The 72,089-nt window shown below is 45.3% G+C and overlaps 1 protein-coding gene and 1 long non-coding RNA gene across 2 annotated transcripts; one reads left to right on the top strand and one right to left on the bottom strand.

Annotated features, from left to right (window-relative positions):
* Positions 1-4,134: 4,134 nt before the first annotated feature.
* Positions 4,135-7,099, top strand: LOC107118225 (keratin-associated protein 10-6-like). Its single transcript, XM_015420523.1, has 2 exons — positions 4,135-4,187; positions 6,200-7,099. Exon 2 carries the CDS (start codon positions 6,215-6,217, stop codon positions 6,572-6,574), a length of 360 nt encoding a protein of 119 aa, XP_015276009.1. The 5' UTR covers positions 4,135-4,187; positions 6,200-6,214; the 3' UTR covers positions 6,575-7,099.
* Positions 7,100-18,869: 11,770 nt separating this feature from the next.
* LOC107118285 lies at positions 18,870-43,002 on the bottom strand. Its single transcript, XR_001482760.1, has 2 exons — positions 42,948-43,002; positions 18,870-19,825 (listed from the first exon to the last, which is right to left on the bottom strand). It is a non-coding gene; the product is annotated as an uncharacterized LOC107118285 (long non-coding RNA).
* Positions 43,003-72,089: the final 29,087 nt, after the last annotated feature.

The raw sequence follows: 72,089 nt of genomic DNA, 5'->3' as shown, positions 1-72,089 counted from the left end.
CTAGATTAGATTGGTTAAATCGGAATTGTAAGCCGCTCAGAGCCCCTAGGGGGTGAGCAGGATAGAAGTTGAAGGAATAATAATAATAATTAATAATAATAATAATAATAATAATAACAATAACATTCTCTCTTGCTCCAGATTTCAAGACTAGACCTAATGGGTAGAAATTACAAGGGAGTTGTTACCCTCTAAATATCAGGAGAAACTTCATAACTGTAAGAGTGGTTGAGCAGCGGAACAGACTGCCTCGGGAGGTGGTGGATGCTCCTTCACTGGATGTTTTCATGTGGAGGCTGGATTACCATCTTTTGGGTATATTGTAGGGCTATATTTTGGCTATGCTCCTGCAGAGTGCGGGGGTTGGACTAGATGACCTGCAGGGGCCCTTCGAACTCTAACATTCTATGATTCTATGATTCTATATCTTTCACTTGTACCAACTATTTGTTGTTATCTCACGGTTTAATGATTTATCTTGATGTATAACTTTGAAAGCGATTCGAAAGCTTCGGCGAGTAGATAAAATGGGAACCACTCCTTAGAGAGAGTGGGCATGCCAATCTCCCTTGTGGGAGGGCGTTAGCTGACGGTCGGACGTCCTGGTCAAGGCTTGTAAGGTGAAAACAGCTTCACGGCTACGAAAAGATCTCCTGCAATGGATGTTCCGGCCAGGCACTGGCAGTGTGGCAATTGACATACGGGTCCTGAAGCCTGGCCAGCAAGCAGCCTTGCGGGAAAATGACGGAGCCAGCCAGAAGATGTCTACACTGGGCAGTGATGGCGCGTGCAATTAAAAATGAATATATGTTGTCTTCCCTATCCCCTACAAACATTGTTAGTCCCTTGTCTATATTGAGTAACTGTACATCGCTTTGAGCCCATTGGGGAAAGCGATTAATAAATGGAAAGTATTATTATTTTAAAAAATTGTAAACTTTATACTTTTTCTTAAATTTAATAACAATAAAAAACAATAGCCTTTATTTTTTATAAACCAAGCAAGTATATTGATAACAATTATAATAAACAATTTCAACTGCAGCAACAACTACAAAGCCATATCCTGGTGCAGATACCCCCAAAACATATTAAAGTTAATAACATCTTTAAGAATACTTGAGAGTAAATGCATCTAACAGCAAAGAGGTATCCGTCAATTTCCCTTCAAAGACCATATAGTTTAAGTGCCGCCACCGTATTTCCACAAAACCTGAATGGTCCTTCCCAGAGTTTATACAACTGTTAATACAACAAACTATCTTCTCCATAGTCGAAATAGTCATAGTTTATCACACCACAAGTCAGTTGTTGGTGGATGTTTAGCCTTCCATCAAGAGGCTATAGCCATTCTTGCTGCCGCTGACAAGAATTCTGTAAGCCTCAATGTAGACTATAGCATATCAGGCCCTAACCCTATATTAAGTAACAATACCTCTGGATGATGCAGTAATCTGTGACCTGTAATCACCAAACTAAAATCCCCAACTTGATGCCAAAAAGCTTGAATGTAAGTGCATGACCACCAACAATGAATATACTTAGCATGAGTGCCACATAGTTTCCAACAACGTATTTCATTTGATTGATGAATACATGCAAGCCTGGCTGGAGTCAGATACTTCTGGGTTACAAGTTTAAAGTATAGGATGTGTATATTGATCACTTTACTTTTTATTGTGGTTGCAACCTCATAGGACAGCACTGGCAAAAAAAAATGGCAAAAAACCCCATAAACAGCATGATAAAAAGTAGAGACATCACCCTGCCAACAAAAGTCCGCATGGTCAAAGCAGTGGTATTCCCAGTAGTCATGTATGGCTGCGAGAGTTGGACTATAAGGAAGGCCAAGCGCCGAAGAATAGACTCTTTTGAACTATGGTGCTGGGGAAGACTCTTGAGAGTCCCTTGGACTGCAAGAAGATCAAATCAGTCAATCCTAAAAGAAATCAACCCTGACTGTTCCCTGGAAGGCCAGATAATGAAACTGAAGCTCAAATACTTCGGCCACCAAATGAGAAGGGAGCACTCACTGGAGAAGACCCTGATGCTGGGAAAGATTGAAGGTCAAAGAAGACGGGGATGGCAAAGGATGAGATGGTTAGAAACGGTCATAGATGCAACGAACATGAAATTGAGCCAACTTCAGAAGACGGCAGAAGACAGGAAGGCCTCGCGTGATCTGGTCCATGGGGTCGTGAAGAGTCAGACTCGACTGTGCGAATGAACAACAACAGCATGTTTATAAAAGTAAAATGTAGCTATTCATGAACTACTGCGAATGGTGCCAAAACTCCTGAAAGTTCATGGTGAAAGAGCTACCCTGGACATTTCTTAATGAGTCACAAACCAGCTTAAATTTGAGATGGACTTTAGATCATGAGCCAGTTCATGCCCACCCCTACTGATGCAATTGGCGTAGTCTGGGTCGCCAAGATCAGGGCACCAATTTGCTTTGGGCGACCATGAATTTAAGCATTTCCAGACAGGGTGAAATTATGAGTTGGGTGAATGTTGTGTCAGTGTAGGGGCATTTGTTCATCGGCACATACATTTTTGTTTTGGGCAAGCCCTTTTGGTTCCTGTCCAACCTCTTTGATATAAAGTTGTGTCATAATTTCATTTTGGCCATTCTAAACACCATAAAAAAGAATATGAATTTCTGAAAACTTATAATGTTCATCATTCACATCCCCCCCCCCCCCACATAAGAGCATAGAGCATTGGGACTCAATTAGAACTGTCTTGGTTATAGTCGAAATATAGAATATCTTTTAACATAAAATGTCATCATTCGAATTCAGATATAGACACTATGTTGCTTATGGAATTCTGAGTATTCCGTTTTCTCCCTCGAATATGGGCTCAGAATTATTTATCATGCTTCTGGAGTTTTGCTGTTGTTGATATTATTCCTGTTGGAGGAGGAGGCATTCAAATTGCAGGGAGTTTTCTTCTGGCGAGGGAACTTTCTTCAGCCCCTGGTAGGTTATCAATCATAATTTATTATTATTATTACTATTAGTAGAAGAGATTGGATTTATACCCCAACCTTCACTACCTGAAGGAGTCTCAGAGTGGCTTACAATCTCCTTCCCCTTCCCCACAACAGACACCTTGTGAGGTAGGTGGGGCTGAGAGAACTCTTTCGAGAACTGCTCATGAGAGAACAGCTCTGAAAGGACTTGTAAGTGACCCAAGGTCACAACAGCAGCTGCAGTTGGAGGAGTGGGGGATCAAGCTCGTTTCTCCCAGATTAGAGCCCGTGCTTCTGACCACTATACCAAACTGGATTTCCAGGACAGTGAGTCTCAAGGAAGGTTGGAAAATTGTACATGGTCCTTTCTTCATTTTATCCGTACCACAAACCTGTGAGGTCAGTTTTGGCCCCAAACCACCAAGTGACCCTCACAGATGAGTACGAATCTGAACCCATGGTTGATACCAAGTCCACTACACTCCTCCGGTTCATGAGTCTTCCTTTTCCCTTTGCCGATTATAAATTAATTAAACCTCATCACAAAAAAAGAAGGAATCTCATAAACACCTCAGAATTCCCCCCCCTCCTATTTTACTCTGTGATTTAATTAATGTGCATATGTCCTTGATGACATAAGTACCTGTAAAGAATGAAAATAATTTGTGAAGTAAATGGGTACGGCCCAATTCCTTGAGTGATTTAAGCGACAAAACAATCAGCGTGGAAGTGTAACACAACAACAACAGCTGAGAACAGAACAACAGCTGAGCAAAATGGGGGAACTTCCTTTATCTCTAATTACACACCCGGAATTCCGAATTCATAAGTGCTGTCACGTTGAACTAGAGTACTGAAATTTGTGCATTCCAGGCAAGGCAGGATGATTGACTTCCTCCGTAGTCAGCCGGGAGTTGCCAGAGGTTCATTTCTGATCTGATTCAAATGATACTGGATAGAACGTCTGACCAAGACCTATAATATTGGATGATAAGGAAAGACTTCAGGGTAAAATATGTAGTTAATATTTTTTTTATTTTTTTTACAAAGTGCCATGGGAACTTTGAAAATTTAACTCAGGAAACACTCAGAGCTGAGTCATGCATTTAGTGCTCCCCGGAGATGGTATAAAAGCTCTTGATAGCTGCCACCATCTCCACATCTCCAAACAAGCTCCTCTTGCTTCTCTTCTGTTCTCCTCCTGCTCCTGGTAAGTCCCTCGTAACGTCTTCTCCTCGTATAAGATATATATGGTAAGAAAGCAAGACAGAAAGCCAGGAAGCAAGTTTAGGAAGTGCCTCCTTCGGAAAGAAAAATCATTGGAATATCATGGGGAATGAGGAAAGAAAGAGTTTGATGTGATTAGTGGTAGTTCTCATCTCCGAATGTAGACATCTAAAGGAGAGAAGGGGCCAGAAGTCACCTAGAGAGAAACTGAGGAATAGGGAGAAAAGAAAGAAAGGCAGGTGGCTCTCTGTGGACTGTACAGGTATTTAAAGTAAAGGTAAAGGTTTCCCTTGCTTGAAAGCTAGTCAAATCTGATTCTAGGAGGTGGTGCTCATCTCTGTTTCCAAGCCGAAGAGGCAGCGCTGTCCAAAGACACATCCATGGTCATGTGGCCAGCATGGCTAAATGCCGAGGTGCATGGAATGCCGTTACCTTTCCCCCAAAGCAATACTTATTTATCTACTTGCAATTTCTTGCTTTCAGACTGCTAGGTTGGCAGGAGCTGGGGCCAGAGACAGGAGCTCACTCTGTCACATGGCACTCAGGTCTCGAACTGCCGAGCTACAGATCTTTCAGTCTGCAGCTTCAGTGTCTTGACCTCTGAGCCACTGCGGCTCCTGCTTTAAGTAGAAATACTCTAATAATTTGGTACGCAACTTCTTCAAAACCTGCTGCCAACTCTGGGTTCAGAAATTCCTGGAAATTTGGGGATTTTCACTGTATGTGTGTGTGTGTAAAGCGCTATCAAGTCACAGGCAACTTAAGGCCACCCCAGTGAGAAGCTTTCAAGGCAAGTGAGAAGCAGAGGTGGTTTGTCATTGCATTCTCTGCAGTGTTCCTTGGAGGTCTCCCATCCAACTACCAATCAGGGATGACCCTGCTTAGCTTCCAAGGTCTAACGAGATGGGGCTGTACCGTACTACCTTCCTCTATGTTTAAGAACCAAGTTTGAGTCCAGTGGCACCTTTAAGGCTAACAAAGTTTTATCCAAGGTAGAAAACTTGAATAAAACTTTGCTCGCCTTAAAGGTGCCACTGGACTCAAACTTTGTTCTGTTGCTTCAGACCAACACCTGAATCCCTCTATGTGTGTTAGTCTAATTATATATATATATTAAAAAGATACATTAGATATGTTAGATCATGAAGTAAATAAAGGACAGGAAAAGTGTGGTAACAACATATTTACTATTTCAATTCAATTTACTCCCTGGGAGCAATGCTCCCTCTAAGCTGTGGAGTCTGGCGAGCAAAAATTCTACTTGGTGAGCGACCAGTAGGGGTGTGCAAGAAATAATAATATTTGGGGTCCAATTCTATGGGCCCCCATATAGGTTGCCTCCATCCCCTCCATTGTTCACTATGGTGGGGAGAAAAGTTACTTTTTTCTCACCGTAGAAAACAATGGAGGGGATGGGGGCAACCTGTTTGGGGGCCCGTGGAATTCGACCCCCTGGTTCAATGTTCTTGAAACTTGGTGGGTATCTTGGGGAGCTACCCTGCGGGTTTGGAGCCTCTCACTCAAACCCCCTCCACTCCAGCCCCCAGAATATTCCCTATGTTTTCGTCATTGACTTCAATGGCCCATAGGATATAATGGGGCCGAATTGCTTCCGAAATTCGGCGGCAATTTGGCAGCAAGCTGATTCAGATCAGAGAATCTGAATCGGCCCACAGCAGCCCGAAAGGGGCCAAAATGGGCCATTTACGGGGGTGCATTCAGTTCAGACAAACCAAATGCACATCTCTAGCTACCGGCATTAAAGTTGTGAGCAATAGATTTGGCTGCTGCATAAATTAGTTTGCTCCGGAGCCCTCCTTCCTGAGCCAAGACAAAAATGCGTGAGCTGGAGGCTAAAAAAACTGTGAGCTTGCTCACACTAACTCAGCTTTGGGGGAACACTGCCTGGGAGAATGCTTAGACTTGCACCTTGGATCAGTTTGTTCTCCAGCCTCTCACACTGACATTTCCCATCTTTTCGTCATGTCATTACAGACTCGCCTTTCCAAGATGTCTTGCTGCTGTCCTCCCTCCTGTGCCATCCCATCCTGCCCCCAGCCTTGCTGCCCCCAGCCTTGCTGCTCCCCATGTAGCTACCCTGTCGGCGGTCTGGGCTCCCTGAATTGCTGCAACAATTCATGCTGCTCCTCTTCATGCTGCGGTAACTCAACATCGGCGCGTTGCCTTGGCATCACCAGTGGGGCCAACGTCGCCTGCGTCAGCCAGATCCCACCATCGGAACTTACCATACAGCCAGCTCCTTTCGTCATTACAGTCCCAGGGCCAGTTATGGCTGCCACCTGTGAACCCGTCCGTGTGGGAGGCTACACGGCCTGTGGCGGCTGCCCTCCTTGTGGCCGCATCTGTTAAGCTGGAAGGGGAGCCTCACAGGAACGGGAATGGAACAACTACCTGGAAAAGTACGGAACGGCTCAACAGTTGACAACTTCGTGGACTTGGGGGTCAGAATGAATGATGCTTCCCAGTTCAAGTCAGGTTTGGCTGGTGTTCACCAACAACATCTCAGTTGCCCGTGACCACCAACGTCTGATAGTTAATCTGTATTCTCTCTTCTCTCACCTCTAACCTTTATGCTTCATTTCGTTTTCCTTAACTTATGTTGATTGGGAGACTGGAAGGGTATGAACATCTTCCTTCTTTGGGCCTCTGAACATTTAAGTGGCTCACTAAGGTCTTCCTCCCTAAACAGTAACCTGTGTTTATCTCTGTATTCATTTGCTTTGAAACCTTTAAACCCTACTAAATGGGCAGTCGGGCGAAAAAGCCCCTGTCATTGAGTAAAGAATGTACGTTCGTCATCCATGAAACTGCTTCGCTGCAAATGATGTTACCCACTCTCCTTTTCCTTCAATAAATCTTCTGCCTGCATCAAAATTTCTCATGTGGATTCAGTTGCTTCTTTTTATTTTTAAGAACTTGAAAAAGGGGGGAGGGCTCATTGCTCAGTGGTAGAGCACACACAGAGAGAATTCAGTATTAGGTTCCTCAATCCCAAGCAGCAGCTCTTGAGATGACACATGATGTCATGATGAGCAAATGCTATTTAGGGTAGTCCACACAGAGTTTCATGACCCGGCATAAGGCAACTTTGCATGTCCATATGGATTGCTGGACAGGAGCAGAAATCCATCTGGTTCTGCAGCCGACCCTTTTTGGGAGGACCCAAAGAGATCACGAGGGTACCAGCTTTTAGGGGGACCCAAAGAGCTCGTGAAGGTTCCCGTCCTTCTGCATTTGGACATTTGCATCTTACTGCTCCTGAATGTGAATGTAGTTTTTTAAATGATCAATGGCGTAGCCATTAATCATTTTTAAGTCACCTAATCTGTTGCCCATCTCATGTATTTATGGATTTAAAAAACTTTTTTAAAAATCCTGCAAATATACAATTATCAGCAAGCTGGTAAAACTCATAAAAACAAGAACACTGGGAGTGGAGAGGTATTTGTGAATTTTCTGCATTGTGCAGGGGGGTGGACTAGATGGCCCTGGAGTTCCTTTCCAATTCTATGATTCTAAAGTCTATATATAATCAAAACTGAAATCTAGGATGTAATGGAACATCAACCAAATGAACACTGGGGGGGGTATCTACCACCCCTGCAAATATCAGTTTGTGAAAACCATATATTTTTTTGGGACAAAAACACCCTTTTTTTGACTGGTGCTTAGAACACTAGAAGTTGCATGCTAGACAAATGTCCATCAGAGGGAAGTTGTGACAGTGAAGTGTCGCAATAGAGAAGTCACAGATTTGATAAGAACATAAAAAGACACCTGCTGGGTCAGACCAGTGATCCATCTAGTCCACCATCCTCTCTCACACGGTGGCCATCTGGAGAGACAACCACAGGGCATCGAGGCGGAGACCCTCCCCTGTTGTTGCCTCCTGGATCTGGGATTCAGAGGTTTAGTGCTTCTGAACATGGAGATTCCCCTCAGTCACTGTGTCTAGTAGCCACTGATAGACTTATCCTCCATGAATCTAACTAATCCCCTTTGAAACCTGTTGATTCCTGTGGCCCTCACTACATCCTCTGACAACAAATTCCACATTTTAATCACTCTTGATGTAAGGAAGTATTACATTTTGTCTACCCTGAACCTACTGTCCGTCAGCTTCATTGGATGCCCTTGAGTTCCAGTCTTTTGGGAGAGGAAGAAAAAGCTCTGTTTGTCAAGTCTCTCCACTTCCTGCATACTTTTATAAACCTCCATCTTGTCCCTCCCTTAGTCGTCTCTTTTCTAAATTGAAAAGTCCCAGACGCTTCAGCCTTTCCTTATAGTGAAGGTACTCCATGCCTAAATCATCTTGCTTGTCCTTTTCTGCACTTTTCCCATCACAATAATGTCCTTTTTGCGCTACAGTGACCAGAACTGTGCACAGTATTGCAAATGAGGCTGCACAATAGATCTACACAGGGGTATCATAATATTGGTCTTTTTATGTTCAGTTCCTATCCTAATAAGCCCTAACATATTATTTGCCTTTTTCACTGCTGCAGCACACTGGCTTGACACTTTCAGTGTGCTATCCAATACAATCCCAAGATCTTTTCAACTCTCAGCTTCAGCAGGCTCAGATCCCATTAGCCTAGATTTGAAGATGGGATTTTTTTTGTCCCAATGTGCATCGCCTTACACCAGGGGTGTCAAACATGTAGCCCTTGGGCCAGATAATGCCCCAGAGCCTTCTATAAGCCCCCAGTGGAAACGGCTGTCTCCTGCTTCTTCTTCCAGTTCTGCTGCTTCCCCTCCATTGACTGAGGCTCCTCCCTGAAGGGAGGGGGGAAATGAGGAACAGCTTGCTTTGCTTGGCTGCCTCAATCACAGGGGAGAAATACAAAGCACCTTTAAGACTGACAAAGTTTTTTCCAAGGTACGAGCTTTTGTGTGCCTTGCTACAGGCTGTGTGTTTTGTTGGGCTCATTATTGTGTGGCTCTCCTGGGTGCAACTGGATTCCCTCCCCTTTTTCACTGTATTCATGCCCTCATGATCCAGTCTTTCTCAGTAGGAAAGCAATGTGAACTATTTAGATGAGGAATAACAACAAGCCAGTGAGGTGGATTAGGCTGAGAGTGTGTGTCCAGACCAAGTTCACCCAGCACATTTCCTTTAGGGATTTTGAACTTCCCAGATAGTAGGCTGATACTGTCCACTAAGGAAGACTATAGTTTTGTAGAAAAACACATATTCCTCAGTATATGTCATGATGCCTTCTCATCTTCTTGACCAGCACACAAATCAATTTATGTACAAAATCTCACAATGCCCAGCCATTTCATGTTTTCCCCTGGGTCCTAGGCTCAGAACACTGAGCATGAGTTTTCTGTAATGAAGGTCAATAAATCAAAAGTAGGTTTGCAGCTTACAGATACACACTTGAACAGCATAATCAAGATTGCTACAGCACAGACATTTTGATGCAATAATTCAGAGCAAGAGGGGTCAGTTATCAGACACTATTAAAGAAACAAAATATTTCAAGAGTTCTAATGTTTTAAGCATGTTTTTAAGTTAAAAAAAATCTTTGTGTTTCTGTCCTTTATAGTTTTTATCTCCGCTACCTGGCATTTCATTTTATGTTACACATGGCCTGGTCCAACAAAGTCTCATTTATGTCAGATCCGACCCTCATAACAAATGAGTTTGACAGCCCTGCCTTACATTGTGGGCAACAATGAATTTCATTTTCGACATTGTTGCCCACTCACCCAGTTTGTGGAGATCCTCTTTGAGCTCTTCACAGTCATTCTTGGTTTTCTCCACCACAAATAATTCTGTGCCATCTGCAGACTGGGCCACTACATACTCACCCCTTGTTCTAGATCATTTATTAATAAATTCAATAGTGTCTGGATGTCTTCCATTAACACAGGTATGTTCCTCTAGCACAAACAACTTCCCTCCATCTGAAGGAGACTTGCTTCAGTAGGTTACCCTTCCTATTCTATTCTCCATTTTGAAAGTAAGAAATCTCAACACTTCATTTTTGCACCATTTTTAAATTTCAGTTAATCCAGTCTCATTGAACCCTGAAAGATATTTTCATTGACAGCAAAGAAACCATACTGTGTAATGCAGACCCAGGTGTGAGAAACAAGATGTGTCCTACTTAGAGAAAGCAATCTAATTTATCGGGCATGAGATAATATCACCTTGACTAACTCAGAGAGGTACATTGAGGAATTCAGACAATCAGAAGAAAGGAATGAGATAAAGAAGGCCGGTGTAATTTTATTTCCCCAGAGATGTGTGCAATTAGCTTCAAAATCTTATCTTTATCATGCCTGATACACCATCCATGATCAAGGAAAAGAGTATTAAGGTTCAGAGTAGGAATAAAATTTGGTCAGGCCACACCTGGAGTCTTGTGTGCAGTTCTGGAGGCCTCACTTCAAAAAGGTTGTGGACAGAATGGAGCAGGTGCAGAGGAGAGTGATAAGGATGATTGGGAGCCTGGAGACCAAGCCCTATGAGGAAAGAATGAAAAACTTGGGAATGTTTAGTCTAGAGAAAGAGGAGGTTGAGGGGGGACAGGATGGCTCCCTTTAAGTAGTTGAAGGGCTGTCACTTGGAGGAGGGCAGGGAGCAGTTCCTGTTGGCAGCAGAGGATAGGACTCGCAAGAATGGGGGGAAATAAACCTAAAAAAAACCCCTTACCATAATTTTTTTTGGGGGGGCGTTAATCAGATTAGAGAATCTGATTCAGTGACTGATGTAGCCGAGCCAGAATAAAAGCCAATATTAATCAGGTTTTATTCAGTTGCGGCTTCCTGAGTCATGCCGCAGTGTCAGCAGTCTGGCTTGAAGGAGGCTTTTAAAGACACTATGGTCTCTTTACATGCCTTCTGAGTTCACTCGCTGAGTTGCTCTGCCGCCATGGCAGTGGCACAGTTTGGTAAGTGAACTCCGAAGGAAAGGCAGGCACTTAAAGGGACTGAACCTGTTAAAGGGACTGCCCGCCTTCTCCAGGCTGCACATCTCCACAACAAGTGGACTCTGAAGGTATACCGATATTTTTTTGGGTTCAGTATACCCAAACCCAAAAATACCAATTTTTTTCTTGCACACCCCTAGTTGACACCCTGTTCTTATCTCTCCTCTCTCCCTATAATATAATTCTGTAAGACGCAAAGTCACGCAATGCGCACCTACAGTGTATGGACGGCTTGCCTGTCCGTCAACGGCATGCCCACGTCCCATTGGTCACGTCGTCTGAGTCCCACCTCAGACGCAGCTTCAAGCGACCTGCGCAGGATTTTCCCGGATGGAGGCGGCAGGCGGCTGCCACGGATGAGGCGGGCAACGTGTGGAGGGGTGGCTGGAGGTGACCGCCGGGATGCGACCGCTGGCCGCCTGGGTCAGGCCGGAGAGGATGCCAGCACAGTGCAGAGGGGTGGCTGGAGCCGACGGGCGGCTGCGTCGGTCAGAGTGGAGAGGGGGAGAAGGTGAGCGCCGTGCGGGGGACAGCCGAGAGCCGCGAGAGGCTCAAGACGATGGCCGCCAGCCTCAGACCGGCGGCCGCCTGGGTCAGGGCGGAGAGGGGGAGGAGGCGATGGGGGGGCTAGCTGCCCGTTGTATCTCCCTGCTCAACGGGCCTTGCTCCCTAGTAATGATATATTCACAATGCTGTTTTTGTTGTTCTCCAGGTACTGGGCTCTTTACTGCTGGACCTCCACTCCTGTGTGCTCCTGCAGGAAATGACCCCCGTGCTTCACTATTCTTTTCCTGGAGAATTGGTGAGATTCATATGTTTCTTGCTTTGTCCTTATATTGCTTGTTATATCCTATGCCATTTTTGCTTTATACTGCTTTAATACAGCCTCTCTGCCCTGTTGTTGGCTGTCATAAGAACATAAGAGACGCCAATGTTGGATCAGGCCAAAGACCCATCCAGTCCAACACTCTGTGTCACACAGTGGCCAGAAATACCAGTGCCATCAGGAGATCCACCAGTGGGGCCAGGACATTAGAAGCCCTCCCACTGTTGACCCCCCCCCAAGCACCAAGAAGACAGAGCATCACTTGCCCCAGAGCCCCTATCTATACCTTGTGACTGATAGCCACTGTCCAGAGGAACTGGTCGGCCATTGCATGAGGCAGGATGCTGGACTAGACAGACCACTGTATCCCATTTGTAATGTTTTGGCATAGCTCGGTAAAGAGCTGTAAGTTTGAAGACATGTTGTTGATGTTTTTCCCATGCCTCTCTTGGCATACTTCCAAGGGGCATTACACCCTTGGGAGCAAAATCTCCTGGTGATCCCTGGTCCGAAAGAGATCCAGCTCTCCGCAACCAGAGCCAGGGCCTGTTTGGCCCTGACACTGGTTTGGCAGAACTCCCTGCCTAGAGCATCCATGCCCTGTGGGACTTGGTACAATTCTGCAGGGCTCATAAGACAGAGATGTTCCACCAGGTCTTCAGTTGTGGGCAACTATGGGTTGCCATCGAGCCTGGCCTCCGTTACTCCCCCCTCCCCTCTAGGAGAAGGGTATAAGTTGGTTGTCAACACCATCTGAAAAAAAAAAACCCTTTAACTTATCTTGTTGTGGTTTTAGCTTTTTTAATTGTATTTTATCATTATTGGTTGATTAATAATATATATTTATTGAGCACTGTACGCTACCCTCAGCCCTTCTGGAGAGGTTGGTTTATAAATTTTGATGATGATGAAGAAGACAATGTATGCCAATTTCTTAATTAATTTTAAACCAAACCATCAACATAGTATTTGATGTCTTTGCTGGTGCCCTGAGGAGGAGGAGGAGGAGGAGATTGGATTTATACCCCGCCCTTCACTACTCAAAGGTGTCTCAGAGCAGTTTACAAACTCCTTTCCCTTCCCCTCCCCACAACAGACACCCTATGAGGTAGGTGGGGCTGAGTGAGCTCTTGGCAGAAACTGCTGTTTTACATCAACAGCTCTTATCAGAAGGTCATCCAGCCAGGTGCAAGTGGAGGAGTGGGGAATCAAACCAAATTGACTCTTTCATAGCCCTCTTTAAAATGTATGTATTGTTGCTTTGACAAATGTACGAGAGTCAGTTTGGTGTAGTGGTTAGGAGTGCAGATTCTAATCTGGGAGAACTGGGTTCAGTCCCCCACTCCTCCACATGCAGCTGCTGGTGTGACTTTGGGTCAGCCATGAGTTCTTTCAGAGCTGTTCACTAAAGGACAGTTCTAGAGAGAGCTCTCTCAGCCCCACCTACCTCAGAGGGTGTCTGTTGTGAGGAGGGGAAGAGAAAGGGATGGTAAGCTGCTCCGACGCTCCTTCGAGTGGTGAAGGGCAGGATATAAATCCTCTCTCCTCCTCTTCTTCTTCTTCTCCTCCTCCTCTTCTACTGAGAGTTGTACTCGTGTATGTGATTTTTCATGTAAATCACATTCAAAGATTCTACATACAGACTCCTTTCCCTTCCCCTCCCCACAACAGACATCCTATGAGGTAGATGGGGCTGAGAGAACTCTGACAGAAACTGCTCTTTTTCAAGAACAGCTCTTATCAGAACTACGGCTTGCCCAAGGCCATCCAGCCAGGTGCAAGTGGAGGAGTGGGGAATCAAACCCGGTTCTCCCAGATTCAAGTCCGCGCACTTAACCATTACACCAAACTGAGGACCACGCCATTTCTTGTCTATGTCTATACCTTTCTTATTGTTTTTTGATTGCTGTTTGTTCTGTTTCTTCTTTGGATTGACATTTGTTTTGATGTTGCGCTAGTAGAATTATGGAAAACCTTAAGTGCATTTTCTATCCTTCATGCAAAGATCCTGTAGATTAATGTGCCCACATGGATTGTGTATCATGTATTCAGTAATATATCTATGTGGTGTTGAGTCTTTTGGGGGATTTGGTGTTTCTGCACATATAGCATATGGTGATGAAGCATGTAGACAATGGTGACACGATAAACATTATATACTTGGACTTTCAAAAGGCTTTTGACAAGGTTCCTCACCAAAGACTCCTGAGTAAATTTAGCAGTCATGGAATAAGAGGACGGGTTCTCTTATGGATTAAAAAAATCTGGTTAAATGACAGGAAGCAAAAAGTAGGAATCAATGGCAGTTCTCACAATGGAGGGAAGGAAACTGTGGGGTCCCAGAAGGATTGTCATTGGGGCCAGTACTATTTAATTTATTTATAAATTATCTCGAACAGGGGTGTCAAACATGCGGCCTCGGGGCCGGATCAGGCCCCTGAGGGCTTCTATCAGGCCCACAGTAGAACTGTCTGTCTTCTGCTTCTTCTTCCAGTTCTGCTGCTGCTGCTGCGTCATCGTAGGTTTGCAGCTTACAGATACACAACTGAACAGCATACTCAAGATTGCAACAGCACAGACATTGTGATGCAATAATTCAGAGCAAGAGGTGTCAGTTATCAGACACTGTTAAATGAACAAAATATTGCAAGAGTGTTTATGTTTTAAGTTTTTGTTTATGTTTTAAGTGTTTATGTTTTATGTTTTTATTTTAGGTTAACAAAAACCCCTTTGTGTTCATTGAGAGCAAGTTTGGGTTGAGAGCCAGTTTGGTGTAGTAGTTAAGTGCGCAGACTCTAATCTGGGAGGACTGGGTTTGATTCCCCACTCCTCCACTTGCACCGTATGGATGACCTTGGGCAAGCCATAGTTCTGTCACAGCTGTTCTTGAAAAACAGCAGTTTCTGTCAGAGCTCTCTCATCCCCATCTACCTCACAGGGTGTCTGTTGTGGGGAGGGGAAGGGAAAGGAGTTTGTAAGCCGCTCTGAGACTCCTTTGGGTAGTGAAGGGTGTGGTATAAATCCAATCTCCTCCTCCTCCTTTTCCTCCTCTTCTTCTTCTTCTTTGCATTGGGACAAAAAAAAAATCCCAACTTCAAGTACAGCTAATGGGGTCTGAACTAGCTGAGACTGAGAGGGGAAAAGATCTTGGGGTCATAGTGGATAACCCAATGAAAAGCCAATGTACTGCAGCAGTGAAAAAAGCAAACAATATGTTGGGGATTATTTGGAACAGGATTGAACATAAAACGAATGTTATTATAATGCCTCTGTATAGATCTATGAAGTGGCCTCATTTGGAGAGCATTGACAAAGATTTTTCCCCCCTCCCGCTCCCAAAATGCTAGAACCCGAGATCATCCAACAAAGCCGATAGACAGGAGATTTGAGATGGACAAAAAGAAATACTTCCTTAGATAGAGAGTGATTAAAATGTGGAATTCGCTGCACAGACAACTTTAAAAAGGGGATGAGACAGATTCACGGAGGATGCATCTAACAATGGCCACTAGCCATGGTGACTGAGGGGAATCTCCACATTCAGAGGCAGTCAAACACTGAATCCCAGTCAAACACTGGATTCTATGCACAGTCGTTGTTCCTCCAGAGAAACTGGTTGGCCAGTGTGTGAGAGACAGGATGCTGGACTAGATGGACCCCTGGTCTGATCCAACAGGGCTCTTCTCGTGTCCTTGTGTTCTTATTGCAGAATCTATTTGACGCTGTTCATGTAATTGATCTTGGTCAGCTAATGTTAGGAGAAGGTGTACACGAGGGAATGCTCGTTTCTGAAATTCTATCACGTTGAGGTGGAAAGTTTTATCCAGTCATAGCCAATTTACAGCAACCCCATGGGGATTTAAGGGCAAGAGATGAGGCGTTCTGATGAGATCTGGCTAGCCTGGGCCATCCAGGTCAGGAGATGCCTTCTGAACATACTATGGATTGTCCTGTCCAATACCAGCATCTAAAGCAGTTTGTCAGGAAAACTGACTTATTTGCTCTCACTCTCCCGAAAGAAGACACAAGACATCATGTTACAAGACAAATGAGGTATTATTGATAACCAGGCTGCATCCCAAAACTACAGCTCTTTAGTTTTCATTCAGGTTATTACTTAACAAGTCTAAATTTAATACACTGCCTTTTCAGGTTTGAAGCGGCTCAGGCTTGAGGTGGCTCACAAAGTAAAATATGATAAAAGTCATTTTTTATTTTATTTATTTATTCATTTTTTATTTCACTTATACCCCGCCCTCCCCGCAAGCGGGCTCAGGGCGGCTTACATAGGCACGACTGTGCAATATTTTTTTTAAAAAAAAAGCATTAAAAACCTAGCCATTAAAAAAAAAAAAATAGCCAGAGCATAAAAAGCAGCACAAAACATTTAGCAGCCAAAAAAAAACTATGATCCACATAAATACTGTCAAATGATGAATACGACTGTGTGTCATCTGATGAATGCCATAAGAGTGAGAGACTGTCTAATTCCGATGGAAAATGCAAAGCCTTTGGATTTCAGAAGCTGATATTGGAGGTCAAAGATTCCACTAATATTCACCGAATATCCCATATTTTGGGGGATCACTCAGGGGATCAAACTCCACTGTGAGACAAAATAACCATCTAGGGAGTTCTTCAAAAATACCAGTATTAGTAAGAACTGGTTTAGATATATTGAATCCACTTCCACAAAAATACATAATCCCAGAGTGCCAAGATATCCAGAATGCTTTGCAGAATCTAGAGGGACATTGAGATGGCAAATCCACCAAGTGTTGGTTCCTTGAAGGTTTGTTCCTTTTTGAGTGTTGATGCTTCTCAGCCATAGTACTTTCTTATGGGAAAAAAAATCTAAAAAGGCTTGTGAAGTTAGACTACAGAAGCTTTTTGCATGGGGAGAGTTTCAAAAACAAGAGACCCATGAGACCACTGACCACACCAGGAGTGGAGAATCAAACCCAGTTCTCCCGGATTAGAGTATGCACTCCTAACCACTACATAAAGCTAAGCCCGTGCCTCTCTCTTAAACAGCTTTCTCTGGCACTACAAAATGGAGGCTCACCTACGTGCGAACTCAGTGACAGGGGCTGACCTTGTTTGACCCTTTGGGTGTATTTTTGGGGGGTCCGCATCCTGAGATGCTTTGCATAAAAGCCCCCTCACAACCTGAGCTGTATAATTTTCTGTTGAGTTTGTTAATGTTAGAGATGAAAAAAAATGGTTCTTCTGTTATAGTAAAGTAAAGATTTTTCCTGGAGAAAAGGACCCCAACCAGGGCTCTTTGTGTAGCAGGAACTCCTTTGCATATTAGGTGACACATCCCTAATGTAGCCAATCCTCCAAGAGCTTACAGAGCTCTTCTTACAGGGGCTACTGTAAGCTCTTAGAGGATTGGCTACATTGGGGGTGTGTCGCCTAATATGTAAAGGAGTTCCTGCTACAAAAAGAGCCCTGCGAGACTAACACACACCTTTGTTCAATGCAGAGGGAAGATGGGCACTGAAACATCATAGGATGCTGGTACGGACTATGGTGGTCAAGATCACACGTTTGTTAGGACATGAATTGAGGGTGGCACATAAAGCAGGTGTTCTGCGGCACATAAGCTTTAATGAAAATGGGGGGAAAGTGAACAGAATTTAAAGAAGAGACGGTATGATGAAACAGATGTTCTTGTGAAATTACAAACAGATGAGGCTGAAGGAAAGGCACAAGAAGCAGGATTCTTCCCCCCTCGTAGCTGCTTGAAGCACTTTGCATAGGTTTTGATCTTCCTTGGAAACTTAGGCCGAGTTCAGACTGGCAATTTGAAGCGCTAGGGAGTCGTGGCAAAGAAGACTCGGAATAGACCGGGAATGGCTTGTTCGCGGTATTCCCGTTCACACTGCAGCGAATGAAGCGGGAGAATACCGTGGAGGAAGCGCAAGGGAGCGTCCGCACTGTCGGCCCGCCCCTGGTGGGCTGTTAGCGTCTGTTTCTGTGCTTCGCTGCATGCGCCTATGCACATAGGTGCATGGGTGCCTGTCGTGGAAACAGCCAGCGCCTATTATCGACTGCGGGTTGTTCCCGCCTTAGCAGCGCTTGCGTTCACACATCAGGGAACCGGAATCAACCCGCTCTACACACGGTTTGCTACCACTTTCACCTGGTACTTTTTAAACTCAGGAGGGAAGCGGCACAAGACGGCTTGAGTACGGCTGGCGGACGCCTGACAGATGTGCCTGTGTGAACCCGCCCCTTTAATCCGCTCCCAAAATGCTCCTGAAACGTTTGGCTGATGGGCCAAACTGCCAGTCTGAACTCGGCCTTAGAGTCTCTCTAATCTGATCTCGGAGTAAGTGAAGCAAGAGTTTGCCGTTAACGGAACTAGCCGGTGGTATCCTTGGCTTTAAGGAAAAAGAAAGGCGAAAAACAAGAACTCCCCAGAGACAAAAAAATAAATAAATACCAGTTGTTAATGCATGAAACCACAGTCAAATTGAAATAAAGGATCATAACAATCACATGTAAATGAACCTGAAGAAGGCACAATAAATAGATAGAAACTCTCAGGCTGGGGCAAGGGATGCTCTGTCTTCTTGGTGCTTGGGGGGGGCAACAGTGGGAGGGCTCCTAGTGTCCCTGGCCCCACTGCTGGACCTCCTGATGGCACCTGGTATTTTGGGGCACTGTGTGACACAGAGTGTTGGACCGGATGGGTCATTGGCCTGCTTCAACACTGGCTTCCCTTATGTTCTTATGTTCACAATGATGGCATCAGACATGCCACTGCTCTAGAGCATCAAGCGGTTTACATTGTGTTTCAATGTGATTCAGACTTCTTCAAAGCATTGGGCTCTGTCTCTATGCCTGTTATGGTCGTTGCACTTTTGAATTTTACTGTCTTGGGGAGAATATGCTTCTTGACAAAGATTTTGTTCTGAAAGGGCTCCTATCATTGGCCGCATTGCCGTTGAGTGAAGAGGTGGACAACTGCAGTGACATTTCAGATGCCTTCAGTGTGCCTTCTTAAGATTTAGAGAAGAGAATAATAGATGGAGTTGGCTTATTTATCCTCTCCTTTAAAACTCATGATCATCAGATAGCATCCTATTCGGCTACATTGCCCTTGTCAGCTTCATACTCTGTAGAGTCTGTAGTTCATATTGTGTTAAATATACTTGTAATTTCTTGTGGAATCTTCATAATGGCTTAGAATGTTCATGCTCATTGACATGTGATTGTTACAGTCCTTTATTTCAATTAGACTGTCGTTTCATGCATTAATGACTGGGTGGTTGTTGTTTTTTGTCTCTGTGAGTTCTTGTTTTTTTTTAATATATATATATACTTAAGAAAAAGACAAGCATCCAGAAATCCTGTTATTTTTGTTTCCGATTGGAGTTGCCGGGACTTTACAAACTCTCAGGCCAATGAGACGATCAGCTGTGTACCCATATCAAATAAATCAATTGCCAGTGGTGGTTCACGTTCACATGAACTTTCCTTTCACATACACGATCTGCATCTAGAGACAGGGATACAGCAAACGCCTGCAGGATGGCGACAAGAAGTGCGCCCTCCCATATGGACACGGCCGCAGGGTCCGCCAAGAGCTCGTCCTGGGACAACTGTAGAAATGGGAGGCTGTACTATCACTACTTCTGATGGCGGCAGCTGACCAACACATGAAACATTCGCTCCAGGAAGTACGCCACAGGCAGTCGCTGGTGTTCTGACGGGGCCACAGGGTGAGCCACATGGACTCATTACTTCAACTGGGCGACCACAGACTGGAACACTGTGGACTGTGGGGCACCCACAGGGCATCTTGTGGAGCAGGAAGTGGACCTATAACAAGATAATGAGTAAGGCGGATTAATATTATTGAATAGGTGAAAAGGGGAGGGGGAAAACAGTGCAGACTTAGTATACCAAGAAAACAGCAGATTTCCAGAACAAAGGGGGGGGGGATTATTTAGACCCATTCCATTCTAACTCCATACTGGATTTGGGGACCATGTTGGACAATTCCAGGGCTATTTTTGGGCAGGAACGCACAGGGACGGAGTTCAGGCTGGCTCCCAAGTTGGCCACACCCAGCAGAAACTCATTAGCATAACAGGCCACACCCAACAGCAGAAACTCATTAGGATTGGCCACATTAGGGGTGCGTGGCCTAACATGCAAAGGAGTTCCTGTAACAAAAAAAGGTCCTGGGTTTTGACAACAAACAAGGTAAACAGAATAACGAGCAAAAGGTGGGTGTGGCTGGACGAGCACACTTCTGGTAACATGGGGGTGCGGCCTAATGTGCTAATGAGCCGTGGTGTCGGGGTGTGGCCTAATATGCTAATGAGTTTCTGCTGCTGGGTGTGGCCTGTTATGCTAATGAGTTCCTGCTGGACGTTTTCTACAAAAAGAGCCCTGGCAATTCTATATTATGAAGAAAAGAACAGATCACATCTTCTCATTCTTCTCAGTCTCTCAAGCAGCCTTTGCTCTTTTGAGGGGGTGGAATTCTAAAACATGGTGCTGGATTGTTATGTTTAACCTGTTCATATGGTTCTGGTCACCCATGCTCTTCATATAAACCCTCTGGGTGAAGCCATCAGGAAACATGGTGTTGAGTGTCACCAAAATGCAGGTGGCATCCAATTCTGGTTTGTTTGGTTTTTTCTTCCCCATTTCTCCTTCCCCGGGTGAGGCAATGCTGGCCCTAAATTTGCACTTGAAATCATTATTGTACTAGATCAAAAGACGAAACTCAACCCCGGGGCAGAGGGGAGGAAACGATGCTGTTTGGTGGTGCAGTCAACATCGGAAGGACAAAAGCCAGCCAAGTGTGAGACTTCTTGACAGTCTTGGGCAGACCATAAACCCAACATGGGGGGCACAGTGGAGAAAGCACACGAGAACACAAGAACTAAGAAGAGCCGCGCTGGTCCATCTAGTGGTCCATCTAGTCCAGCATCCTGTCTCCCACAGTGGCAACCAGTTGCCCCAGAGGGCCAAACAAACAGGGTATAGAGGCCGAGGCCTTCCCCTGAGAAGAACGTAAGAACAGCCCTGCTGGATCAGACTAGTGAGGGTCCATCTAGTCCAGCCTCCTGTCTCACACAGTGGCCAACAGGTTCCTCTGGAGGGCCAACAAGAAGGCAACGAGGCCGAGGCCCTCCCCTGATCTCGTCTCCTGGCTCTGGGATTCAGAGGCTCAGTGCCTCTGAATGTGGAAGTTCCCCTCAGTCACCATGGCTTGTAGCCATTTATAGACTTCTCCTCTGTGAATCTGTCTAATCCCCTTGTAAAGCTAAGAACATAAGAATATGAGACACCAATGTTGGATCAGGCCAATGGCCCATCCAGTCCAACACTCTGTGTCACACAGTGGCCAGAAATACCAGGGGCCATCAGGAGGTCCACCAGAAAAGCTGTGTATTCTTGTGGCCATCGTGACATCCTCTGGTGATGAATTCCACATTTGAATCACTCTCTGTGTCAAGTAGTATTTCCTTTGTACATCTGTCGCAGTGTGGGGAATGACTGGGCACTGCTTTGCTCCCCGTTTCAGTGTTCTCACCAACGCCTTGGGTAAAACCCAGCCCCTCTCACATGGGCTGCCCCAAGGACAACCTCTCAGCAGTGTCACACTGAAGCCCACCAAGCCGCCAGACAGGTGAGTAAGAACTTGTGCAGACCGCCTCCAGTTAAACAGACTTCATTTCTGCAAAGCACAAACTGTAGAAGGCACTGCATTTGAATCCCCCTCATTGTAGTTTTGAAAAGACTCCAAGTACTGACAGATTCAGGTCCCGGTCACATGAGCGGGATGATCCGCTGCCGAAGGAAGGCAAATTAGAGCCGGAGCAAAAAGAACCGCGGGAGCGCAATCCGATGTGCCCCCGTGGCTCCATGCTCCCTGCTCCGGCAGCTGATCACACTGTTGTGCAGCAAACCGGCAGCAGCGTGGTTGTGCATGTGCGTGGGACGGGGAATGGCGCTGGCTGCGATGGGCTACCAGCACTTCCCCGACCAGACGCCTTCCATTGCTGTGCATCATCTGGAAGGTGGTGCTCCATTTACTACTACCTTTTTGATGCACTTTTGTAGGCAGAAGGGACGGATAAGGGACGGGTGCACGCCGCTTCCCAGATGTTGCGGTGTGATCGCGCCCGCTTGATGAGCCCCCAATCCGTCCCTCTTGCGGGGCAAATCCTCCCATGTGAACGGGGCCTTAGTGTGTATTGTTTTAAATGGCTGACATCTAAGAGGACACATAGCAGGGAATGCTGCTTTTTGTTAAATTAAATGAAGAAAATATAAATTATGCTATATGTATGTGTGTTCACTTTGAGAACTGCTTGAGAATATGTGCTGTTGCACCTATTCTCTACAGCCAGTTTGGTGTAGTGGTGAGGAGCACAGATTCTAATCTGGGAGAACCGGTTTTGATTTCCCACTCCTCCACATGCAGCTGCTGGTGAGACCTTGGGTCAGTCACAAGTTCTTTTAGAGCTCTCACGAGCAATTCTCGAAAGAGCTCTCTCAGCCTCACCTACCTCACAGGGTGTCTGTCATGGGGAAGGGAAAGGGGATTGTAAATCGCTCTGAGACTCCTTCGGGTAGTGAACGGGGGGTGGGTATAAACCCAACCTCTTCTTCTTCTCTTCTTCTAAATATCTAAGATTGGCTTTGGTCACACACACACTAAATAATCCCCTTTCAATCCTCTTTCAGTGCACTTTCCAACTGGATTTTGCCAGTTCACACAGTAAAATCCAGTCGGAAAGTGTACTGAAAGTGGATTGTTTAGTGTGTGTAACCACAGCCATAGTTGCTCATATGTGTGTAATTTGGATACTCTAGATAATTCAGACGCTGGGAACCAAGTCTATTTCCAGCCTGAACCCATGTTTGAATCTGGAATAAAACTGATTCAGAGAATAATCTCATTCCCAAGATGGCCTGAAGCTGACATGTCCACCACTCACTCAAGTGCCTTGCCCAAGAATGGAATGTTTGCCATCCGGCAGCAGTAATTTAGGTCATTTGAGTCCAGGGGTATCTTCTTCAGGAGGCGTCTCATCACCAGTTCTTTGAAAGAGAAGAATTGAGAACCACTTTACCAGCCTAAACATCTAGAGACTATTAGCCATGCAGGGTAAGCCTCAAACCTAGATGTAGTGCACCATGCACCTTTAAACTGCTCGTCTACTTCACCGGGCCTCAACAACCAAAAGTCATCCATCCAGCTAAGACCAGACTGCAGGGACAGCAACTGGAGTTTGAAATTAATGGACGGTAGCATTTGAATTTTTTCAGAGGAGGATCTCCGACCTCCCCCCACACCATTTTTTACACCCAGCATGTCATAAGGAGAAGCATGTTGGCAGATATGCTTCATTGCCGTCTTTGGCAGGGAGGGAAGAAAGCACGGGGAGAAGGTTGGAGGGCCTCCTTCCTCTATGCCACAAAGGTCCCAATCAGAAGAAGAAGAAAAGGAGGAGGAAGAGAAAGAAGAAAAAGAGGAGGAGGAAGAAGAAGAGGAGGAGGAAGAAGACGAGGAGGAGGAAGAAGAAAGAGGAGGAGGAAGAGGAGGAGGAGGAAGAGATTGGATTTATACCCCACCCTTCACTACCCAAAGGTGTCTCAGAGCGGCTCACAAACTCCTTTCCCTCCCCCTCCCCACAACAGACACCCAGTGAGCAGTGTTCCCTCTAAGCCAAATCGGTGTGAGCTACCTCACAGTTCTTTAGCCTCCGGCTCACACATTTTTGTCTTAGCTCAGGAAGGAGGGCTCCAGAGCAAACTAATTTATGCACTAGCCAAATCGCTCACTCACAACTTTAATACCAGTAGCTCACAAAGTAGAATTTTTGCTCACAAGATTCCATAGCTTAGAGGGAACATTGCCAATGAGGTAGGTGGGGCTGAGAGAGCTCTTGACAGAAACAGCTCTTTTTCAAGAACAGCTCTTATCAGAACCAGGGCTATTTTTGGGCAGGAATGTACAGGAATGGAGCTCCGGCTGGCTCCCAAGTTGGCCATGCCCAGCAGGAACTGATTAGCATAATAGGCCACACCCAACAGCAGAAACCCATTAGGACTGGCTACATTAGGGGTGTGTGGCCTAACATGCAAAGGGTTCCTGCTACCAAAAAAAAAGCCCTGGGTTTTGACAACAAACAAGGTAAACAGAATAAGAAGCAAAAGGTGAGTGTGGCTGGATGGCCACACTTCTGGTAATGTGGGGTGTGGCCTAATATGCTAATGAGCTGCTCTGTCAGGGGTGTGGCCTATTATGCTAATGAGTTCCTGCTGTTGGGTGTGACCTGTTATGCTAATGAGTTCCTGCAGTGCTTTTTCTACAAAAAAAGCCCTGATCAGAACTACGGCTTGCCCAAGGTCATCCAGCCAGGTGCAAGTGGAGGAGTGGGGAATCAAACCCGGTTCTCCCAGATTAGAGTCCACGCACTTAAGCACTACACCAAACTGAAGAAGAAGAAGAAGAACAGGAGGAGGAGGAGGAGGAGGAGGAGATTGGATTCATACCCTCCCCTTCACTACCCAAAGGAGTCTCAGAGTGGACGTCAGTTTCTCCTAGACTCTGGTATACCATAGAACCAACTCACCAAAGTTGTCATTGTCTCCAGGAAATGAAGAAGAGATTGGATTTATACCCTGCCCTTCACTACCCAAAGGTGTCTCAGAGCAGCTTACAAACACCTTTCCCTTCCCCTCCCCAAAACAGACACCCTGTGAGGTGGGTGGGGCTGAGAGAGCTCTATTGAGGGCTGCTCATGAGAGAACAGCTCTGAAAGAACTTGTCACTGACCACACCAGCAGCCGCTTGTGGAGGAGTGGGGAATCAAACCCAGTTCTCCCGGATTAGAGTTCGCGCTCCTAACCACTACACAAAGCTAAGCCCGTGCCTCTCGCTTAAACAGCTTTCTCCTGCACTACAAAATGGAGGCTCACCTATGTGCCAACTCAGTGACAGTGACTGACCTTGTTTGACCCTTTGAGGGTATTTTGGGGGGGGTCCGCATCCTGAGATGCCTTGGATAAAAGCCCCCTCACAACCTGAACTGTACAATTTTCTGTCGAGTTTGTTAACGTTAAAGATGAAAAAGAAATGGTTCTTCTATTATGAAGGGTAAACTGGAAGTAAAGATTCTCGAACAGGATTATGTATGTTCTGTACCCATAATGAGCCAGCAATGTTCTTCAGGTGTATCTCTTGCCAGGAATTAAATGATCTGATACAGGAAGCTAACTAGTCACCTAGGGCTTCTTGTGTGCACACCTAATCTGATCGAATCAGGTCTGACCAGAGTCAACTAAAACAATCATCCAAGTCTTTGTCTCCTCATTCCACCGGTTAACCAAGGATGTGTCAGATGGGGAAGTAGAGATGGAGGATGGTATGTTTATTTCCTCGCTTTGTATGCTTTTCCCTTCATTGTGTAATCTCCCCTGAGGCTTATCAGTGTCATCTTTATTATGCAGTTAACAGACCTTCCAGTAACACAGTCATAAAAACAAATTATAATACTTTTACAGGTATGGTTAAAAATGTTCTTTCAGCATCCAAGATCTAGTTGCAGGAGTGTGTAATTATTATTTTTTTCTGAGTAAGAAAAGGGACAATTAGTCATTCTGCAGAACAACTGGATCCCTCGGCAATTATTTTATCTCTGACTCTTTTATAGGAACTACTGACTAAAAGCACATGAGTTATAATCTCTGTCACACAAGCATACAATCAAACCTTTTTATGAGTACAGGTGGGTAGCCGTGTTGGACTGAAGCAACAGGACAAAGTTTGAGTCCGGTGGTGCCTTTAGGACCAACAAAGTTTAATTTGAGGTATAATCTTTCATGTAGATACCTATCTGAAGAAGTGTGCATGCACACAAAAAGCTTATACTCAGAATTAGACTTGGTTGGTCTTAAAGGTGCCCCTGGACAAACACTTTGTTCTACCTTATAATGAAGTTTGCTTGTGGGAGAGGATTGTTGATGGCAAAACAATAGAACATGGTGTGGGGGAACAGGCCTGCTCTGGCCTGCAGGACCTGTTCCACCCCACCCTCCAAGGTTTTCCCAACACATGGAGAGGCTTTTCTTTCTCACTCAGCTAACCACTGCTACCATCTGACTTTCATAAGGAATTGCCTGCTGGAAAGGTCATTACTCCAAGTTCTGAGGCCTTGCCTCTGTGTCTCTGTCTGCCCAGTGCCTGGTCACCACAGGGACCATTTACTGCCTTGTACACCCCCGGAAGAATAGTCACTGGCCAACTGCTTGGCTTCCCATTGTCCAGGATGTGTCCAGGGTGGTGGAGGTCTATATAGTACAGAGAACCACTCCCAGCATCCAAAGTTATAAAGTATTTATTAAAGAGAAAATGTTCACAAGCATACTTTTAGCACCGCACCAGACTGAGCAAGGGATTCAAAATAAATGGGTAAAACACAATTCTTACGTCCCTTTCTCTACACATGCTCTATCCAGGCACATAACCAGGATCTTGTGGCTTGTGGGGCAATTTTTTTTTTTTTGGTGGGGATGCTATTATTTGCCATAATGGGGGGTGTGACCCCTCCCTCCCATCCTGCAAAATTTAAAGGAAACTTCAGCTGATCAGCAGGGAGCACATGGCTCACTGATCAGCTGGAGGATCTTTTAAATTTTTCAGGAGGGAGGGAGAGGGGAATGCTCCACCCCCACTTCTTCTTAAAAGCATTTAAAAGATCCCTTTAAATGTTTTTGGGAAGAAGCAGGGGACTTTAAATAAGGGGGGTGCCTTTTTAGGGAAGGGGGCAGAGCCCCCAGTTGCCCCACTATAGCTATGGGCCAGGCACTACCTGTTAAAACATAGAAAAGGCGACTTAGTTTAGGATGTTATGGCTCTCTACAGAGGTTTCAGTACCTTGAAGCTTCCTCCAGCTCTCCAGGGTCAGCACATGGTTAATGGCTGCCTCCTCCATACCCCAGTTAAGAGTTCTGTCTGCTCTGATGGACTCAACACAAAAGAGGCCTTCCTAATGCTCCCCAGAGTTTTATCACCTTGGTTGCTTTTGAGGGTGAGCTCCAAAGCATAGAGTATAATAATTCAATAATTCTCGATGTCATTATACGTCACTGAAGTCCTTCAACAAGCCTGGTCCTCCCTTTAGTTTTGAAAACCTCCAGGCAGCACCTGGAGATCTCCAAGATCAGTTCTTCTGGAAGAAATGGCTGCTTTGGGCAGTGGACTGTATGGCATTATACCCTGCTGAGGTCCCTCCCCACCCCAAACCCTGCCCTCCCCGAGCTCTACCCCTCAAATCTACAGGTATTTCCCAACCCACGACTGGCAACCCTGTAACTAGCTATAGAACCACTTTCCAGACTCTTGGAATCCAGAAAACATGGCATAGGAGGAGGTGCTTTTCTACCTTAGCTGCCACTGCATAGCCCCAAATCAATATAAATCTGGGGTGGAGGGAACCATACCCGTTACCCTGCGGCTCTCCTCCCATACTACCCACTTTGGGCAGCAAAATGACTTGGGACAGCCCTGCCTTATAGCTAAGCAGAAGGAAATAAACATGGCTCGCCTCCCTCTATTTTCCCCTTCCCTCCACCGCACCACCAGCCACAGCCGGGACACTCACCTGGAGCCTCTTTCTAGAGCTCATTTTATTTCTTCCCACAACAGGCCTTACTCCTAGTAACTTAAATAAAAACAAATAAAATTAAAAATAAAACTCTAATCCTACTGCATTGTTTATTTAACGTCCCATCTTGTTGATGGTATTGATTTGCTCTGTGTAATCCACTTGGGTACTGGTGAGAAAGACGGACTATAGATAACATAAATAAAACAATAAATAGATGATGTGCTCCTGTTCCAGTTCAGATAACGTCTATCACAGCTCTTTGATTTTATTCATGCAGAAGCCTTATCCATACCAAAGAGCAGTGATGCCAATCTGTCACTACGAATTTATTTACAGGGCTATTTTTTGTAGCAGGAACGCCTTTGCATATTAGGCGACACACCCCTAATGTAGCCAATCCTCCAAGAGCTTACAGTAGCCCCTGTAAGAAGAGGATTGGCAAGATTAGGGGTGTGTCTCCTAACATGCAAAGGAGTTTCTGCTACAAAAAGAGCCCTGATAGCTCATGTATGCAATACTAATGTAGAAGGGAGTACAAATTCTATGTAGCCCTAAACTACTCTACAATGGAAACTTTATTAACAATACTATACTATCAAATGTCTTAAAGTCAATAATTTTCAAAATCAGTGTTACAACATAAACATACATCAAAAAGTCGTAAATGCGTTACTTGTGAGACATTTATATTCCCCTTGCAACTGTTTATACATTGATTTATACTACATGGCTCTTTTTGCGGGCAGTTCAAAGTTATGAGCCGGGTTTCAGTTTGGTGTAGTGGTTAAGTGTGTGGACTCTAATCTGGGAGGACCGGGTTTGATTCCCCACTCCTCCACTTGCACCTGCTGATGTGACCTTGGGTCAGTCACAAGCTCTGGCACAGCTGTCCTTGAAAAAGAGCAGTTTGTGTCAGAGTTCTCTCAGCCCCACCCACCTCACAGGGTGTCTGTTGTGGGGAGGGGAAGGGAAAGGAGTTTGTAAGCCGCTCTGAGACACCTTTGTGTAGTGAAGGGCGGGGTATAAATCCAATCTCTTCTTCTCTTCTTCTTCTTCATTCCCGATTTTTTGTTGCTGTATACTAACATTTGATAGTATAGTATTGTTAATAAAGTTTCCATTTTCAAGCAGTTTAGGGCGACATAGCATTTATACTCCCTTCTACTGATTCGGCAGTGCGATACTAACGTGGCATAACCAGAAGGACGCGGCTTCATCTGTGAAGGTGAAAATTCTCCACCTCACTTGTTCCCAAATTTCTGCATTTCTCCTGAACTTCAGGGAATTCCAGGTACCCATTCAAGCGCCATCCCCAGTCTGAAGTAGGAGGCAGGTGCAGTTGCCCACTCTAGCTTCAGAAATCCCTGGAGATCCGGGGGGAGGAGCCTGGGGAGGGACTTCAGTTTCTCCTAGACTTCGTTATACCATAGAATCAATCCACCAAAGCTGTCATTGTCTCCAGGGAAAGAAAAAGAAGAGATTGTATTTATACCCCAGTTTGGTATAGTGGTTAAGTGAGCGGTCTCTAATCTGGGAGAACCAGGGTTGATTCCCCACTCTTCCACTTGCAGCTGTTGGATGACCTTGGGCAAGCCACAGTTCTGGCGGAGCTGTCCTTGAAAGAGCAGTTTCTGTCAGAGCTCTCTCAGCCCCACCTACTTCACAGGGTGTCTGTTGTGGGGAGGGGAAGGGAAAGGAGTTTGTAAGCCGCTCTGAGACTCTGAGTGAAGGGTGGGGTATAAATCCAACCTTTTCTTCTTCTTCTTCTTCTTCACCACCCAAAGGAGTCTCAGAGTGTAGAGTGCTATCAAGTTGCAGCTAACTCTTGACACTACCAGGAAAGGGGCTTTCAAGACAAGTGAGAAGAAGAGGTGGTTCTCCATGGCCTTTCCTCTGCACAGCCTTCCTCGGTGGCCTCCCTTCCAAGTTCCTATCCTACACAGCTTCCACAGTCTGGTCAGACTGGGTCCTTCCATGCTTCCTCCCCTCCATCATCACTCCTTACCTAACACCAAGATGCTGATCCTGAATTGGCAGCGCAATGATATGGGCTCTTTTTGTAGCAGGAACTCCTTTGCATATTAGGTGACCCGCCCCTAATGTAGCCAATCCTCCAAGAGCTTACAGTAGCCCCTGTAAGTTTGCGGTCACACAGAGCATTAGCCATGCTACAGAGACGGAAGTTAGGCGGATTTTCCGGGCGCGATCACAGTGCAACATCTGGGAAGCGTAGAGCTCCCGTGGCGCACCCAAGGCTTCCCGCCAAAGATGCGAGGTAAAAAAACTAGTACCTCCGAGGTGCTAGTTTCCGGAAACTGTGGGGCAAGGGTGGGCATCTGATTGCGTTTCCAGTGGCATCCAGCGCCCGCCCATGTCCCCTCGCAAAAAGGGGGTTTTTTTCTCCCCCAAGTCTCAATGGGATGCGCACAAGCACCCAGCAGAGCATGTGCAAACTTCAGTTTAAAAAAACCCAAAACACAACCCTGTTTGCCGCGCTGGCCCGCTTCTTTGCCTGTGGTGTGATCGGCACCTCCCCCCTAACCACGGGACCTCGACGGGACCTCAACCGGACGTCTGATCGTGCAGCCGCGCGTTATTTTGCTCCGGGGCAAACAGCCAGCCCCCCCCCCCGCATTTTCCAGCCTGCATGACCGGAGTCTAAGAAGAAGAGCTCTGTAAGCTCTTGAAGGATTGGCTACATTAGGGATGTGTCACCTAATATGCAAAGGAGTTCCTGCTACAAAAAAGCCCTCAGGAATGCATGAAAGCAGTGTTTAGCATAATTCAAAGCAGTGTTTATTAATTTCTTTTGTATCCCACCTTTTGCACTCATAAAACTCAGGGTGGCATACATTCCAGCCCGGGGAGGTTTCCCCTCCCTTCAGTGACCACCCCCCAAAATTTTCGCTTCTGAAGACTGCAGCATCCGGCAAGTTCAGACCACACACCAAGCCTGCTAGGGAAAATAATGTCTAGCACACCTCTTCTTTTCCTGGATTCAACAGCCTAAAGGTCGTGCACTCTTAACACAAACTCGGCTTGTCGAATGTGGAACCCACAGTTGTTAAGTCCTATATCAAGAAAGGGTTTGCTTGAGCACATGGTCTCGGGCCCGCAGGGTTTGCTCTTCTTTCGTTTTTGGTATCCCTCCACCGAAATCACTGCCTTCCTATGCTTTTGGTGTAGTGATTAAGTGTGCGGATCTAATCTGGGAGAATCAGGTTTCATTCCCCACTCATCCACTTGCAGCTGCTGGATGACCTTGGGCAAGCCATAGTTCTGTCGGAGCTGTTCTCTCAAGGACAGTTCTGGAAAGAGCTCTCTCAGTCCCACCTACCTCACAGGGTGTCTGTTGTAGGGAGGGGAAGGGAGAGGAGTTTGTCAGCCGCTCTGAGACTCCGAGTGAAGGGTGGGGTATAAATCCAATCTCTTCTTCTTTATGGCCCAAATTATTTTAGAGCTTTCTTATTATCTCGATTGAATGAACAGTCCACTCCAGTTATGAAGGGAAGATTAAGAAAGATGCCTTACTCAGACCAACTTTGTGATTGTTCTCAGGGGCAAATTGGAACTTTAATACATATTTTATTGGAGTGTCCCTCAGCCTTAGAAGTAGGTTTTTTAACACAGTAGCTAGATCATTTTTCATCTTCGTCTCATCACAAATTAGCTTTACTCCATTATATCTGACTGATTCCCTAACCTTACCCTTGCTGCTGCAAGATTTTTTTTTCCCATTGGTTTTCAAAAAGAGACTACATGGTCATCTGACAGCAGTGCTGGTTGTGTGAACTTAGGCAGATTATGAGAAGCCTCAGTGCTTAGTTCTCATGGCCCTTCCTTACATGCCCAGGGAAATGCTGATTGGCACTTTGGGGTCAGGAAGCAGTTTTTCTCCATGCCAGTTTGGCCAGGGATCCTTCAGGGTTTTTGTCATCTTCTGGGCATAGAACAGCGGTCACTGTGGTTGTAGAGGGGGAGGTATTTGTGAATTTCCTGCATTGTGCTGGGGGTTGGACTAGATGACCCTGGAGATCCCTTCCAACTCTTTGATTCTGTGAGTCCAGATGATGCTATTTAACGGAAGGGTTTTTGAGTGTTCAAGAATTTAGTCAAGGAGCTTTAATCAGATTAAATGAATTCGAATCATATATAGAATTATATAGCAAAATAGAGGAACATCTACCAAGCAATATTTATTTATTTATTTAGGATTTATATCCCGCCCTCCCCAAAGGCTCAGGGCGGCTAACAATGAGACATGAATGCCAAAGTTAAAACAGTCAAAACACAATAAAACAAAAATCTGGAACGCTTCACAAATGTGCGTGTTAGTTTGCAGGAAAATATGGTAGTTTGCAGGAAAATAAGAATTTCAGTTTCTGAACACTGAATATTCTTGCCAAGTGTCTAATCCAGGGAGTAATATATTTATCATGGGACTTTAAAAAAAATAGCAACAATATTTTAAAAGTCCGAAGTATGCAATCTGGTAGGTGAGGGGGAAAAGCAACACATCTGCGGCTCTCTGAAGGAATGTTGTTGTTTTTAGTTGTCGCATCATTCCGGCTGAGTTAAAAGCATTACATCGCTTAACGCAGATGCTCATCTAAATTTAGGAACTATCAAACAATAAAAATAAGACTGGAAGGCAAAAGCATCCATAAACATAACTATTTAATATAGAGGAGAGCATTTACGTTTAGCATCAGTAATTTTCAAACACCAGTCCCTGTTTAAAATCTTTTCTGGGGTGACTATAAAGATTCTTTTTGGCAGTGGTTTCCTTTTTAAAACTGTCTTTGTAAACAGGGAGCCTATTTTAAAAAAATAGTCATGGATAATAATGTCTTTGTTAATAGGAAAGGATTTTTTTCTTCAAAATTTAGGTTATCTAATCACAGTTTAATGAGAGAAACTACATTGTATAAAATTTTGTGGGTTTTTTTTAACATAAGATCATATGTTAAGATCAGGCCAATGGCCCATCCAGTCCAACACCCTGTGTCACACAGTGGCCAAAAGTACCAGGGGCCATCAGGAGGTCCACCAGTGGGGCCAGGACACTAGAAGCCCTCCCACTGTTAAGAACATAAGAAAAGCCAATGTTGGATCAGGTCCATGGCCCATCCAGTCCAACACCCTGTGTCACACAGTGGCCAAAAGTACCAGGTGCCATCAGGAGGTCCACCAATGGGGCCAGGACACTAGGAGCCCTCCCACTGTGTGTGTGTGTGTGTCTGTGCTTGCATGCCTGGAAATCATGGTGACTTCGCAGCCCCTACTGGGGTTTTCAGAGAGGTGACGATTACCTGCCTCTGCTTCCCAGCCCTGGTATTCCTTGGAAGTCTCTCTTCCAATACTTGCCAGGGTCAGCCCTACTTAGCTTCCTAGATCTAATAAGATTGGGCTTGCCTGGGCTACCCAGGTCAGGGCAGGGACCTTAGTTTTAATTCAACGACCTTGAACCAGTATAAGGAAGAAAACTCAGTTATAACTAAATGAAAAAAGATGGGGTAATGAATCAAGGTCAGCGAGGCCAGTCGGAAAGTAATATGTTTGCTTCCCTAGTGATTCTGTTTATTTTCATTATTCTAACAGTAAACTGGAAGAGAAGGTGGCATGGTAAAGGTAAAGGTAAAGGTTCCCCTTGCTCGAAAACCAGTCGAATCCGACTCTAGGGTTGCGGTGCTCATCTCTGTTTCCAAGCCGAAGAGCCAGGGCTGTCCGAAGATGTTTCCGTGGTCATGTGGCCCGCATGACTAAACACCAAGGCGCACGGAACGCTGTTCCCTTCCCACCGAAGTGGTACCTATTTATCTACTTGCAATTTCTTGCTTTCAAAGTGCTAGGTGGCATGGTATGATCCAGTTTGATCAGATCTCCGAACCTAAAAAGGGCCGAAACGTGGATGGGAGACCACCAAGGAACGTTCTGCAGAAGAAGGCATCAGCAAACCAACTCTGCTTCCCAATGGCCTTGAAATCTCCTTTCTGAGGATGCCATAAGTTGGTTGCAACTTGATGGCAAACATACGTAATCGTAAATTATTTTGCAAATGGAAATAGTTGAAAATATAGGTATATATACCCATGGGATTTAGGTGTTATGGCTTGTACCAAGTTCATAAACTAAATGGAAGATCAGTGCTTAAAACAGTCAAGATGGTGTTTCCAGCTATGCTCATAAAAGGCTATTCTTGTACTGTTCCGCCCACTGTTCAGCCCAACATCAGGGAAGACCTTAGTCTCTGTGCCTTGTTGGCCCTCCAGAGGAACTGGTTGGCCACTGTGTGAGACAGGAGGCTGGACTAGATGGACCAATGGACTGATCCAGCAGGGCTCCTGAGAGCCAGTTTGGTGTAGTGGTTAAGAGCATGGACTCTAATCTGGGAGAACCGGGTTTGATTCCCCACCCTTCCACATGCAGCTGCTGGTGTGACCTTGGGGCAGTTACAAGTTGTTTCAGAGCTGTTCTCTCACAAGCAGTTCTCAAAAGAGCTCTCTCAGCCCCACTTACCTAACACAGAGTCAGTTGTGCGGAGGGGAAGGGAAAGGAGATTGTAGGCCACTCTGAAACTCCTTCAGGTAGTGAAGGGGGGTATAAATCCAATCTCTTCTTCTTCTTCTGCACCTCTGATGTCCTTATGAATGTCTCAGGCTCTATGCTTTGTTGGCCATCCAGAGGAACTGGTTGACCACTGTGTGAGACAGGATGCTGGACGAGATGGACCACTGCTCTGATCCAGCAGGACTCTTCTGGTGTTATAAAGGCCTTGGCCTCTATGGCCTGTTGTTGGCTCTCCAGAGGAACTGGTTGGCCAATGTGTGAGACAGGATGCTGGACTGGATGGACCACTGGCCTGATCCAGCAAGGCTCTTCTGGTGTTCTTATAAAGGCCTCGGCCTTTCTGCCCTGTTGTTGGCCCACCAGAGGAACCGGTTGGCCACTGTGTGAGACAGGATGCTGGACGAGATGGACCACTGGCCTGATCCAGCAGGGCTCTTCTGGTGTTATAAAGGCCTTGGCCTCTATGCCCTGTTGTTGGCTCTCCAGAGGAACCAGTTGGCCAATGTATGAGACAGGATTCTGGACTAGACAGATCACTGGCCTGATCCAGCAGGGTTCTGGTGTTCTTATAAAGGCCTTAGCCTCTCTGCCCTGTTGTTGGCCCTCCAGAGGAACCGGTTGGCCACTGTGTGAGACAGGATGCTGGACAAGATGGACCACTGGCCTGATCCAGCAGGGCTCTTTTAAAATTTTTATTTATGATTTTAACTTCACCATAAACAGGTGTATCTGGTACAATATTAAAATTACATACAGCAAGTCTATCACATTATTTTTTACATAACCAGGTATATAATCTGTTCCATCTTTCTCTAAACAGGTCATCATCTTTCCCTTGTAGTATTATTGACAATTTGTCCATCTCCGCTATATCCAACAATCTAGATATTATATCTTCTTTGGAGGGTATTCTTTCCGATTTCCAATATTTCACGAGCATAATACGTGCTGCTGTTAATATATATGTTATTACATATTGATCTATTTTTTTTAACCTTGTCTGGTAGTATATTTAACAAAAAGACTTCTGGTATATATAGTAATTCCATGTTCTTTTTTCTTTTTTCTTTTTTAAAAATTCTATGTTCAAATTTCATAAATTATTTTATATACTTTGAGCTAATAGTTTTGAGTTACATGGCACCTCCACCACATATAATAGAAAGTTCCTACACTGTGCTTACACTCCTAACAGTTTTTAGACATATTTGTATAACATTTTGCTATTCTGGTGTTCGGGTGTTCTTATAATGGCCTCAGCCTCCCTGCCCTGTTGCTGGCCCTTCAGAGGAACCGGATGGCCACTGTGTAAGACAGGATGCTGGACTAGACAGACCACTGGCCTGATTCTGCAGGGCCCTTTTGGTGTTCTTATAAAGGCCTTGGCCTCTATACTCTGCTGTTTGCCCTACAGAGGACCTGGCTGATCCCTGTGTGATATACAAATATATACAAGGGGGACCAGCAATTCAAAGCAGTACAATAATAATGATGAAAAATTGCTGTGAGTTCACAAATCACAATGAATAGACAATAATAACTAGTACAGAATTGACGCTTGATGATGTTTGTAATTTCTATGTTTTCAGAACACAGGACGTCAAATACGGAAGGTGAGCGATACGAACATCTCGAGTGGTTGTTCGTTTCGAGACAACTCTTTTTCAACCAAATTCAGTTCTCTGGTTGTCTTATAGTGTTTAGCTGTGATATCAATCTTATCCAACATCCGTAAAGCACATAGGCTAACAAGTTTTAACAGCACAAGGGCTAACAAATTCTAAATTCGGACAACAAGACTTGTTGTCCGAATTTAGAATTTGTTAGCCCTTGTGCTGTTAAAACTTGTTAGCCTATGTGCTTTACGGATGTTGGATAAGATTGATATCACAGCTAAACACAATAAGACAACCAGAGAACTGAATTTGGTTGAAAAAGAGTTGTCTCGAAACGAACAACCACTCGAGATGTTCGTATCGCTCACCTTCCGTATTTGACGTCCTGTGTTCTGAAAACATAGAAATTACAAACATCATCAAGCGTCAATTCTGTACTAGTTATTATTGTCTATTCATTGTGATTTGTGAACTCACAGCAATTTTTCATCATTATTATTGTGATCCCTGTGTGAGACAGGATGCTGGACTAGACAAACCGGTGGTCTGATCCTGCAGGGCTCTTCTGATGTTCTAATTAAGTCCCTAAGCCTTGCTGTCTCCAATTCACAGGCTGAGACCAGAGACAGGGCTCAATAGCGGTGATACCTCATCTTTGGAATGCACAACCCTCGAGGCTCTGCTGGTGCCAGCCTTCTTGTCCTTTAGGCATAAAGCCAAAAATACTTCATTTCATACAGGCTTTTAATTGAAGCGTTCCATCGTAAAAACCTGTTTTTAACTCTCTAATTCTATCTTGAGGCCTACCTTGTGAATGTCATTTTAGGCTACTAAAGCGGCAATTCTCAAGACGTGTTCCTGAAAATAAGACCCATTGAATTTGAATACGATTAAACCCCCCCCCCCCCCAAGTATACACCTGCTGAGGAACCCTCAATGCTTCAGGCTGTTTTTAGGCATACTGGCATTATATACACACACACATATATACATATATATACACACACACGTATTATTATTTATTTGTAAATTTATATCCCGCCTCTCAGCCCTTATCAGAACCACCAAGCTGGGGCCTGGGGACCTCCCGTTTTTACAACTGATCCCCAGCCGACAGAGATCAGCTCCCCTGGAGAAAATGGCTGCCTCGAAGGGTGGCATTGTACCCTGTTGAGGCCCCTCCCCTCCCCAAACCCCGCCCTCTCCCGGATCCAATCCCCCCAAAGTCTCCAGGTATTTTCCAACCCAGACTTGGCAACCCTAATAAAGAGACACCTTCAAAACCTTTTACATCAAAATAAGAACACACAATTGAAACAAAAAACAAGCTAAAATGTGCGTACAAAAACCCAAAACAGCAAATGAAAGGACAGGAAAAAAGGATGACTGGAGGAATGGCAAACAAAACAGACAAATAAAAGATGGTGGGAGATGGTGGGAGAGGGAGACAGGCAAGTCTCTCTAGTCAGAGGATTCGAGTTGTAGTGCCTTGACCAAGGAGACAGAAGGCAGGGCCATTACCCAGTTTCACCCGGTTTCAAGCCAGTAATGATCCGTTTTGAAGTGAACCGGTATAGGGCTGCCATTTCACACATGGCTTTCCCCTTCCAGTAAAGAGCTGGATCTGAAGCGGTTTGCCATTTCAGACTTCACCGCTTTTTCCCCACCGTTTTTTCCCCGCGGGGGTATTCTCCAGTTTTTTTTTTTTGAACGTTCGCTTTAGAGCGCTATAACGCTATAAAGCAAACATTCAAAAAAAAAAAGCCGGAGATCGCCCACGCGGGCAAAAAACGGTGGGGAAAAGCACATCAGAACTGGGAGAGGAAACTGAGGAGTACTTGGAAGCGGTTGACAGGTGAAACACTTCAGCCCCGTTTCCTAAATGGGACAGAAGCGATTGTGTATGAAATGACAAATATATTCTGGAAGGGAAAACGGTTCTGTCTGAAATGACAGACCAGAAACCATTTGGGAACCGTTCCTCTTCCGGAATATATTGCCTGTCTGAAATTCCTCAATGATAGTAGCAGTTGTGTTAGGGTTGCCAGGTACTTCCTGACAACCGGAAGCAGCAGGGAGGCCCAGCCTTCATACAGTGACATCTCTATGCTACTGCCTACATGACCTGGAAGTTATATCATGTTGGGGTGGCACTCTGGTATTTGGGTTAAAACTCTATGGTAAATTTGGCGAAGAAGAAGAGGAGGAGGAGGAGGAGGAGGAGGAGGAGGAGATTGGATTTGTACCCCACCATTCACTCAGAGTCTCAGAGCGGCTTTCAACATCCTTACCCTTACCCAGTTTGGTGTAGTGGTTAAGTGCGAGAACTCTAATCTGGGAGAACCGGGTTTGATTCCCCACTCCTCCACTCGCACCTGCTGGATGACCTTGGGCAAGCCGTAGTTCTGATAAGAGCTGTTCTTGAAAAAAGAGCAGTTTCTGTCAAGAGCTCTCTCAGCCCCACCTGCCTCACAGGGTGTCTGTTGTGGGGAGGGGAAGGGAAAGGATTTTGTAAGCCGCTCTGAGACTCCCTTGGGTACTAAAGGGTGGGGCATAAATCCAATCTCTTTTTCTCCTTCTTCTCCTTCTTCTTCTTCTTCTTCCCTCCCCACATCAGACACCCTGTGAGGTAGGTGGGGCTGAGAGAGCTCTGACAGAAATGTCTCTTTTTAAAGAACAGCTCTAATCAGAACAACGGCTTGCCCAAGGTCACACCAGCAGCTGCACGTGGAGGAGTGGGGAATCAAACCCGGTTCTCCCAGATTAGAGTCCACACACTTAACCACTACACCAAACTGGCTCTCGATTTATATCTCTGAAACAGAGACTCCTCGACATTGAGAAACAAACCCTCTGGTTTCTTGCAGGTAACACTTGTTTCCTCGCACTTAACCACTACACCAAACTGGGTAAGGAGATTGAAAGCCGCTCTGAGACTCTAAGTGAAGGGTGGGGTATCTTCTTCTTCTTCTTCCCTCCGCACATCAGACACCCTGTGAGGTAGGAGGGGCTGAGAGAGCTCTTTTGAAGACTGCTGTTATAGGAACAACTCTGAGAGAACTGTGGCTGAGAGAACTTGCCCAAGGTCACCCACCAGATGCATGTAGAGGAGTGGGGAATCAAACCCCGTTCTCCAGATTAGAGTCCTCCACTCTTAACCACTATACCAAACTGGTTCTCAATAGGGTTTTTGCCCAAAGACCAGAGTTTTGCCCCCGATGTCCTGGAAGTTATGGTGTCACTTCTGGGTCATGTGGGTAATGATGCTGGGTCTCTCTCTTTTCTGGTGTTCCACTTGCCACTGCCGCCCCCCACCAGCCAACTGATCAGTGGCAGGGAGGTATGGTCTGGGAGTGGGGGAGCCCACCTTCACCAGGGGAACTTGCAACCTAGGTTGGGTAGGTTTGTAACGGTGCTGGTAGTCCTTCGGCTATGTTGATCTCAAGACATATAGGGCTTTAATTGTCAAAACTAGGAACTTGAATTTTGGCCAGAACAGACTGAAAGCCAGTGTAGTGGTTAAGAGTGGTGGATGTGGCAGAATCGGATCTGGAGAACCGGGTTCGATTCCGCACTCCTCCACATGAAACCAACTGGGTGACCTTGGGTCAGTCACAGCACTTTCAGAGCTCTCTCAGCCCCACCTACCTCACAGGGTGCCTGTTGTGGGGAGAGGAATAGAAGATGATTGTAAGCCGCTCCGAGACTCCTTTGGGTAGCGAAGGGTGGTGTATAAAAACCAACTCTACTTCTTCTTCTAGATGGACCATGACTGGAGTGAAGAGGTCCCTGCAACCCACTCCGGAGAACGTTACGGCCAGAGCATTTCATGGTCTGTATATTATTGATCATTCTTATGCTGTGGCTTTTGTTATATCGTTTTGCTTAAACACAGCAAGCTGCCTTCTGCTGCATAGACTGTTGGTCTATCATGGTCAGTAATCAGGGCTGTTTTTGTAGCAGGGACTCCTTTGCATATTAGGCGACACACCCCTAATGTAGCCAATCATCCAAGAGCTTACAGAGCTCTGCTTACAGGGGTTACTGTAAGCTCTTGAATGATTGGTTACATTGGGGGTGTGTCACCCAGGGGTCATTTCCTGCAGGAGCGCACGGGAGCGGAGCTCTAGCAGTAAAGAGCCCAGGGGGCGGGCACATGCAACAAGCCCCACCCCCTGCTCCCAGCAGGCCTCAGTCAGAGCAAGAAGCAGCCAGGTAAGATGCAGAGCTCCCCCCCTGCCCCCCCGGTCCAAAACATTCCAGTGGCACCTTTAAGACCAAGTTTTTATCAGGTACAAGCTCTCGCTTCTCTGCGAGGACAGATCTGCATGTCCCCCCCCCCATAGCTAGCAATCCAAAACTGAGCCTGAGTGGTGTGTATTCCCTTCTGACACACTTCCGGTGATGTCAAGGGGTGTGGCATGTGCAAATAAGTTATGCTAATGGTTTATGCTAATGAGCTCCTGCACCTCTTTTTCTACAAAATGACCCCCGCTGCCAGCGGTGTGCCTAAGAGAAATTCTCTAAATTCCTCCTTACTCAATTACTCTGCAATGCTAATGAGCTCCTGCACCTCTTTTTTCTACGAAATGACCTCTGCTGTCACCTAATATGCAAAGGAGTTCCTGCTACAAAAAGAGCCCTCAGTATTCTCTCAAATCAGCTTTCCAGGGCAGGAGCAGCCTTAGTGATTCCAGGGCCCTGGAAAAAAGCCCCCGATGAGGGTTTCCAAGCAAGATCTGGCCTCTATAATTGCCCAGAGTGGGGCAGGCACAAGCCACTGAACCCCCACCACAGTGACCAGGCAATCCTCACTATAGGGTTCTCAGGTCCCTCTGAACAGCTAGCGGGGGATGGTGGGTGGACTTACCAGGAGCAGAGAGGAACCCCCAGCATTTCAGCAACATGTCTATGTGACCCAGAAGTGACGTAGGCACGGCAGGGATATCCGGGAGGGGACACTCTGGTTTTGGGGCAAAACTCTATGGTAGATTTAGCTGATGCCATAGAATTTTTGCCCAATAACCAGAGTGCCGCCCCAACACCCCCAATTTGCCTATGCCCCTTCCAGTTCATGTAGGCACATTGCTGAAGTTCTGGGCATTCTGCCCTTTTTGGGAAGTGGAGAGGTGGGGCCTGGCAGTGGGAGACCCCCCCGCCCCCACCAGGGGGTTTGGCATCCCTATCCCACTATGTTGTACGAGTGAGCAGATGTTGTACAAGGAGCCCTTCCTGAGGCAAGGCATTCCCCCTTGCATAATTCCCAGAACCCGTCTGGCCCCTTCTGGACCCGCCAGTGCTCAATTCCTTTCCATCCCCGGGAGAAGGAGAAAATGGTTGCCTGTCTTAGTCCCTTACCAGGTCTCTATGGACCGTGCTGGCAGAAGTGTGGCTTCTCAGTAGGCCTCTCCCTACCCTTGGCACAGCACAGCTGATTGTCAGCCCCTGGTGGGCCATCTGCACAACTGCTAAAGCGACTAAGAACCTCAGAAGAGCCCTGCTGGATCAGACCAGTGGTCCATCTAGTCAAGCGTCCACTCTCACATAGTAGCTAACCAGTTCCTCTGCAGGGCCAACAACAGGGCACGGAGGCCGAGGCCTTCCCCTGAGAAGAACACCAGAAGAGCCCTGCTGGATCAGACCAGTGAGGGTCTAGTCCAGCCTCCCATCTCACACAGGGGCTAGCCAGTTCCTCTGGAGGGCCAACAACAGGGCAGAGAGGCAGAGGCCTTCCCCTGAGAAGAACATCATAAGAGCCCTTCTGGATCAGGTCAGTGATCCATCTAGTCCAGCATCCTGTCTCACACAGTTTCCAACCAGTTTCCAACCTCTAGAGCAGGGGTGTCAAACATGCGGCCTGGCGGCTGGATCAGGCCCCCAGAGGGCTTCCGTCAGGCCCACGGTGGAACTGGCCATCTCCTGCTTCTAGTTCTGCTGCTGCATCATAGCTTGCTTTGCCAGACTCTCTTAATCACTCAGCCATTTCATGTTTCAACCTGGGTCCTAGACTCAGAACTCTGAGCATGAGATTTCTGTGGTGAACGTCAATAAATCAAAAGTAGGTTTGCAGCTTACAGAGCGAATGTTTTAAGCATGTTTTTATTTTAAGTAAAAAAAATTGTGTTTGTGTCTTTTATAAAGTTTATATCTCCACTACCGGGCATTATGCATGGTCCGGCCCAACAATGTCTCATTTATGTCAGATCTGACCCTCATAACAAATGAGTTCAACACCCCTGCTCTAGAGGGTCAACAACAGGGCATAGAGGCTGAGGCCTTCCCCTGAGAAGAACATCAGAAAAGCCCTGCTGGGTAAGACCAGCGGTCCATCTAGTCCAGCATCCTGTCTCACACAATGGCCAACCAGTTCCTCCGGCGGTCCAACAACAGGGCAGGGAGGCCGAGGCCTTCCCCTGAGAAAAACATCAGAGCATTGTTGGATCAGGCCAATGGTCCATCTAGTCCAGCATCCTGTCTCACACAGTTTCCAACCAGGTCCTCTGGGGATCCAACAGCAGGCCAGAGAGGCCAAGGCCTTCCCCTGATGTTGCCTCCTGGCTCTGGGATTCAGAGGCTTAGTGCTTCTGAATGTGGAGGTCCCCCTCAGTCACCATGTCTAGTAGCCACTGATAGACTTATCCTCCATGAATCCATCACAACATCCCCTGGCAGCGAAGTCCACATTTTAATCCCTCTCTGTTCTGTGCAACAGAATGTCTGCAAGAGAATGACTAACTTGATCCTCCTCAGAGCGACTGAGAGCAGTGGGCAGTGCCACAAAACAGCTGGAGAATCCGGGGACCCACAGGGCCCCGTCCACATGGAGCCCAGGAAAACTGACCTGAATGTCCCATGGCCAAGATCGCCTCTGCCCCAGGGTCTCAGGTAGAAATCTATCCCATCTCCTGCAACTTGATCCTCTTAACTGGAGATGTCAGGATGGAACCTGAGATTCCTGCAGGACACTGAACACCGGTTGTGTGTCCCCTCGAGCAGATCTCCAGACAGGTGACACCGAAACATTTTAGATAAAGAATTGAGCAAGTTGTAAACTCTGCTAAGCTAAATACGTTTTAAAAGGGTTCCTTTCATCTACCGACTGAATTATCACAGACTTACCAGAAGAAGGAAGAGAGAAGCAGAAGACAGGAGCAATCGCAAGAGACTTGCTCAGAAGTCATAGATGGAGTGCTTTTATGCTGTTCCCTTCGGAGCTTAATGAGAGTGACTCATTCTAAAAAATAACGGGTGTGTCTATGCCAGTGCATATTGCCTACAAATCACAGGTGTAATCCCAGACATAATAGACAGATATTACACATGGGCGTCATTTTGGAATATCATAGGTCTGGAACGAGTTCTTACTAAGTTTTGAGTCTGTTTCCTGTTTCAGTTGGGATCGCAATGTGTTTCTTGTAAGGTGATGCAACATCGGTACGACCCCCCCCGCCCCCGCTCCCAACTTCAAGTATAGGCTAATGTGGTCTGAACCAGTGCTCCCTTTAAACTGTGGAGTCTTGTGAGCAGAAATTCTACTATGTGAGCTACTGGCATGAAAGTTGTGAGCGAGCGATTTGGCTACTGCATAAATTAGTTTGCTCTGGAGCTGTCCTTCCTGAGCTAAGACAAAAATGTGTGAGCTGGAGGCTAAAAAACTGTGAGCTAGCTCACACTAACTCAGCTTAGGGGGAACACTGGTCTGAACCTGATGTCTCTACGGTTTCAATCAATGCCAACGGGAATCGCGGAGGGCCGATTCGATCAAACACCATTGGTCCATCGTCTATGTATTGGTGGCACCCACAAACTTGAGGATTTACCTCACGGTATCCTCTTTTGCGCACTATATTCTAGTCCGAGGGCTACATTTTTAGCAGGCATTTTATCTGGTCTTCATGCTTACCCAGTGGAGGATAAAATTTCATTTTTGTTATCTGACACTGATGCGTATGTCTCTTATAAAGTTTCATTATTTGTCCTTGCTGCAAAGAATATAGGTTTCAAGGTGGCATCGGGAAGGGACATTATTCAGGTTACTGTGGTCAATGAGTCAAATTTGGTCATTGATTTCTGTCATTTTATATATATTCTGATATCAACCTATAGTTTGTTCGGAATTTGTATTTTGTAGTTTTGTGATGGCCAATGGCTAATCACAATAAACTGAACTGAACTTGATGAGACTGAGAGGGAGAGAGATGTTGGGGTCGTGGTGGATAGCTCCGTTTAAGTGCCAACCCAGTGTGCTGCAGCAGCGAAAAAGGCAAATTCGATGTTAGGGATTGTTAGGAAGGAGACTGAAAATAAAACAGCCGATATGATAATGCCCCTGTATAGTTCTATAGTGTGGCCTCATTTGGAATAGAGGAGGAACAAACACTGTCAGAACCCCACCTAACCTAACAAACAGGAAGTTGTTTAAATTTTATCAACCTGCCTAAACTATGTATTTGCCAGTTTGGTGTAGTAGTTAAGTGCACGGACTCTAATCTGGGAGAACCAGGTTTGATTCCCCCACTCCTCCACTTGCACCTGGCTGGATGACCTTGGGCAAGCCATAGTTCTGATAAGAGCTGTTCTTGACAAAGAACAGTTTCTGTCAGAGTTCTCTCAGCCCCACCTACCTCACACAATGTTCCCTCTAAGCTGTAGAGTCCTGTGAGCAAAAATTCTACTTTGTGAGCTACCTGCATTAAAGTTGTGAGCTACTGCATAAAGTTGGCTACTGCATAAATTAGTGTGTTCTGGAGCCATCCTTCCTGAGTTGAGACAAAAATGTGTGAGCTGGAGGCTAAAAAACTGTGAGCTAGCTCACACTAACTCAGCTTAGAGGGAACAGGGTGTCTGTTGTGGGGAGGGGGAAGGGAAAGGAGTTTGTAAGCCGCTCTGAGACACCTTTGGGTAGTGAAGGACGGGGTATCACTGTATCTCAAAAAGGATATCACAGAGTTGGGAAAAAAGAAGAAGAAGAAGAGATTGGATTTATATCCTGCCCTTCACTACCCAATGGTGTCTCAGAGTGCCTTACAAACTCCTTTCCCTTCCCCTCCCCACAACAGACACCCTGTGAATTAGGTGGGGCTGATAGAGCTCTGACAGAAATTGCTCTCTTTTTTCAAGAACAGCTCTTATCAGAACTACGGCTTGCCCAAGGCCATCCAGCCAGGTGCCAGTGGCAGTGTGGGGAATCAAACCCTGTTCTCCCAGATTGGAGTCCACACACTTAACCACTGCACCAAACTGGCTTTCCAAAGTACCAAAGTGGGTGACCTCCCCTAAGAGGAAAAGCTGAAGAGTCTGGGACTTTTCAGTTTAGAAAAGAGACATGATTTTGTTGTTGTTGTTGTTGTACATTTGCACAGGCAAGTCCAACTCTTCGCGACCTCATGGACCACATCACGCCAGGCCCTCCTGTCCTCCACCGTCCCCCGGAGTGTGCTCAACTTCATGTTCATTGCATCGATGACACTGTCTAACCATCTCATCCTTTGCCGTCCCCGTCTTCTTTGACCTTCAATCTTTCCCAGCATCAGGGTCTTCTCCTATGAGTACTCCCTTCTCATTTGGTGGCCAAAGTATTTGATTTGATAGACATTTATTAAAATTATGCATGGGGTGGAGAAAGTTGTCAAGGAAAAAAATCTCTCCTTCTCCCAAAATCCTAGAACTCGAGGGCATCCAGTGAAGTTGAGGGGTAGTAGATTCATGATGGACAAAAGGAAATACTTTCTTACCATCTTCATCAACATTTATTATGATCAAAGATCAGCCAAGCAGTTTACCAGGACCGATTACATGCAAATATAAAATAGTACTTTACACAGAGAATGTATTTTAATGTATTTATGCTTTTTATGGAAGCCGCCCTGAGCCCGCTTGCGGGGAGAGCGGGGTATAAGTTTGATAAATAAAATAAATAATAATGTGGAATTCACTGTCGGAGGATGTAATGATGGTCTCAGGAATAAACAGCTTTAAACGGGGATTAGATAGATGGATGATAGGTCTATCAGTGGCTACAAGCTGTGGCGACTGAGGGGAACCTCCACATTCAGAGGCACTAGATCTTTGAAATCCAGAGTCAGGAGGCAACCTCAGGGGAAGGTCTCGACTTCCATGACCTGTTGTTGGCCCTCCAAAGGAACTGGTTGGCCTCTGTGTGAGACAGGATGCTGGACTAGATGGACCATTGGTCTGATCCAACAGGGCTCTTCTTATGGTCTTAAGAGGGGAAGGCCACATGACGGAGTGAGCTCCCGTCTCTAGTTCCAGCTCCTGCCAACCTAGCAGTTCGAGAGCAAGAAATTGCAAGTAGATAAATAGGTACCACTTCGGTGGGAAGGTAACAGCGTTCCGTGCGCCTTGGTGTTTAGTCATGCTGGCCACATGACCACGGAAAAGTGTTTTGTATCTATCCATTGTATCTTTACTGCCGGAGCTCCGCTCCTGTGCGCTCCTGCAGGAAATGACTTCTGGAGACCACCAAAGAAGGCTCTGTAGAAGCAGGCAATGGACAACCATCGCTGCTTCGCATTTGCTGGGGTTGCTATAAATTTGGTTGGTATGTCTCGGGGGCACTTTACATACATTCTTATGGTATTTATTATACCCATGGATTTTATCCAGCAGAATCCTATCAAAATGTAGAAACGTATAAAATAAACATATCAATAAATGGAGATGTACACCAGCAGCAGAAGGCCTGCAGCTTTGTGCCCCTACAGATCTGGAATTGTGAAGAATAATAATTAAAAAATCAGAATGCCTGACCATTGGGAATTGCCTTGAAACTAATGGAAGATGTCATGTTTGCACTAAAAGAAGGCAAATTGCATTTCGAAAAGCTTCTGACCATTTCCAGTATCTGTTCATGCCTGAAAATTGCAAAGCATCTTGGGATTCCAGACTCTGAAGACTGCAATTGCCTCCAAGGGCCAAATTACATATTACAGCAACGACAGGTCCAGCCTATAGCCACCCACACCATTTTAGAAGAGAATTCAGCCATTTAAAAATTGCTACAGGGGCCACACTGCAGTCATAGAATCATTGACTTGGAAGGGACCTCCAGGGTCATCTAGTCCACCCCCCTGTAAAATGCAGGAAATTCACAAATACCCCCTACACCCCCAGTGACTGCTGCTCCATGCCCAGAAGATGACAAAATACCTCCAGGATGCCCGGGCAAACTGACTTGGAGGAAAATTGCTTCCTGACCCCCAAAGTGGTGAACAGCATTTCCCTGGGCATGTCCGAAAGGGCCACAAGAACTAAGCACTGATGCAACCCTTCCTGCCATCCCTTCTCATGGTCTGCCTGAGTTCACAGAATCAGCATGGCTGTCAGGTGGCCCTCTAGCCTCTCTTTGAAAACCTCCGAAGAAGGAGAGCCCACCACTTCCCGATGAAACCCGTTCGACTGAGGAACCACCTTAACTGTCAGGAAGTTCTTCCTAATTTTTAGCCGAAAACTCTCCAGTCATACCCGGTGACCTTGTTTTGCCCCTTGCACCTTTTCAAGTGCCAAAACAGCCCTCCATAGATGGATCAGGTTTGAGCTCTCACCGTAATTCAGAAAAGTAAAAAAAGAAAAAGATTACATATTGTAATGATAGATAGATGACAGATAGGTAGATGATAGACAGGCAGATGATGGATGGATGGATGGATGGATGGATGGAAGATAGATAGATAGATAGATAGATGATAGATAGATGATAGATAGATGATAGATAGATAGATGATAGATAGATGATAGATAGATAAGTGATTATATATAACAAAATATATGATATAGAAAATATTTCTCCCCTACACCCCCTTCATTACATTGGAAAGTTTTTTGGGGTCACTGTTCACAAAATACTATAGAACTTATTTCCACTGGGATACATTTATATTCAAAATTTTACATTTCAGATTTCGTGACTAACCTGGTTTCCCCCCCACACTGAATTCTTGAGACTATCATTGCTGCATACTCACTACTACGTATCTTCACCATTTCTGTGTACTCGCTGTTACTTTTGGAAAATAGGTAATATAACAAAAATACAAAAGGGAGGACCATTGTATAGCTTGTAGCAGGTATTACGGTTAGAACTGATTTTCATTCCGCTTCTTCACATGTTGAGCAGATCCAGACCATGTTTCTGCAGCATATCCTTAGGATTCCAAACTGTGTAGGTTATGCATCCATGTGCCTGGAGACAGGGCAGGGTCTTCTTACTCTTAGAGTTTGACTTTCAACTCTGAAATTTCAGTTACACCTCCATTAGTCAGCCTGAGCCTGCCTGGTAGGGATGATGTAGGGAGGGTGGGATATAAATTAAAATAAATAAATACAGGATAGGGTCTATTAGCTATTAAAGGTAAAGGTTCCCTTGCTCGAAAGCCAGTCGAATCCGACCCTAGGGTTGCGGTGTTCATCTCCATTTCAATGCCGAAGAGCCAGCGCTGTTCAAAGACGTTTCTGTGGTCATGTGGCCAGCATGTCTAAACACCGAGGCGCACGGAACGCTGTTACCTTCCCACCGAAGTGGTACCTCTTTATCTACTTGCAATTTCTTGCTTTCGAACTGCTAGGTTGGCAGGAGCTGGAACTAGAGATATTAGCTATTAGGGGTGTGTAAAAAAATAATTTGGCGCGATTTGGATTTGGCCGAATTGGGGAATCTGATTCAGCTAGCTGAATGACCCTCGAATGCCACTTTCGGCAATGCAAGCTGATAGAGGTGGCATTTGGCTGCCCAAATCAGATTCAACTCAACAATCCCCCCTTGAAGGGGGGGGGGTTCCTATCGCTGAAGGGAAGGCAAATTGTCCAAACTGAATGCACATTCCCATTAGTTATATCTCCCTGATGCTGTTGGGTTCATTTTCATCTAACTGTCTTCATTCAATCTCAGGGAAAATACAGTCAGTTGGTATATCTCTGGACTCCCTTTTTATGTTAGATGAACTTCACATATTTAGAAGAAGAAGAGAAGAAGAGATTGGATTTATGCCCTTCCCTTCATTACCCAAAGGTGTCTCAGAGCGGCTTACAAACTCCTTTCCCTCCCCCTCCCCACAACAGACACCCTGTGAGGTAGGTGGGGCTGAGAGAGCTCTTGAGAGAAACTGCTCTTTTTTCAAGAGCAGCTCTTATCAGAACTATGGCTTGCCCAAGGTCATCCAGCCAGGTGCAAGTGGAGGAGTGGGGAATCAAACCCGGTCCTCCCAGATTAGAGTCCACACAACCACTACACCAAACTGGCTCTCGATTTATATCTCTGAAACAGAGACTCCTCGACATTGAGAAACAAACCCTCTGGTCTCTTGCAGGTAACACTTGTTTCCCTTTGTAGTTTACTATGGTCCATTCTGCATCTGGCATTCACTCCACATTTTCTCAGCACTTGACCTGGTTCCCCCTTGCCGCAGAATAGCTGTTTTCATTGCATTGTCTCAGATCCTGGTTTCTGCATTGGCGGTCTCAGCTTGCCATCTATTTTGTTTTCAACGCTCTCTCCTGCATTGGTATGCAGATTTCCCTGTGTCAGTACTTGCCCCAGTCATCATTAGCCACCTGAGCCAAGTAATTCATGGTGAGGTGATAAATATAGAGGGGGAAATAGGGGTGAGGGAATTAACGGAGATCAGTGAAGTAGTCTGCTTATTGTTCTCTTCGAATTGGAAGCAGGGAAAGGAAAAGGGGCTGCTTGAAACCCCATTCAGATACCCTGGGGCAACACTGTACTGACTGCAAGGTCACACCTGAATGGTCATAATCTATGCAGAAGGTACCATAAAACACGATGGACAAAGGAAGTGAAAGCGGCATGCAGTGTAGAGGGAGATCAACCTCCTGACGTGGCTGTGGCAAAACTGTGAGGAAAACATGGGTGCAGAATCAGCCTATAACACCGAGACAGGGGCGTCCAAATGCCTATTTTACACAGCCCCCTTTATGCTTGCATGATGCAATGTCTTCCCATCAGTGGTTCTTCATGGGAGATTTCCGAATCTGCCTTATGACAAAAAAAATCTGCCCATGCAGTAGTAGGGAACTGATTGCTCATATTTAGCTTTGATGTGAATTGTATGTAAAAATATGGCCCTATTTTGCATAAGAAGACGGGGACGGCAAAGGATGAGATGGTTAGACAGTGTCATAGATGCAATGAACATGAAATTGAGCAAACGTCGGAGGACGGCAGAAGACAGGAGGGCCTGGCGTGATCTGGTCCATGGGGTCGCGAAGAGTCAGACTCAACTGTGCGACTGAACAACAACAACAACAATTTTGCATAACAGGCATAGCCTCCCAGGCTTGTTTCCGTTCTCTGATCAGATCAGTGTTCCCATATTACCCGCTCAGTAGTGAGGTTTCTTCTGGTTGCTATGAGGATCAGGGGATATAAGATTAAAGTTCTGGAGAGATGATTGATTTCAATTGTCCTCTGTGTATTTAAATACTGGTTTTCCTTGATTTAAATTGATGCCAATAAAGGGACTGACTGACTGACTGACTGATATTTCACCATTTCTGCACACTCAGTATCACTTTTGGCAAATAGGTAATGTAACAAAAATATAGAAGGGAGGGTTATTGCACATCTTGCAGTAGAATTTTTTTTTTAAAAAAATGTTTTTTCCTCAGAACTCACTTCTGTACATACATTTATATTCAACATATTACACTGAGAACTGATTTTCATTCTGCGTCCTCATTGCAACACCAGCATATGCAATATTTTAGATGACTCCTCGTTCTAAATTTAACTCCTATTCACATTGTACACACTCCATTTTCCCTCAAATAGGGCTCTCACCATAGTTCTTCAACATCTCAATTTCCCTCTAAAATGGTTTTGACATCCACAGGTCGGGCTTATGCCTGCCATAACTTACAGTTTTTATAACAAAAATGGCTATACAGTGGGTGTGATATACTATATCTGAAAAAACAGTGTAATTTTTAAGCTGTGTAGGCTTTTCACGTTGTGGAGCAAGTTGGAACGTTGAATAGGCCTTAGTGTCAAGGGAAATAGCAGAGCTCCTCAGCTTGGTATAACATTTGGGTGGTGGAGTGTGACTGGGAACAGAAGATAAATGCCTGTGCATGTCCTGCACTAGTCCCCTCAACTCTTTCCTGGATTTACCATATAATTACGGCCTGATGAAGGGTCGAAGTGGAGATTTACCTGGGACATCCGTTGTCGTGGTTAATACCATGTGGTTGACCTCATGTATTACAGTTTAGCTTCATATGTTTAAATTCAATTTGTACTTGTATTGCATCTTTAAAGCACAGTTAAGAGGTTCTTTTGTAATTTCAAATAGAACGTTGCATACATTCCTTAAAAATAGTTTGGCTTTCAGCCAGCATTGGGTATGGTGCAGTGGAGCAAAATATTACAGGTGGTAAATGGGCAGGCTCTTACCGCAGTGTCATTGGGTATAATATAGGGGGCTATGTGGGCAAAGTCTGGAATGGTGGGTAGAAAGAGAGGTGGCGGGAGAAGCAAATGTGGTATGACCTGCCTACGTGTAGGGACTGCGGTCCCTTCTACACCAGTTTGGTGTCGTGGTTAAGTGCGCGGACTCTAATCTGAGAGAACCGGGTTTGATTCCCCACTCCTCCACTTGCACCTGGCTGGATGACCTTGGGCAAGCCATAGTTCTGTCAGAGCTGTCCTTGAGAGAGCAGTTCTCTCAGAGCTCTCTCAGCTCCAACTACTTCACAGGGTGTCTGTTGTGGGGAGGGGAAGGGAAAGGAATTTGTAAGCTGCTCTGAGACTCCAAGTGAAGGGCAAGGTATAAATCCAATCTCCTCCTCCTCCTCCTCCTCCTCCTCTTCTTCTTCTACTTCCTCTTCTTCTGGAACTTTAGGGAAGCCCAGGAGGGAATATACGCCAGAGGCCCCAGTGTAAATTATTATTATTATTGTTATTGGTGTTATTGGTGTTGTTGTTGTTATTGTTGTTGTTGTTATTATTATTATTATTATTATTATTATTATTATTATTATTATCCCTGCTACCGCAGGTGATGTACAACACACTGAAATGTGGAATGATGTGCCTGGAAAGGAACCATCAGGAAGACATCTTCAGCATACCGAACATTAATCAGCAGCATATGTATTGACACAGCACACAATTATAAAAAAATGCTGAGAGTCTAGTAATTAAACCTCATCCTTGGCTTCGTCTCTCAGCAAAATTAACAAAGTTTATTAGGAGCATAAATCTTTCACCTGGATTAATTATCGTACCTTTAAGAAAAAGTATATTAAGACTTTAGGCAGGTTTCGACCAAGCTTCCCATGAATTATTTATTTATTTATTTGCAATGTTGATATCACACTGTTCCATTTGGAAAAAACTACTAATCACTAAGATAACAACATACAAGATCAAAGAATCAAATGGAACGAAGCAAGAAACAGCTGGAATGCGGAGAGCCTGAAGGATATCAAATGGCTGTTCCAAGGTTGTGGAACCAGCCCAGATTTCAAGATTGGCAATTGAAGCAACATATCAACTAGTGAATTATGTTAATAAATTCTTAAATACTTGTTAATGTTTTTAATTGTTTAAAGGAACACATGAACACAGGCATCTGTCTTAGAGTGAATCAGGCCCTTGGGCCTACCAAGGGCTATATTGTCTCCTCAGACTGGCTCCCAGATAGAGGTCTTTCATATCACCTGTTCCATTATACTTTTCATGAGAGATGCCAGGGATTGAACCTGGGACCTTTTGTATGGGAAGCAGATGTTGTACCACTAAAAAAAAAAAACCCATGCTTTAATTTTTAATCTTTTTTTATGTTTTCTGCCTTGTGGATCCTAATCAGGTGGAAAGATGACAGTGGCCCTGGTCACACGGGCCGGATATCATGGGGGGGAGGCGTGGCTGTTTGCCCCGGAGCAAACTACTGTGCGGCCGCCGGATCAAATGTCCCGCCGACATCCCGTGGTTCAAGGGGAGGTGCCAATCATACATCAGTCCTGAGGTGCAGCAAAGAAGCGGCGCGGCGGGGGTTGTGGGTTTTTTAACCGAAGTGTGTGCATGCACAATTGGGTGCTTGTGCGCATCCTGTGGAGACTTGGGGGAAAAAACCCTTTTTGCGATGGGACATGGGCGGGCGCCGGATGTCACGAGCTACCACCGGAGATGTGATCACACGCCCGCCCTTGCCCCATGGTTTCCGGAATCCAAGCGGGAAGCCTTGGATTCGCCATGGGAGCTTTATGCTTCCCAGATGTTGCGGTTTGATTGCAGCCGGAAAATCTGCCTATCTTCCCTCTGTAGCGTGGCTAATGCTCCTTGTGACCCCAGCCATAAATATATATTTGAATGACTGTGGGAACCCATGCATATTGGTTTATATATTTTCTTTGGATATGGGGTTATCAGATGGTTTTGTAATATGAAGATTTGTTGTTGGCATTTGTTTTGTGTGTGTGAATAAAATATTTTTTTAAAAAACAAATTAAAAGGAAAAAAAACCCTCCCTGAAAGGCTTGAAATTGCAAAAAGGTACATTCAGGACTGACAGAAAACTACAAAGTGAAATTCTTCTTTTGAAAGAGAGGAGGAGGAGGAAGAGGAAGAGGAGGAGGAGGAGGAGATTGGATTTATACCCCACCTTTCACTACCTGAAAGAGTCTCAGAGCGGCTTACTATCTCCTTTCCCTTCCCCTCCCCACCACAGAAACCCTGGGAGGTAGGTGGGGCTGAGAGTGCTCTTTGGAGAACTGCTCTTGAGAGAACAGCTCTGAGAGAACTTGTGACTGACCCAAGGTCACACCAGCAGCTGTGAGTGGAGGAGTGGGGAATCAAACCCGGTTTTCCCAAATTAGAGTCTGCGTACTTAACCACTACACTAAACTGGCATAAGAGGAATCAAGGTGTATGTGTAAAACAAGTGGCTTTCAGGGAAAAAATAAATAAATAAAACTCTGTATAGCAATGCTGGCAGGTCTCTTCATATAACATGCATGCCAAAGTAAATTTGAGTGGTTTTGGGGTCATGTTATACATGCAACAGGAATCAGTGGGTTTCCTAAGACGACTCCTGATACTGCCGAAGCATTATGCCAGCCAAAACCCTGGTGTAGCCCACAGAGACCCATTCAAGGAGGGAAAAGATCCAATTACACTTCCTTTGCAGTCCCAAACCACTTGCAAACCCTGGAGCCAGTCAAATCTTACCCCACCAGTCAATCACCCCCATGACACCCACCCACAACCAACCTAGGCCTACCTAACGTTTGGCCAAACACACAAAGCCGGATGAGGGGGAATATCACATTGGGAAATATGATTCTGGCCAGTGTTGTGCACACTTAAAGCATGTAACCTTCAATTTTGGTGGTGAGAAATGCAGAAGAGGAGGAGGAGGAGGAGATTGGATTTATACCCCACCCTTCACTACCCAAAGGTGTCTCAGAGCGGCTTACAAACTCCTTTCCCTTCCCCTCCCCACAACAGACACCCTGTGAGGTAGGTGGGGCTGAGAGAACTCTTGACAGAAACTGCTCTTTTTGAAGGACAGCTGTGCCAATCCCATTATTGACAAACTTACCTTTGACAATTTTGACTGGAAAACCATCTATAATGCAAAATATAAACTGTTATTACTTGGCTAAACAATGTATGACTTTTAAGACTTTTTTTTGTACAATCTATATTTAATGTTACCTTCGAAAGTATTTGTCTTATATGAAGAAAACCAGCGATTTACTGTTTGTATTTTATTGTTTTATTGTTAAAACTAATAAAAATGTTTTAGTTAAAAAAAAAGAACAGCTGTGCCAGAGTTATGGCTTGCCCAAGGTCTTCCAGCCAGGTGCAAGAGAAGGAGTGGGGAATCAAACCCGGTTCTCCCAGATTAGAGTCCGCACACTTAACCACTACACCAAACTGGCTCTCTTAAAGCATTATATCAAGGCACTTGGCACAAGCAGTCAAGGCGTGGTTGCTGTATATGCCTTACCCTATTCTGCTCAAAAGCCTTATGGGTTTGGTGTAGTGGTTAAGAGTAGCGGATTCCCCACTCCTCCACATTAAGCCAGCTGGGTGACCTTGGGTCAGTCACAGTTCCTTCAGAGCTGTTCTCTCAAGAGCAGTTCTCTCAGAGCTCTCTCAGTCCCACCCACCTCACAGACTGACTGTTGTGGGAAGAGGAAGGGAAGGTGACTGTAAGCCACTCTGAGACTGAGTGCTATAAATCCAATTCTTCTTCTTCTTCTCCTTCTTCTCCTTCTTCTCCTTCTTCTCCTTCTTCTCCTTCTTCTCCTTCTTCTCCTTCTTCTCCTTCTTCTCCTTCTTCTCCTTCTTCTCCTTCCTCCTCTTCCTCTCTTCTGACCTAAGACACAGACACCAAAGGGGTGACACTCTTCCCCTAAGGGATATTGCAAAGCAAACACACCCCATATAGGTAAGGGAGGAAGGGGATGCCCCCACCCCAACTGCCTTGCTCCAAGTTCAAACATCTCCTCCTGGCCCCTGACCTTACTCAACAATCCTAACTCCCCATCACAGTTCTTAGCACTCACAGTGTATGCTGTGCCGCTGGAAAGGTCTTGAGTGAGGCAGAGTGTCAGGTGGCATCATGTAAACTCGTGCAAAGCTGCAATGCCAATTCTGGTCAAGTATCCAGAAATGTCATCACGCTGGGGATCGCAAGACTCTGGGTAGCGAGAGGGACCTGTATATTCACATGCTTTCTCTTGCGATGTCTTTTGATAACATGCTGTGTCTTGTTCCCTGTTGCAAGCCAAATGGTGAGGCCAAATGGCCTCAATAGCCATGCCATAAACCCACATTCTTTCACACTTTCATGCCAAAAGCCAGACCTCATGGCTACACTTTCTGGCCCACATGCGACAAGTCACGAACTCAATGAAGTAGCTGGCGTTTGGGGTCATGTTAGGATTTGTGAAAAGGCCCTGAGAAACCTGCTGTTGCAGGTAAGTTGGAAAAACCTGATTCAGGCTGGGGAGCCGATTTTTAGCTGAAAGAATAAAAAGGCAAACCTCAGATTTTTTTTCTCTTCTTTTGCAAACAGCCTCTGAGGTATTGCGAAATGTAACTTCCTGTTTGTTCGCTCGTTAACATTTGAAGGAATGTAGATTTACACAATCTGAGCAGCTGGTTTCCAGCTGTTGGCTGGGAAGTTGCGAAAGGACACGAGGGGGGAGGTGGAATGAGTCTACTAACGGAGCTGCAAAATGGGATTTATATCAGAAAAGAATAAAATCCTTCTCATTTAAACTTCATACATATATGCATACATATAGTTATTTACAGGTTGTAACCAGGTACATTATACACAAACCATATCTACTGACTAGAGAAGCATAGTCCATGCAGATCTATTGGGAAGACACAGGCTTTCCAAAGAACCCAGAAGGCGGGACTTTTCAAAGACTCGGGACTTTTGGAGTTTCACCGGAACCTCCAAATTAGGGCAAGTTTGCATAACGCTTTATGGAAGACATATGTCGAGGTCAGGCTGACCCAGGAGGACAGCAATAATTGGGAGACCATCAAGTGGGGACTTTCCAGAGACCTCTTAGATACCAGGAAGTTTGCACAACACTCATCAAATAAGGAAGTTTTGCACAACAAGACACTTAGGAAGAAAGGTCATTTTGACCTAAAACAGCTATAAACACCGGGAAGACCCCGATCATTAGGGAATAAATACAGCTGTTCTCAATTGATTAGAGAAACAATTTAAATGTCAAACACTTCTGATTGGTCAAGACTGATCAACAATATTGGGTAAACAGAATCCGAAAAGAGGATATAAGATAGGGAATTGATATCAGGGAGTCAGTCAAGTCCAGATCCAGAGAGAGAAAGAGAGGTGGTTCAGACCAGACAGTCCTTGCCCCGGGTCTCCAAAAGAAGAGAAGCAGCTTTGCCTGAGGTCAACATCAGTGGTGAGCAATCATGTCTTGACTCTTGAAAATTGCAATAGGCAAGAGATTATTAGGAGCTGCATAGAACTGTTGATTGATGTCATGTTTAAAATAAAACTTCTAAAACTATAGAACTGTGTCTGGTCTTCCTTCTGCTGAGAGGCAAGGTTCCGTTACACATGCAGAGAAATATGCAAAGATCCCGTTGACACAAGCGAACAGCTTGGGGCCGAAAGAGAAACGGCTAACAGAACTGGTGGAGAATGCGGGCAGCTATTTTAATCTGCATGACGGAGGCTTGGCTTTTTGACAGATAGGAACTTCCAGACTTTAAATTGTTATACTACAGCACAGATGTTTTAAATAGAGCAGTTTAAATATGGGGAATAAATCCAGCGCACTATCGGAACGGAGATTGGCTAAGCGATTTAAAATAACTACAACTAAGCAATTAGGCAAGGAAAAGGAGGAAGATGCAGACGCTTTGCAAACTTGGGTAAAAGCCAAAGGGACTGTCGGTCTAATTCAGGAAGAAATGTTTCAGGGAAAAAATCCAACAGAAGACGCCAGTACTATTTTTAAACAAGTTAAAGAATTGACCAGAAACAGAACGCAGGTCGAGAAAGCTGGAAGGTGGACGTTGTGGTTGCTTGCCAAGAAACAAAAAACTATGTTAGATGAGTGCACATCCAAGATCCAGGACTTAGAATCTCAGATTGATAAATTAAAGGAGAAGGAAAATTTAAGAAAAACTCAATATTTGGACAGCGTTGCGCAGAACTTACAGAACTCATCTGCCCTGCACCAATTAATTGAGGAATGCGACGGCTGGAGGGACCAGGCCAGGGACGCCCAGAATAGATTAACCCTTCTGGAAACTCAATTGGCAGATGTCCAATCAGCGGTTAGGGGTGTTACTCAGCTTTCTAAGACGGAAGTTGATAGCCACCAAGACCATTCCCAATGCCAGAATAAAATTCAGAAATTGAAAGAGGTTTTAAGTGTTAAGAAAGGGGTGATGGCTGCATTTGCAGCAGGGGTTGGACCACACAGTGGGCTAGAGATAAACCCAGAATGTGATCCCGATCTGCCCGATGATTGTCAGGAAGACATATGGGAAAGTTTCTTTGCAGATCGTACAAAGGCTGCACTACAAGACTGTGAGGCAGAAAGGGACAAAGATCAGAGTTGCCCTATTGTTCCTGTAATCAGGAAATCAGTTCAGACTGATCGAAACGTAAGAGGTAATATTACGACAGATACAATTGAGGAAATTGTCCCGATGAAGTTTGCGGATTTGCAAGTTCTTGCTCAAAAGGTAGGAAAGCTGAATTCTGCTTTAGACTGGATGTTTGAAGTGTCCAGACAGACAGATCTGTATGAGGATAATTTGAAATGGTTGGCGCGTCAATGCTCCACCCCGGACACTTGGGCGACCATCCAGCAATATTTGAGAGATGCGCCAGCTGGCGTAGGCGGCTTTTGGGTCGCCTGCATGCAAGCATTAATGCCATATTGTCGCGTTTCTAAAGCCTTCTACGCGGAAGAGCAGAAAGCTGATGAGTCCCCAGAAATTTATGTAAAACGGAAGGAATTGCTGGGGGTTGCATCAGGGGTAGTACATATGATTTGGGGAGTCCCTGACTATGATACCGTAGAGTTTAAAAGAGAACTTGTGGCGGGTCTGAATGCTGCGTGCAAGATTATGCTGGGACCCATCACAGTAGGGCCTCTGACTTATCCCCAACTCCAAGCGAGAATCCGCCAAGCGGGCCAGTTGTTTAGGGAAAGTTTGAAAAGTCAAACGAAATCAATGGGGGGAAAGGAAAAGAAAGAAGGTGTGATACGAAATGTGACCTTCTCTAACAATGGTCCTTGGAGCAAAAATGCTCCCCCAGACATAAAGCCACGTGCCCCCAGGACCAATCAATCCTGGAATAATAGCAGGCCATATCCCTCCGGGAATGGCTACAATAGATCAACAGGAGGAAATGGACCCTATAATAGGAGTCAGGGTATAACAGGGAACAGAAATTCCCCCCAGGGCCCCACAACAGGGAACAGAAACCCTCCGAATAGGCCAAACAGGAGAGAATACTCTGAGGGAGTCAGACAAGGCATCTGGGAAAAACTAATGGAACTAGGCGAGGCCAGAGAAAGGTGGGATGGATGATCGACCTCTGACCTTATTAAACGCCTAGCAGACATTCTGAGACGGCAGGAACAGGATGCACGGCCAGTGGCGCGTGCCAGGACGCCTGACATCCAGTTATGCACACAGGAGTGTGCAACTGGGGGAGTTAGGTGGGATGCCCCTGGAATAAGTTTCTCTGGGTAGGGGTCCCCCTCCCAAGCATTCCCCAGAAAAGTTATAGATTTAGATTATGATACTTGGGGAAGGCCAATGGTCAAGGCTAACCTGGGAAAAGGGGATAAAAAGCCTACACTTTTGGTGGATTCAGGCGCGTCTGTGAACGTGCTGGGCCCAGAATGGGTGCCTAAAGGCTACAAGCCAACAGAGGCAGCCGAGGAAATTCATCTTGTGGGGTTTGAAGGGTCAGACGCCCCGGCAAAAGTAATGAACCTTTGCCCTATTCAGATTGGGATGCTGGCAACTAAGATACAGTTCTATGTGTCTGATCAGAATAAAGAGTCAGGGATTATAGGCAGCCCGTTTCTGAAGGAGCATCAGTTAGTGGTCGATTTGTCAAATGATTGTCTTTGGCAGATGCCCGCTGAGAAAAATCTCACTCTTCCTATATACTCAATACAGAAAAAACATGCTTTGAGGAGATCTGATGAGATCAAGCCTCAGGGAAAGGAGGAATGGATAAAAGAATTCCCTTTAATCGGGATCAAGAATAGGAACGAGTGTGGGAAAATAGATGCAGAGGTTCTTATCACAGGGCCTGATCCTAGACCCCAAAAGCAGTATAAATACCTCATGGAAGCAGAAAACGCAATCACAGAAATAATTGACTCCTTAGTGGCACAAGACGTGCTAGTACAGATGGAGAGTATCACTAATGCGCCCATATGGCCTGTCAAAAAGAAAGACGGCACTTACTGTTTGGTGATTGATTTCCGCTTTCTTAATAATTCAACGCCATGCACGGCGAACATGGTGGCAAGCTATCCAGAAGTCATTGCCGCTATAGCGGGAGGAGCCAAATGGTTTACTGTGATTGACATAGCCAATTGCTTCCACTCTCTTCCCCTGGCCCCATCGTGCTGATACAAATTTGCCTTCACATTTCGCGGAAGACAGTATTGTTACAAGAGATTGCCACAGGGATTGCACCTCTCACCCAGTATTTGTCATAAACATGTCACCCAGATGCTAGATAAACTTCCCCCAGAGTACAGGGAAGCCACCTCTTCTTATGTGGATGACCTTCTAGTGTTTGGGAAGACCCCTGAGTTCGTGCAGAGTGCAACTAGGGCAGTTCTTAAACTCTTGCAGGAAACTGGATTTAAAATCAATTGGGATAAGGCTCAGTTAGTGCAGCAAGAGGTGAAGTACCTAGGGGTGCGTCTGTGACAGGAAGGAAGAACCCCAGACGCACAAAGGGTAGAAGCTATAGGGAAACTACCAGCCCCTACAGACGCCCATGCTCTGAGGGCAATTTTGGGGACCTTGAACTTGTCTAGAGAATTCATAGAGGGGTTTGCTGAGAAAACTCAACCCCTGTGGGCTCTCTTGAAGAAAAACCGGAAATGGGAATGGGGACCCGACCAAGCTCAAGCACTGTTTCAATTAAAGCAGGATTTGGCTCGTGCGCCAGCTTTAGCATATCCCCAATTGGGAAAGCCTTTCATTGTTCAGTTGGCATCTACGGAAATAGCAATTGGAGCTACATTGATCCAGAGACAGGACGAAAAACAGAGAGTGATTGTCTATGCATCCAGGCCTCTAAGTGGAGTGGAACAGAATTTTACCCCATGTGAAAGAGAGTGCTTGGCACTATTTTGGTGCTTACAGCAGTGGGGGTACATACTAGGGGATAGCAAGGTAATCGTGCAGACCACACATAGCCCTTTGAAGTATGTGGTTAGTGGGAAGATTCAGGATGAACACGTGAGTAACCCGAGAATTGCACAATGGACCTTAGCTCTGGTAAATAGAGGGATCCAGATAGACAAGGGAAAAGTGTTGGCACCGGTTCCCTATGGTCTGTTAGTGCAAGGAGAAAAACATGAATGCCCACTGCCTGAATACACACACATTCAGTGGCCGGTGCAATCAGGGATGTCCCTGGAGGAAGCACTAGGGAAATCATATAAAACATGGTTTGCAGATGGATCTTCGTTCTTTGAGAAAGGAAAAGCGAAGACAGGGTTTGGGATCGTCAGAGCTAACGATAACCTAGAGAAAGGAGGGGCTGTGGTCCCCCACTCAGCCCAAGCCGCAGAGATTGCTGCTGTTAAGGAAGTGTTTGCCACTGAGAAAAAGACAGATAATATTGCAATTTTCACAGATTCTGAGTGGGTGAAACAGGCTTTGCTAGTTTGGCTCCCAATTTGGAAAAATAAAGAAATGTGTACTTCAGATGGGAAGCCTGTGGCCCATGCTCAAATGTGGAAGGAAATTGCAGATTATGTGCAAATCTGGGAAGGAGACATTAGGGTGATGAATGTAAAAGCACATCAAAAAGCAAAAACGAAAGAAGCATATTGGAACAACAGAGCTGATTCTTTAGCAAAATCCTCGGCACTGAAAACTCTAGACAATTCTGCTAATAAGTCTGAGGAAGGGAAGGTAACCAAAGTAGTTACCAGGTCCCAAGAGAAAAAGGTAACCCCACCTATTTTGGATCTAGCCACCCTGCAAAAGGGTGATACAGAAATCCAAGAGTTGTTGAAAGCAGGAAAGAGCCCCTGTGGAAAGTATGAAATTCAGACAATAGAGGGCGCAATTTGGGCAGTGAGAGACAATCTTAGGTTATGGATAGTACCCAAAATGGTGAGGACCGATTTGATCCAGTATGTTCATGAACAAGGGCATTTCGGATGGGAGAGAACCCTAGAACAAGTGAAAGGCGTAGGTTGGTCACACGTTGTCTGTTGTGGGGAAGGGAAGGGAAGGGAAAGGAGACTGTAAACTGCTCTGAGACTCCTTCGGGTAGTGAAAGATGGGGCATAAATCCAGTCTCTTTCTCCTTCCTTCCCAACCAACTTTTACTTGTTGTTTTTATGTCTTTGTGCATATTTAAACCCAGTTTTTAATTTGTTTTAATTATGTTGTGTTTGGTGGGGATGTTAATGGTTTTAAAATGTGATTTTTATCATGGGCGTTTCAAATTGCTAGCTGCCTCGGCGGCCCTTGAGAGGGCAGAAAGGAAGGATTGGACGTTTGCAAATAAAATCAACAAATACATGAGGAACTGTGTCTCAGTGGCAGAGCATCTGCTTTGTTATCAAGAAGTCCCAGGTTCATTCCCTGGCATCTCCAGTAAATAGGAACAGGTGGGAGCGGATGTGAAAGACCTCCCTCTGAGATCCTGGAGAATTGCTGTATTAGTCTGTTGCATGAAGACAGTAAAGAAAGGAAAGAAGAAGATAAACATCCTCACACCCACCTAAATAGGGATGTCAACCTTCAGGTAGGGCTTGGGGATCCCCTGGAATTAAAACTCATCTCCAGACTACATAAATCAGTTCCCCTGGAGAAAATCAAGGCTTTGAAAGGGTGGAATGTATGGCATTGTACCCCACTGAGTTCCATGTCTACCCTGGGCTCCATCCCCAAATCTCCAATTTTCCTAAACTAGATCTTGCCATCCTATCCCCAATTCCCCCAATCCCCCGCCTGGTTCCACGGGGGACCTGGCAACCCCACACAATAGAAGTTTCCATAATACTCCTTCTTGTAGTATAGTGCTAAAGGATGGGAGCCCATTTTGGTCTTTCAACTGAAAAACTCCTGTCTCAATTTGCTTTTTCTTCACGCAAATTAAAAATGTGAGTCTTCGTTTTTGCATGATTTTCCTTGAGCCAAATTTTCCACACTACGTTAATGTGTTTTGACATTATTTTGGCTTCAGATGCAGGTATGTGACCAATAGGTCCCTGCCACATGGCAGGGAAAACACCGGTGAAGGTGCGCCTAATTAGAGCTGCACCAAAATAGAGACGCTGCGGGCGGGATCCCATGGATCCCGTGAGCCGCGCGCCGTTGCTCCCCGGCACGATCAGATGCTGGTGAGGAAGAGGCAAGTGGGAGGGGGAGGCTGCTGAACTGCCCATGTGTGAGCATGCGCAGTTCGGCCGGGGGCCGGGGATGCGCCGGCGGCAAGAGACGCTGGCGATCCCATGGCCAGCCGTGATGTGGACCTACCGGATGAACCACCTAGGTAGGTGGTTCATGTTTGCTGCGGGGCTGTCAGGGGAAGGGCCGGATAGGGAACGGGCCCGCAACACTTCCCAGATGTTGCAGTGGGATCGTGCCCGTTTGCTGCGCCCCCGATCCGGCACACTCCCGACCCAAAACTCCTTGTGAGAACAGGGCAATAGTAGACTTTTTGAATGCCATAGAAGGAACATCTGGAAAGGAAATGGGTGAAATGAAGAATCTGAGGACAACATAGGAAACTGAAGTCAAACCCAAAAGGCGAATATTCACTAACCCGTAGAAATACCTGATGAATTAGATTAAAACTAGGGAGACCTGTCCATAACAATGTAGACCACTTGTTGTTGTCGTCGTTGTTGTTGTTCAGCCACATAGTCATGTCCAACTCTTCATGACCCCATGGACCACATCACATCAGGCCCTCCTGTCTTCCGTCATGCTTCGGAGTTCGCTCGATTTCATGTTTGTTGCCTCGATAACACTGTCTGACCATCTCGTCCTTTGCCTCCCCCTTCTTCTTTGACCTTCAATCTTTCCCAGCATCAGGGTCTTCTCCAGTGAGGGCTCCCTTCTCATTGGGTGGCCAAAGTCTTTGAGCTTCAGCTTCAGTCTCTGGCCTTCCAGGGAACAGCCAGGGTTTTTTCCCCTTCAATATAATTTTATTAGATTTTTTCCCCATAACCAAACCAAAACACATATTATACGAATTCCAAACAGATGAGCATACAGCCACCTTTTCTTCCGTATTTTGTACCTAAAATTTCATTCCTAACCCTTCAAGCTCTATTTCCAATTATAGAATTTACTCCAGTTTTTTTTCAAAAAAAGAATCATCTTTCCCTTTTAATATACATGATATTTTATCCATTTCAGCGACATCGAATAGTTTTTGTATAACCTCTGTCCTATCTGGAACTTTATCCATTTTCCAGTATTTGCCATATAGAATTCTAGCTGCCGTTATACAATGAATCAACAGATTTTTCTCTACTTTACAGGGAACAGCCAGGGTTGATTTCTTTTAGGATTGACTGATTTGATCTCCATGCCATTCAAGGGATTCTCAAGTAACAATGTAGTAACATTGCTACGTGTAGTAACATGTCATAACAATTGCTACAAACAATTTTACAATGTAGTAATGTTGCTACAGTAACAATGTAGACCACAGTCCCTAATAATTTATCCAAGCAAGTATGTAAGACTATTTTGTGCAGGGCAATCCTTTCACCTGTGCAAAAAAGCTCTCTTGAATGTTTTTTGCATAGATCCAGGTGGGCAGACATGTTGGTCTGAAGCAGTTCAACAAAGGTTGAGCCCAGTGGCACCGTTAAGTCCAACAAAGTTTTATAAATAAATAAATAAATGTATTGATGATGATAATAATAATGATTAATTAATTAATATAAAATAAAATAAAGTTGTGTTGGTCTTAAATGTGCTACTGGACTCAAACTTTGTTCTTCAGTTTTTCATAGTTTGTTGAAAGTCAGGATAGTGCAAGTTTTCCTGACTTACTCAGCCAGGCAATTCCACAAGGTGGGCGCTGCAACGGAGAAGGTACAAATGTAACAAATAAGGTGGGAGCTGTAGCTCACTGGCAGATCACCTCCTTGGCATACAGAAGGTCCCGGGTTCAATCCCTGGCATCTCCAGTTAAAAGGATTGGGTAGGAGGTGATGTGAAAGACCTCAGCCTGAGACCCTGGAGAGCTGCTGCCAGTCTGAGTAGACAATCCTGACTTCGATGGACCAAGAAGAAGAAGAGAAGAGATTGGATTCATACCCTGCCCTTCACTTGGAGTCTCAGAGTGGCTTACAAACTCCTTTCCCTTCCCCTCCCCACAACAGACACCCCGTGAGGTGGGTGGGGCTGAGAGAGCTCTTTTGAGAACTGCCCTTTCAAGGACAGCTCTTGTCAGAACTGTGGCTTGCCCGAGGTCACCCAGCAGCTGCAAGTGGAGGAGTGGCGAATCAAACCCGGTTCTCCCAGATTAGAGTCCACACACTTAACCACTAGACCAAACTGGCTACACCAAGGGTCTGATTCAGCATAAAGAGGTTTCATGTGTTCATGTATGTTCTAGGGATCACAGATGTTCTTAAGAACTGGTCCTAGAGCCTGCTTATGGGGTAATACCAGTGGTTTCTGTGTGTCCCGTTCACCACTTTTGATATTCCAATACAGAAAAGTAGTGAAGGTTTGATATTTACAAATAATATTTTCAACAGCGGAAGTTCTAATATTCGCCCTGCCCCTCTCCCTCCCCCTGCAAAGTGATTAGCAAATCTGAGTTGAGGCAATTTAAGTCTACAGCAAAACAGCATCCAAATAACCCAGGGCAACAGCAGGCTGAAACCGGTCTGACCACTGAGGGGAGGGAATGTAATGCAGAATGGGGGAGGTTGAACCCAATTTGAGTGCAGAATGGGGGGGGGGAGAGACTTGGATTAAAAAGAAGGTTGAATTTGATTTTAGTGCTGAATTGCTTGGAGGACACCGCGCTGAACATTGATTAAAAGGAGAGTGCGGAAAGGGCTAATATTGACTCTGATGGACCAAAGGTCTGATTCAGTATAAAGCAGCTTCATGCGTTCATGTGTTCAAGGATCCCTGATAAACCTCTAACGAATCTTTAGTGATCCCAGGAAAATATCTTAGAAACCACCAGTCTACAGTATTCTTTTTTTTTAATACGTTTTTTTTATTATTCTGTAATGTACTCCGCCATTACCACGTGCGCGGCCGTTGGGCCATGTGGTCAAGCACAAGCCTAAAGCTTCGTACATTTAGAACAATAGCCAAGCAGATCCTAGCCCGCACCAATCAGAGGGCCAGGTCCGCAGCCGAGAGCCTATGGGACTCTCGGCTTCTGTAAATAACCTATAGGGTGAATAGGGGTGTGTTTTGGTGGTCGGTTTCTGTGCATATATACCGGCCTGTGCGCCGGCTTATTTTGTCTTCTTCCTGATTGAATAAAGTACTCTTGCTGAAATCACTCCACGTTTCCGAGTACTTTTCATATTCTGAACAATATATTCAACAGTACATTCAGAACACATAATAATACCATGCAATAATCAACATTCTCAACCCGTAAGAGCCTTTTTAAAAAATATAACAGATCTTTGTAATAAGTGTTGTTTGGAATCACTTTTTCTTCTGCTAGATATTCCACTGCTGGGAACCAAGTTTCTTGAAAATCTTTTTGGTGAGAGACTATTTTACCATATACAAAGTGTTCCCAGATTCTGTTTTGCCAACATTGCAGAGTAGGTTGATTTTTATTTTTCCAATATTGGGCTAATGTTATTCATGCAATTGCTAACAATGTTGCTATTAATTTTCTAGTGACTTTTCTTACACAGGTATTTGGAATGGCATCCAACAGGACTGTTTCAGGTAGAAAAGGTAAGTTAGTTCCCGTAATTTTGTGAATTTGTTGAACAATTTGTGTCCAGAATTGTTGAGCAGATGGACAGGACCACCAACAATGCACAAAATCTCCAATCTTCCCACATTTTTTCCAACAGAGATTATTTATTTTTGGATCTATTTTATTTAGCCGTGCAGGTGTAAAGTACCAGCGGTGAAGTATTTTAAAGAAATTAAGTTTGATACAAAAGATCTTTGAAGAAGAACTGGGCGAGCTCCAGATTTTGTCCCATGAGTCCATCTGGATTCTGTTTTGACAATCCATTTGCCCTTTAAGTTGTGAGGCTATCATTTTCTGTTGCAGTTCAGTACGCAGAATTTTATATACTTTCGAAATCAAACCTTTTATCTCTCCGTTCTTGTGTCTAATCAGGATTTCAAATGGTGTAAGTATTTGAGGATCTGTACTTCTAGCCGACCACTCTCTGGTGAGATGTTGGAGTCGAAAGTATCTAAACCAAGGTATATTTTCTCCTATTTTCCTCTCCAGAGTTGCTTTTGGGATCGTTGTCCCTTTGTCCATTATATCTATTATTCTTGTTAGCCCAGCCTTCCTCCAATTCTGGAATGTGTATTCTTCAGGAAACTTGGAATAATGTTGTGAAGAAATAAATGGCCTCTAAATTTCATAAAAGGCAAAGTAAGGTCCCGGTCACACAGCAAATTTGCTGCAGGAGAGTCACGGGTGGTGGGCGGATTATCGGGGCGCGATCACACTGCAACATCTTGCAAGTGGAGTGCACCCATGGCCAACCCGCGGGGGGAGGGCGGGGTATAAATAAAATTAAATAAATAAATAAATACCACCGAAAAAGCGCAATAAAAAACCAGTACCTAGTATGTAGTGGCAAACGGTTTGCCACGGGCTGCCTACGGACTCCTGCGGTGTGATCACACCAACCCCTCATTAATGCACAGGTGGGGACGACAGGACCCTTGGTTTGCCGCTGACGTTTTGGATCGTGTTCTGGCAACTCTAATTGCACTGGAGCAATTAGCCACGCCTCCCCCCTGCATTATTCGGCCTATGTGACTGGGGCCTAAGAATAGCTGAGAATCTCGTTAATAATGCTGGGCCCCAATTTTGTTCTAGTTCCTAGCTTAAACAAGGCAAGTGAGACACTGATTCAGCTTCAATGGGTTGTTTCTCTCAGCTTTCCCCTGTGCAGTCCAGCCAAAGAGAGGGAGTTGAGAACATTTTTTTTCTGGCGTTCTGCTGATTTCCCACTCCCCGTCACTGGTGTTTGCTGTGTTACTCACCCCCTACTCACCCTGTGTCAACCTTCAGGTGAGGCCTGGAGATCTTCCAGAACTAAAGCTCATCTCCAGACTATAGTGATCAGTTCCCTAGGAGAAAATGGTGGCTTTGAAAGGGGAACTCTATGGCATTATACCCCACTGAGATCCCTTCCTTCCATATTCCCAACCTCCACAGTCTCCACCCTAAATCTCCAGGAATTTCTCAACCCAAAGCTGCCAACTCACAGAATGATGTGGGTATAAAGGGTCACTTTTTAGAGGCTAAATAGGATTTTTTGGCAGGGTTCTTCCTATGTAAGGGGATTCTTTTCACCTCCTGCATGATACTTATGGCATTCCCACACCCATCTCTCAATTGCTTGAGCAGCTAGGTTGGACCGGGAGGGAATGCCTTGGGTGCCGCGTAGCATCAAGCAAGATCACAGTTGACTAACAAGCATCTAGGGAAAGGAAAATGAGGCTGAACACCCCTTAGCGCTGTTTTATGTGCAGACTAGGATATAGAAATCTAATAACACTGGCTAGTTCAGGAGCTAAAGTGGTTTAGCCTGAAATTCTGGTAGCTCTATATGGCTGGCTCTTAGCACTGACCCATACTAATGATTCAAGCTGTGTTCTACTGAGGAAGGTTAAGCTTTAATAAAATCTAATCTAACTCACTTATGTGGTGTCTCGTGTCTTCATTTAAATTGCTCGTATGAGGGTCAAAATTATAGCCTAACACAATCTTGGCTTTATTACAGGCGTGGCGGTGAAGTAATATTTAAGATCCCTTTCTTTCACTTCTTCTAACAAGACAAGTACCTCCAAACTCTGGTTCAACCAAAGTGGTTAACCCTAATTGGAGGCCCATGGTCTATTGGGGAGAGAATGTGTGGGAGAAAAATGCGACACAACAAATCATTTTGTGGAAGAAAATTGGCCACAGGTTTATTGGGATCAAACCAAGGAGCATTGGTGCAGCATGGGGCTGGATCCATGCACTGAACAACCCTACTCACACCTGATGGAAACCCACCCCACCTACTGGGGAAGGAACCGAGGAGTGAAAATGTTTGTGGGGAGCTCATAGACACCGGCTGATGTGTGGTTCCATTGCCACCTGGTGGTAAGAGCCAGGCGACAGCTCTTGAGGTGGGCAAGCCATTAGTGGCTACACCCCAAAGGCCCATTAAGGGAGCCCCCAAAAGGAGGGGTGGGTGTGCGGTCCCCCTCCCTCCCAAATGGATCTGTCCCAATGCCCAAACAGCCAAAGCTGTGACAACTACCCATAAAATACCATACACTGAATAAGAGTAAGCAGTGTGATGCAGTGTGATTCGGTAGCTAAAAAGGCAAATGTGATTTTGGGCTGTATCAACAGAAGTATAGCATCCAAGAAGGAGGAGGAGGAAGAGGAGGAGATTGGATTTATACCCCGCCCTTCACAACCGAAAGGTGTCTCAGAGTGGCTTACAAACTCCTCTCCCTTCCCCTCTCCACAACAGACACCCTGTGAGGTAGGTGGGGCTGAGAGAGCTCTTGAAAGAAACTGTTCTTTTTCAAGGACTGCTCTTATCAGAACTACGGCTTGCCCAAGGTCATCCAGCCAGGTGCCAGTGGAGGAGTGGGGAATCAAACCCAGTTCTCCCAGATTAGAGTCCACACACTTAACCACTACACCAAACTGTAGTGAATATTGATGGTATTGCTTTACTCTGCTCTGATTAGACCTCACCTAGAGTATTGTGTTCAGTTTTGGGCACCGCAATTTAAGAATGATATAGACAAGCTGAAACGTGGCCAGAGGAGGGCAATGAAGATGGTGAGGGGTCTGGAGACCAAGGCCTATGAGGAAAGGTTGAAGGAGCTGGGTATGTTTAGACTGGAGAGGAGATGATTGAGAGGTGATGCTATAACCATCTTCAAGTACTAGAAGGGCTGTCATCTAAAGGATGGTGCAGAGTTTTTTTCTGTTGCCTCAGAAGGTCGGACCAGAACCAATGGGTTGACATTGACTCAGAAGAGTTTTCGGCTAAACATTAGGAAGAACGTCCTGACAATTAGAGTGGTTCCTCAGTCGAACAGGCTTGCTCGGGAGGTGGTGGGCTCCCCTTCTTTGGAGGTTTTTAAGCATAGGCTAGATGGCCGTCTGACAGCACTGCTGATTCTGTGAACTTAGGCAGCTCATGAGAGGGAGGGCAGGAAGGACTGCCGCAGTGCTTAGTTCTTGTGGCCCTTTCTTACATGTCCAGGGAAATGCTGATCGCCACATTGGGGTCAGGAAGCCATTTTTCTCCAGACCAGTTTGGCTGGAGATCCTGGAGGATTTTTGTCATCTTCTGGGGATGGAACAGTGTCCACTGGGATGTGTGGGGTGGAGGGATTTGTGAATTTCCTGCACTGTGCAGAGGGTTGGACTAGATGATCCTGTAGGTCCCTTCCAACTCTATGATGCTATGAAATAATAATACAAGACATTTCATAACTAGATAAAGGGTGGGTGGGAGGTAGAGTCAGAAGATTCAAGAAACAGGGTGAGGTGCTCCGCCACCATGGTTTAAATGCTCCAGGGGAGCCCACCAAAAAGTCTACATCATTGACACTCCCTGGGGCAGCTCCTGGCCCTGTAGGTGGAAACAATTATGTGGAACACTGCTGGGCACCACCAGCATAGCATTTGACCAAATCACCCATGTGTCTCCAACAGCTGGCAGACCTCTTCCTCATTTCTCTGTCCTGGGCTGCATAACTCATCACCCAGTAAGTTGGGTTCTCGCCCTTATGTCTGCTGTCACAGCTGGTATTTCCTTGAGAGCTCTGAAAGCATTCAAATATGAAATTACTCTAAAGGTTGGCTCTGGGGTGTGTCAAACGGAACTCATCAGAGCATTAAATGAGCTTTGAGACTGTAGGAGCATGACTTTATTTTGGATTCATGCTGCATTTTACAAAGAGTTAAGAGTTAAAACTGAAAAAAGGTCCATTTTCGCCAAAGAGTAGACATGATTTTTTAAAAAAAACAAAAATACCTACTGAAAAAGCAGTGTGTTTTTACTGAGTGGGCATAAGAACATAAGAGAACATAATAGAAGCCAATGTTAGATCAGGCCAAAGGCCCATCCAGCCCAACACTCTGGGTCACACAGTGGCCAAAAATACCAGGTGCCATCAGGAGGTCCACCAGTGGGCCCAGGACTCTAGAAAACCTCCCACTGTTGCCCCTCGAAAGCACCAAGAAGACAGAGCATCCCTTGCCCCAGACGGAGAGCTTCTATCTATACCTTGTGGCTATAGCCACTGATGGACCTCTGCTCCATATGTTTATCCCATTCCCTCTTGAAGCCGTCCATGCTTGTAGCTGCCACCACCTCCTGTGGCAGTGAATTCCATGTGTTCATCACTCTTTGGGTGAAGAAGTACTGACATGATAGCCCTTACCTGGACAGCCCAGGCTAGCCCGATCTCATCAGATCTTGGAAGCTTAGCAGGGTCAACCCTGGTTAGAGCACCCAGGAAGTCCAGGATTCTTATGCAGAGAGTGGCAATGGCAAATCACCTTGGAGTGTCTCTTGCCCTCAAAGCCTTACGGGATCACCATAAGTTGGCTTTGACTTGATGGCAAAAAAAAAGACATGATATCTGCAGGAAATGTAATTTACCCCAGATATATAGTTTTTTTTAAATTAAACTTTTTATTAATTTTACAAATATAATACAATATATAGGTCAGGTCAAGATAATCAATCAGAGCATGAAAGAATAACCAAATGTTCATAGATCAAACATAACACATGTCGGAGCGAGATTGTATTCAATCAAATAAGTTCTTTCACATGGGTTATATAGCATTTAAAAGTATAATAAGTTCTTAAGGTGTTCAGTCTTCGGTATGATTTCATTTTCAGCTAAGTATTGGACTACTGGAAACCAAAGTGCCTGGAAGTTCTTTGCATCATATTGTGGTTGTGAACGGGTCTTTTTTCCATAGATGAAATGTTCCACAGATTATTTTGCCAGTCATACAAGCTAGGTAAGGCGTTTCTTTTCCATTTTTGGGCAATTGTTATCAAAAGAGTTGAAAGTAAAATTTTCTGTGCTTTATTTTCGCAGGTGTCTGGAAGAATATCTAGGAGGACCGTCTCTGGGAATGCAGGTAAGTCATGACCTATAATGTTTTTAATTTGAATCAGGATGTGAGACCAAAATGATTGAATACCTGGGCACAACCACCAACAGTGAAGAAAATCCGCCGTTTGACCGCATCCTTTCCAACATTTGTTGTCACAATGAGGATAGATTTTATTCAGACG

Source organism: Gekko japonicus, unplaced genomic scaffold (assembly GCF_001447785.1).
Source record: "Gekko japonicus isolate JY-2015 unplaced genomic scaffold, Gekko_japonicus_V1.1 scaffold426, whole genome shotgun sequence".
Lineage (NCBI taxonomy): Eukaryota > Metazoa > Chordata > Lepidosauria > Squamata > Gekkonidae > Gekko > Gekko japonicus.
Note: the sequence above shows the minus strand (reverse complement) of the source record. Positions and strands in the feature narration are given on the sequence as shown.

What these genes read in the sequence shown, in the direction of transcription:
- LOC107118225 (XM_015420523.1), top strand. Translation starts at nt 6,215, where the DNA reads ATGTCTTGCTGCTGTCCTCCCTCCTGTGCCATCCCATCCTGCCCCCAG.